The 57,711-nt window shown below is 38.8% G+C and overlaps 1 protein-coding gene across 3 annotated transcripts; it reads right to left on the minus strand.

Annotated features, from left to right (window-relative positions):
* Nucleotides 1-12,161: 12,161 nt before the first annotated feature.
* GDAP1 (ganglioside induced differentiation associated protein 1) lies at nt 12,162-28,292 on the minus strand. 3 transcript variants are annotated; one of them, XM_011937179.1, is made up of 6 exons: nt 28,102-28,292; nt 27,224-27,416; nt 18,419-18,592; nt 17,064-17,158; nt 15,986-16,100; nt 12,162-15,035 (listed from the first exon to the last, which is right to left on the minus strand). In XM_011937179.1, exons 1-6 carry the CDS (start codon nt 28,216-28,218, stop codon nt 14,653-14,655), a joined length of 1,077 nt encoding a protein of 358 aa, XP_011792569.1. In that variant the 5' UTR covers nt 28,219-28,292; the 3' UTR covers nt 12,162-14,652. The 3 variants fall into 3 exon arrangements, with proteins under 3 accessions (XP_011792569.1, XP_011792571.1, XP_011792570.1); XM_011937181.1 differs by having other exon boundaries at nt 27,224-27,392; nt 28,208-28,291; XM_011937180.1 differs by lacking the exon at nt 18,419-18,592 and having other exon boundaries at nt 28,102-28,271.
* Between the last annotated feature and the right edge of the window lie 29,419 nt (nt 28,293-57,711).

The following is a 57,711-nucleotide window of genomic DNA, read 5'->3' on the forward strand; positions in this document are numbered from 1 at the left end:
GCCAGGATGGTCTCGATCTCCTGACCTCGTGATCCGCCCGTCTCGGCCTCCCAAAGTGCTGGGATTACAGGCTTGAGCCACCGCGCCCGGCCACTTTTTTTTTTTTAATTTGAGATGTATTCTCACTCTGTCACCCAGGCTGGAGTACAGTGGTGTGATCTCAGCTCACTGCAACCTCCACCTCCCGGGTTCAAGCGATTCTCCTGCCTCAGCCTCCTGAGTCGCTGGGATTACAGGCACCTGGCATCACGTCCAACTAATTTTTGTATTTTTAGTAGAGGCACAGTTTCAACATGTTGGCCAGGCTGCTCTTGAACTCCTGGCCCCAGGTGATCTATGTACCTCGGCCTTCCAAAGTGCTGGGATTACAGGCGTGAGCCACCACGCCTGGCCCTACATACTTTTTTTTACATAAATAAAATCACACATAATAATATACATATCCATGAATCTTCAGTTTGCTTGTGGTGATCTTTCCACTCACTCTTAATAGCTGCATAATATTATGGATGTACCATAACTTGTTTAATACTTTTCTTATTGATAAACAAGATTGTTTCCAGTTTTTTTGTTACAAAATCTGCTACCATGAACATCTTTATTCATATATCTCTGTACATGTATGTAATTACTTTAATTAAAAAGTCTTTAAACTCAAATTATTGGGTCAGATAATATAAACAGCTTTATTGAGGTATTATTGACATAAACAATTTGATAAATTTTGACTGTGAATACACTTATTTATCATCACCATGCACACACACACTCAAATAACATTCCTCACTCCCACATTTCTTCATCCACCTTTGCAATCCCTTTCTCCCTCACCTACTCCAATCCCTAGGCAATCACTGATGTGCTTTCTGTCACTTGTCAAGGAAAATTGCACTGGACAGAGTTAAACAGGATTAGGAATACTTTATTTAAGACTACCAATAGGGAAGAGATTGAATTTAACTCCACTAAAATAAAAGGCAGGAGCATTTTTAAATACTGGGGTGAGCTGGTGGAAAAGTCCCAGAGAAAAATCATGGTTCGTATTTTATGTTGATTAGACGAAATTATACACGTGGGCCTTAACTGCAATATTGTCTGTTCCATAGACTTAAACTTAAAGATGGTTAAAGAAAAATTATTTTTATCTTTTAAATGGGGCCCAAAGTCTTTAAACTTACATGCCTAAACTACCAGAAAAAACTCACAGAATGATTATTTTATTTTACAAAGCATTCTAAATATTTTACCCTTAGAATTGCTTTTAAATCTCTCTCTAAATATAAATTTATTTTGTATATATAAAGGAATTTTAAAGTGGAGAAATACACTGAACATGCCCCTTTGGTGGAAAAAAAAAAAAGACTCTGTAGGGTGACCTATGTCTTTAAACGTGCAAGCATAAATTTTTAAAAATCATTCTAGGCAAATTTTGCTGCACAGTGTTATCAAGGATTTAGGAGACTTGAGTTCTAGAATCATCCATCAATTAGAAAAGCCTGTGTTTGGGGTCAAGTTACTTTTGCTATATCTCAGATTACTCATCTGTAAACTAAGAGAATATTAGATGAAAGACTAGTCACTAATCATGTCAATGCAATATTTTTATACCGTGATTCTCACACAATATTCATTCTAATTGCTAGTGTATTTGTGGGCTTTGTTTCTGATGACTGAAACTTCTTTGTTAAGGAGGAAAAATATTTTCACCTTACAAGCATCATCAGTTGGCTTCACAAAGCCCATGAAGCAAAGCCATTTATACCACAGCCTGATCTTGTTACAGATCCACCTCTTGCTCTGACCCCATGCAAAACTGCAGTCAATCCACAAGTGAATCACAGCAGTACTCCAAGTCCAGTATATTCTGCTTTCAAAATTCAAAACTGGCCACCCAAGTGTTGTGCCTCCTTCTTAGGAATAGAGGGTTTAAAGGACAACTGGCTTTTTATGTTGGGGGTGAAGTCCCTGCATGCATATAGATCACTTGACCCCTAAAATCTTTACCATTGAGGCAGGTCTCTGCTCCTGTTTAGGATGTTTTGCTCCTCTGACACATGTCATTCTTGGGCAAGTAGAGTACTTCCTACCAACCTCTATTCAAGTCCAATTAACCTGTCACCACAAAAGAGGACCAGCTTGACATTCAACAGAATGTTGAACTGATCCACATCCCTGCTATGTTAAGATGCAGAGCAAGAACATTAACATAGCCCTGGAGTGAGACAGGAAAGGCATACTTTTGTCTTTCCCACATAAAAGACACTGCTTTCTATCATTTTCACATATGGGAATTGCAACTTAATAGCTGCATTTCAAATGCCAGAAGAAGTTTTCATATGTCTCAATAAGGATACCACAGCTGGCATAGCTGCTACAAGCAGGGCTCCTATGTAATAATACAATCATCCACCATGAACCATTGGGTTTTGGAAGGTCAAAACAGGTGATGTGAACAGGGAACCACTACCCTTTAAGTCTTTAATGCCAACACTCATCTCTGAAATTCCTCTGAGGATGTAAGATGGTTTCTAGTTTGCCATTTTGATTTGCGGTGTTGCGGGCCACTTTCACAACATTGTTGGCCTCTACTTGGCCCTTCCTACACAGTGGCTCTTACTCCACATGCCAGGAAATTAATATGAGGGTTCCATATGAATTTGAAACCCCTCCCTTTCCTCATGTACACTATCACCCTGAAAGTCGGACAAACATGACCCTTGCCTTGGATCTCTCTGTGACTCACATTTAATGAAAGACTGCTCCAGCCTCCAACCAAAACCCTCCCTGTAAGAGTCCATAGAGCCAACAGGACACGCCCTCCCAAGGCTCACACTCATACTCCAAGGACCAGGGACTATGAAATTTCCTGCCCAATTAGCCCTGAGTCCACTTCTATAACCTACATGCAACTCTTCCCTAAGTCTTTCCTGTCAAGGGTAGATCATGCTGCTAGTATGCATTCCTCTAGACCCAAGAGGTGGCCCAGAGGAAGTGTGTTGCGTGGTTGTTCAGCATGAAATGTGCATATTGGAATATATACATATGTGTGAGTGAGGCCCCCAGGTGGAAAGAGAATGAGATAGCTATGTATGGGCCACGGGCTCCCATTTGTATACCTGCCTGAGATCCTCCTCATTTTGGTAATTATGTACAACTTTCCTCTGTTAGTTATGTGCTGCCACCTGGCCTCTGTTGGTTCAGAATCCTTTGGCAGTGATACTAAGTTGAGGATAATTGATGCTAGTTTAATGGCAGTATCTTCTACTGTCAATCCTTGTCAATCAAGGGTAGCCCACTGAACCAATCAAACATTCCTCTTTCAGTACTGCCCTTAGACTCAAGCAAGAAGTGTGGGTTCCACACCCCAGGGAGGCCACCACTTTAGAGTGTTTCCCAATATTTTCTCAATCCACCTCTGGTGTGTGGGACTGGCTGGGGCCAGCAATGTCATCCAGGTAAAGAACGCTGAGCTCAGACCAGGAGTTGCATGGACTCTGGCCCCCTTTCTCCCATTTTGGATGCTCTCCATCTAACCTTCATGTGGGGTCACCAGATGCCCTGAGGAACACTAAAATGTGCTCCTAGGAGAGTGTCTTGGAGTCCCACAGTCAGGTCCAGTTCCAGGAGAGTGGCCTGGTAGGCAAATCACTCCCACTGACCAACACAGTTTTTCTTTCATATAATCACATGAGATTCGTTTGCCAAAATGGCACTGATACACTGATTTGGGGAGACCCTCACTCATGTCAGACATAGGACAAGTTCAGGGCTCTGGGCCACTGATGGTCATCCTTGGGTTTCAGTAAGATGTGTGAGCCCATTACCTCCTCACATAGTATGTCTTTTGAAACTTATCTGTATTAGTGTACATATTAATGGTTTGTTCTCTTTTTATCTATGAATTGTATTCCACTGTATGAATAGAGCGATTTGTTCATTCATCCACAAGGTACCTTTGGAAAAGTTTCTAGTTATTGGCTATTAGTAATAAAGCAGCTATAAATAGTGAAGTGAAAGCCTGCATAAACATGTGGTTATTGGTTGTCATTTCTTTGGGATAAATACCTAAGAGGGAGATTGTTAGGTCATATATTAACTGAACTTTTAATTTGTAAGAAACTGCCGAACTGTTTTCCAAAGCAGATGTGAATTTTATCTTCTTTGAGTAATTTATAAAAGTTCCAGTTGCTCTATATCCTTGTCAACAAATGGTATTTTCAGCCTTTTTAATTTTATCCAGTCTAGTAGAGATAAAGTAGTACCTTATTGTGGTTTTAATTTGGATTTGGCTTAGACTGTATATTAATAGTTTCTATGTTAGTATAATGATTGGCATATTTGATTTTCAACTGAATCCAATTGTTACATGAGATCTGATGAATAACAATGTTGAGCATCTTTGTGTATGCTTACTGACCATTCACATATCCTCTTTGTGAAGCGTCTATTCAAGCATTTGCCCATTTTTATTGAGTTGTTTGTTGTGTTATTATTGAATTGGAGGTACACTTTATATATTTTGACTATACATCTTTTGTTAGGCATATATATTCTGAATATTCTCATAGATTCTGTGGTTTGGCTTTTCATTTTCTTAATGGTGTCTTTTAGAAAAAAACAGGCAGTTGTAACTTTGATTACATCTAATTTATCATTTTTTATGGTGAATACTTTTCTGTGGTCCTTTCTAGTAATCTTTTCAGTCCCAAAATAAAAAAGTTTTCTTTATTTTCTTGTAGAAGTTTTATAGTTTTAGCTTTTCTGTTTAGGTCCATGACAGATTTCAAAGTAATTTTGTGTACAGTTTAAGATTAATATTGAGGTATATGTTTTTAATGTGGATATCTACTTATTCCAGTGTAATTTTTTGAAAACACTCTCTTTTCCCAATAAAACAGAATTGACTCCTGTGCTTTAAAAAGAAAAAAAGTTGACCACACATGGAAGTTCTATTCTGAATTCTCTATTCAGTGCGATTGATCTGTATGTCAACTTTTATGCCAATACCATACTAGGTTGAATGCTATAGATTTCTTGTCTGTCTTTTTTTTTTTTAAGACTAGTCAAGTGAAGCTGTGAAAGTGGAGAAGAAACAAACAAAAAAATCTGTAACTGGTTGTGATCAATTAGTTGTAAACAACACCACTGCACTCAGAGCCAGCCTATTGTGAGTCTTAAGATAATGAAAGTCCCTCTGGCCAGGTGTGGTGGCTCACGCCTGTAATCCCAGCACTTTGGGAGGCTGAGGCAGGCAGATCACGAGGTCAGCAGATCGAGACCATGCTGGCTAATACAGTGAAACTACATCTCTACTAAAAATTACAAAAAATTAGCCGGGCATGGTGGCCAGCGTCTGCAGTCCCAGCCACTCAGGAGGCTGAATGGCGTGAACCCGGGAGGCGGAGCTTGCAGTGAGCTGAGATTGCGCCACTGCACTCCAGTCTGGGTGACGGAACGAGACTCTGTCTAAAAAAAAAAGTCCCTCTAACTCCGGTGTGTCTCAAAATAGTTTTACCTATTAATATGAGGCAGGATTATCACTTGAACCCGGAAGGCAGAGGTTGCAGTGAGCTGAGATTGCGCCACTGCACTCCAGCCTGGGTGACGGAACGAGACTCTGTCTAAAAAAAAAAGTCCCTCTAACTCCGGTGTGTCTCAAAATAGTTTTACCTATTAATATGTCCTTCGCATTTTCACATAAATTTTAGAATAAAGTTGTCGATTTAATTTTAAAAGAAGAGGGGACTGCTATAATGGTGACTGGCACCTCATTCAATCTACGGATACATTTGTGGAGAATGGACTTCTTAACGATATTTAATTTTCCAAACCATGCATATGGTATATCTATTTATTTCAGTCTTCTTTAATTTCTCTTATCAATTATTTGAAGATTTCAATGTGGCTGTATTATACATCTGTTAGATTCTAAGTGTTTAGTGTTTTACCTTTTTTGGTGTACTAGGAAAGGAATTTTTTATTTCATTCTACAATTGTATGTTGTTAGCGCAAATAAAACAATTGAGTTTTATATGGTGATCTTGCATTCTGAGAACTTGCTAACTTCATTTAATATTTCTAAGTGCTTTTTAGAAGATTCCTTAGGAATAATCATATCAATTAAAAATAGAAAAAAAAATTCTTATTCCTTTAAAATTTTACACTTTTTATTTCTTTTAGTTGCCTTACTGTACTGGCTATTACTCCATGGGATAACAAGTAGAAGTGATGACAGTAGATACCTTTGCCTTATTCCTGATCTATAAAAAGGAAAAACTTCAGTCTTTCACCATTAAGCATAATACTAACTTTGGATTTTTCATGGATGTCTTTATCAGGGTGAGGAAGTTTCCTTCTATTTCTAGTATCCTGAATGTCTTTACCTTGAATATGTGCTGAATTTTATCAAATATTTTTCTGCATTTACTGAGATGGTTATATGATGTTTCATCTTTATTTGGTTAATGTGGTTAATAACACTGTGTAATTTTCAAACATTAAGCCAAGTTTGCAACCATTAAATGAACTCTACTAACTCTACTGGCTATAAAGTATGACATATACTTTTTAAATATATTAATGAATTTGATTTGCCAATACTTTATTGAGGAGTTTTGAATCTACAGTCATGAGGAATAGTTGATCTCTGATTTTTATTTTATTTGTTTTGAGACAGAGTCTTGCTCTGTGGCCCAGGCTGTAATGCAGTGGCACGATCTCACTGCAACCTCCGCCTCCTGTGTTCAACAGATTCTCTTGCCTCAGCTTCCCGAGTAGCTCGGATTACAGGCGCACACCACCATGCATGGCTAATTTTTGTATTTTTAGTAGAGAGAGGGTTTCACCATGTTGACCAGGCTGGTCTCGAACTCCTAACCTCAAGTGACATCCACCTTGGCGTCCCAAAGTGCTGGGATTACGGGTGTGAGCCACCACACCTGGCCCAATTTTTTTATTTAAGTCAGATATTGGTATCAGGGTTATACTGGTCTCATACGATAATTTTGTTAAGCACTCCCTTATCTATGTTCTAAAAAAGTTTATGTATAGTTGGCATTATTTCTCATTTCATACATGATAGAATTTACTAATAAAACCATTTGGGCCTTGAGTCTTCTTTGTAGAATGGTTATTTTTTATTACAAATTCAATTTGTTTAATGGATATATGGCTATTCCAAATGTCCATTTCTTATTAGGTCACTTTCGAGAAGTTGTATTTTTCAAGAAATTTGTTAATTTTATCTAGTTGCTAAATCAGCAAGATTTGTTCCTAATATTTTTAATTTTCTTATTAAACTCTGTGAGATGTGTAGTGACATCCCTTCTATTTGTATTATGTGATATTGGTAATTTATATTTCTCTGTGTATTTCTTGATTTATCCTTTTGGGGTTTATCAATTTTATTAATCTTTCCAATAATGAATTTTGAGCTTTGTTAATTTTTGTTTCTATATCATAGGTTTCTGCACTGATTCTTTTTCCCTTCTACTTATTTTGGGTTTAAACTTGCTTTGGGTTTAATTTACTCCTCTTTCTGTAGCTCTTTAAGTGGAAATTTACATGAAAAATTGTAAACTTTCCTTCTCTTCTAAAACAGGCATCTAAAGCTACAAATTTCTCTCTACGCCCTGCCTTTGCTGTATCTCACAAATTCTGAAGTGTATTTTTATTATCATTCAACTCAAAATATTTTCTTATTCCCTTATTTCTTCTTTCAGCTATGGGTTACCACAGGTGCTACTTATTTCCAAATATTTGAAAATGTTTAAAATATTTTAGTTGTTGATTTTTCATTTAATTCCACTATGGCCATAGAATATACTCTGCAACATAAAAATCTTTGAATCTTTAGTGAGATTTGTTTTATGGTCTAGAATATGTCTACTTTGATGAGTATTCCATACACACATGAAAAGAATGTTTATTCCACAGTTGTTGAGTATGTCTAGTAAATGTGAATAAGCTCAACTTGGCTGACAGTGTGCTCAGATCTTCTATATCCCAATTGAATTTCTGTCTACTTGATCTATTCATTACTGAGAGAATAGTGATAAAATCTCCAACTAACTTTTTCCAATCGTTGTCAGATTTTGCCACATAAATTTTGAAGCTCTTAGATGAATATGTATGTGATTATGTCTTCCTAATTCTTTTGTGATTCATAAATGTCCCTAAACTCCACTTTTTCTGAAATTAATATAGCCATACCACCTTTCTTGCTATACACCTGGTATATCGCTTTCCATACTTTTATGTTCAGTTTATACATGTTTAAAGTACATCTCATAGATAGTGCATACTTGTGTCTTGCATTCTTATCTAATCTTATCTCTGACCTTCAATTGGAACATTTTACATTTAATGCTATTCACGTCTACATATCATGCAATCACTGCCTTGGTGTGTTTAAGTCTACCACCTTGCTATGTGTTTTCCATTTGTCCCTTCTGTTTATTTGTTTTGTTGCTTATTTCATTGGCATTTTATTTCTATGTGTTTCTTAGGGATTTTTTAAATTTGTTTTTAGTGTTCCTCCAGAGCTAACAATGTGTTCTTATCAGTTTACTCAGTATCAAAATTGCACTACTTCACCCTTGACACTACTTTCTTCCTCACACTTCCCACCTGATACTTTTCATTTGGCACATCTGTCCTCACACTTCATTCTTTACATATCACTAACCTAATAGCTTTACAATAGTATAACTCCATTAATCCACTTCCCCCAACCTTTGTGCTTTTTTTCATATATTTACTTCTACATATATTATAGAGCCCAGAAATTTACATTTTACATAATAATGCTATTATTCTTGTTCAAACAGGTACCTTTTAAGGAAATTACGAGGCAATGAAAGTCTTTATATAAACCCATTATTCGCCATTGCTGGCACTCCTTTTCTTTGCCCTCTCTGCGGATTTGGTTTCCATTTGGTATCATTCTCCATCAGCCTGAAAAAGGCCTTTAGCATTTTTTGGTTTTGCAGGGGTCTGCTGGATCCACCTTCTCTCAGCTTCAATTTATATGAAATCAAGTGTCTTAAAAACCCAGTTTTTAAGGGGCATTTTCTCTGGATATAAAATTTTGAATTGACAGGATTCCCTCACCACACCTTCCCACCCCATCAGCACTTTGAAAGACATTTTCATTGTTGTCTGCATTCCATGATTTCTGGTAAGTCAGCACACATTCTTATCATTCTCTTGTGTATATCTTTTTTTTTCCACCTCTGACTGCTTTCAAGGTTTTTTGTTTTCCCGGTCCGACAATGATATGCCTAGACGAGACTTTCTTGGTATTTATCTTTCACTGAGTTCAGTGATTTTCTTGGATGAGTAAGTAAATGTTTTTTCATCAAATTTGGGAAAATATGGGATTAAATATATATATACACACATGCACATATTTCCTGCTCCACTCTTTATTCGCTTTTTAGAACTCCCATAATACATATATTAGACCAGTTGATATTTTCCACATGTTCCTGAGGTTCTGTTTATCTTTCTTTTGCCATCTTCCATCTGCTGTGAAGCCCATCCAGTGCATTTTTCACTTACATAATTTTCTAAAATTTCCATTTGGTTTCTTTTAATGGTTTTAATTTCTCTCTCATGATTTTCTATCTGTCAATTCAATCAGACATTTTCTTTTAATTATATAAACATATATTGTCTGTTAGCTGCTTTAAAGTATTTGCTAAATCCAACATTTAGGTCATATCTATTGATTACTTTTTTTCAACTATAGTCCTGTAACTTTGCTTATCTAGTAATTTTCTACTGTGTCCTGGACATTGTTAGTGATACCTTATAGAGACTCTGGATTGTGTTATCTTCTCTCTGAAGCATGTTGATTCTTGTTCTAGTAGGCAGTCCAGTTACTGGCTAGTCACCTTTAAATTGTGTACGTCTTGTCCTGTGCTTTGTTATGGAGGGCACGTAGAAGCCCAAGATGTTTCCCAAACACCTCTGACTAGGCCTGTGACTTGGCAGAAATCAACCCCCAGAATATGTCTCCCTTGCAGATCTTGTCATGACTTGGTTTCAGGCTTTTTTAGGATGGGTACAGAGCTGTGGTCTTCAACTGGAGATGATTTTCCTCCCCTGGTGACATCTGGCAATATCTGAAGACATTTTGAGTTGCCACAAGTGGGGTGCGGGGCACTACAGGCATTTAGGAGGTAAAGGCCAAGGAAGCTGGTAAACATCCTACAACACACAGGATAGCTCCACACAACAAAGAATTATCTGGTTTACAGTATCAATAGGGCCAAGACTGAAAAATGCTGGTAAGCCTTACTCCAGGCCATGGTCCTTACTCCTGACTAGGGGATTAACAAGATGCTAATGAGGCCTTCCTTTCTACCTGAAAGGAATCTCCAGTGATTTTCAGCACTGCTTGATGTCTAACATCTCTCGTAAACTGCTCTCTGATAGGCCTCGTGTAGTCTTGCTCTGCAGATGCTATTTCTTGATGGGAAAGTTTATAACATCACGTTGCAAGGGAATGAGCAGAGCAATAAGAATTTTTACAATGTAGCCACTTCTGCTTTTAGAGCTAATCATTTTTAGTTCATATCATTTTCATCATGCAAATCTTCATTTTCTTTTGAGCACTGAATTTAATGTAGGCTCTTGAAAACCTGTCCTCATATTTTTATGACACGTATTTGGCAATGTTTACAAGTAATTTTGTTGAGTATCAGATTCTTAAATTCAAAAGGTAGTTTAATCTGAAGATACCAAAAGCTATACTTATACATGCTGGTCATACATCTGAAATTTTACTTTGTTAAAAATTAACTTACATATATGGATGTGCATATTGTTTCTGGCATGGAAACCTGACCCTTTCATTATGTTTCACTAAGATCTTTATATTTTTACCCATACTACTGGCTCTCCTACTAAGGGATTTTAATGACAGCACTTTGTAAATAAGGAATCAATGCATAAGGAATAAAGTAAAAGACTGAAGACAAAAACTTGTAACTTTCCCAAAGGAGTTTTATGACAAGGTAATGTGAATGAAATAGATACACGACCCTACTTGAATCAAAGAGTATATCAAGGCCCACCGCAGGCATGTTTTGTCTCAAGTGCTTCAGAGCTGCTCTACCCCACTGCCTTCTCACCAATGCCAATCTCTCCTCCCTCCTAACAGTCAGGCCCCAACTTAGGTGCAATCAATAAAGGATACTGCTGTCATCCATCCACTGTCTTTCTAATCCATAAACTGAGTTCTTTAATTCCCTCTCTTCATTTTCATAATGTACTACATAATTAAAACGACTATCCTCACACTAGAAATTACACTTCCTCACTTTGTTTGGAATCTACTACCCCACCTAGTAAAACAACTGTTCTAGAGTATTAAAAAATCAAGACATTCTGATATGGGTAAGCAGAGATCAAGTAAACAGACCAATAGTTGGCATAAACAATATGATGGTTATATCTGAATACTAATTTATTTATTGCATTAATTTGACCTTCATGTCTTTACCATATTGTTTTTCTTTTCTGAGCAGACTACATTCGGGTGACTTTCCACAAGTATTCAGTATTGTTTCCCTTTGGTCTTGTTTGTAAATTCAAGGAAAACAATGCCAATTAGACTTGCATTTACTTTGCTTTGTTCAGTGTAAAATGAAAGTACTCAATTTCTACTTGATTAGAATGGCTAAGCCTACCAAGCTAGAAATGTGGAAGGTAATTTGAATATTCATAATCCATACTCAATAAAATTAGCTATGTCAAAAATATACATAAATATGAGTAATACTTGAAACCCAGTAAACATGTAAGAAAACTATTTTGCAAAGATAAATACTCAGTGTTCATCATTTTCATGCTCTCTCATGGTAGGTGGCTGCCTGTGAAAGAGCTGTATTAATGAGCAGGATCAATTTTTTTTCGTTTTTGTTTTTGTTTTTTGAGAGATCAATGTTATTCTTTAGGCTGCCATTCATTTTAAGTGTGCATATTTAAATGAAGCAAGAGTCAGCAATTTTTTTATAAGGAAAATATGGCATCCTATAGCTAAGTATCTTGAATACCTAACCTCTGCTTATTTTACCCTTTTAATTACCACATGATGCTTTGATTTTAAATAAAACAAAATATCTGTTTTCCAAAAAAGATTACAAAATGAGTACTTTGTTTTAGGGTTCATATTTATTTTCCAAATACTTGTATTGATCTTACAGAATAGTGTCTCGGTCTCTCTATTGCATTCAACAACACCAAAAATCTACAACGCTGGTGTCAACAGCAATAATTACTAAAAATTGAGCAAGCAATTTACAACTATCTGCAATTATGGAAAATGGATTCAAAAGGCATCTTGCAATAACAATAGTATTTATGTGTGTTAAGACACAAAAAGCCAACACAACTTTAGTACCTCAGGCATTTTTCTAATTGTGATATGTATACAAATTTTGGAAATTGAGGAGTACATTGGCCAGTCACCAATATTTATGAAAAAGAAAATACACATAAGTGCCCATTTAGCTAATAGTGTGTTTAGCTTGACATTGTGCAATACTGTAATCCCTTACAAAGCATTAGAAATCAGTCACATTTGCCTCAAGCTTTTTTTAAACAGAAGAATAATCTAATGAAGATGTCCTTATTCCAGAAACTGAGGTCATTACTATCTTTGCTCGAAACATTTTAGAAGAGTTGCTGAACAAAAAGAACACCCAATCTTAGTCCACTGGACGAACAGCGACATCTAGTGGTCATTGTATCCCTAAACAAACGCCTTAAAAGCATAAACTCAAGTATCCATGAAATACGTGAAATTGCCACTATCTTTAATGTATTTCCAAAGAAACTGTACAGGAAATTATAAACACATTCTATAAAGATTCCCTATGATTCAGGAATAATATAAATTGAAGGAAAAGTTAACCATGGACTTCTAATTTTTATTCTTAACAACCTTTTCACAGGTAAATATCCTTCAGAGATTTTTATAAAAATCCAATTTTTATTTCTTCACGACTCAGTTCTTGTTTCTAACAGAGTGACATAAAGAACTCAAACACTATGGACTAATGAATAATAAGTTCTATGGCTCTTATGAGTACATGGATTGGTATGTACCAGCAACAGATTCACACTCCATATGATGACACACTAATGTGCAAATTTAAAATGTTACTACTTAAAAAGCTGCTACTCAATTATTGTCTGAGTTTACTCTGGAGGTCTTAGTAATCTTTTTGAAATCAGGAACATATAGTTCATCAAGGTTTTCTAATACAACTAGGTCACGAAATGGAATTACAGCCCATCAAAATAGAATTAAAGAATCATTTTACCATCAAAAAGTCACTGCTTCCTAGGTATGCCTTTCCTATTAATGATGAAGTTAGTACATTCTTTGGCTACTGTTGTTCACAGGGACCTCGGCACATCATCTCTATGCCTGCTATCCACCAGACACCACAAATGGCTCCTCAGGCCTTCACAGCTAGCTCCAGGGTGCCTTCTTGTGACCATGAAAGACTTTTTCTGAGCACTAACCATTTGCTGCAGTTCTGTGGTTATTCATGGGACACACTGGGACTGTCCCTTCCAGATGAACTGAGGTATCCTCCCCAAATCCCTTAAACATACATGAATGAATACAGGTATGCATCACTATCTATCCTTTTAATTCATCTTCCCTAGATTAACTGCCAAGTGCTAAGACTAGACCTTTCTAACACGTTTTTGTTAATATCATAAACAGATGAAAGATCTGGACAATTTTTGTGTTAACACACCAGCCTCACCAAATGAAGAATGAACATATTTGGTGCTACCAGATCATCAAAATACCCACTACCCAGCCATATGACATGCTAGTGATTAGCTGGGACATTCACATAAATGCCACTTATGTGCACAAAGAGGGCTATAGAGGCCACCCTTTCTACCTCCCACTGGACATGACCACCCAGAGGAATGGTATCTCACAGGCACCATCGAAAACAGTAAGGAACCATTACCACTTGGTAATTCAAATTGCGGACCATCTGAAATGGTAAGGAATCATCTTAATATCACTTAAGACTTTTACATAAATGCTAGGCGGATGTGTTCCAATGAGCATGACATTTCCAAGTATATAAGCACTTAAACTCACTAAAGCAATGTGTGTGATTCATAAGCATTTAAAATTAACACTGATGTCAAATGAGATGCTATACATATAAAGCCTGGGGTTCTCTCCAGCCCACTATCCCCAGTGATTCCCTAGTCCTCTCCTAAGAGTTCTCAGTTACAGAAGTGTATGTGTGGGCAGTGGCCACAAGTAACTAAATGTGAGGTTTACCAATGGGACAGACAGTCATGAATGTTGGAGGCACCCAAAGCTTACTTTCTATTGCTCTACCCTATACAGACTTCATTCTCTCATTTTTCCTTCTCTTATCTCTTTGCCTTCCTATCTCTGCCTGGAGCTGGCAGTTGTAGAATGAAGCAATTTTGTGTCCTATTGCTATCTGAACCCCTGTAATGTGTAACAAAGATGACTTTTGAATTTTAGGAAAAAATACTGCCAACTACTCAATAAGACAGACTCAGAGAGCTATCGGCAATCATAAGGTCTAGCTAAATGCTTGGATGAGCTGCCACCATAAGATCCCAACAAACCTAGAAATAATTTGGTCTGGGTCTAAATGCTAATATCATGCTGCCAAGCCTCTTTCTGAAAAGCATAAAAGCAAAATATCCCACTCCTGCAAGCAAACCAACCACAAGGGTCGTGCCAAGAACTTTTGGGGCCCTTTTCCTGGCCACCCGGAATGCTGTTGGCAGCACTGCAGAGATTAATATATTGTTGACATGTCCTAAAACCTTGTTAAATGTTTTTCTCTTCAAGACACGCTCGTAATAGGTTTCCAAGTTTGGTCGCTTTCCGTTTCCCCAGTTTCTCCTTGCAAACCCCAGGAACTTCAGTCGATGCAATGTGACAGCAAGTGAGACGTCTGCCAGGGTGAAGGATTCACCGCAGAGCCAAGGTTGCTGGCCCTCTTCTAATTAGAGAAAGGGACATAGAGAATTAGAGGCAAGCACTCTACAGACAGACTCCAGCTGGTATCAGTGGTCTCAGCCTTAAGAGTGAGTGTGAGTATACCAAAAGATGAAGGCTATTATATATTTATTTTCTTGACAGCCACACTCAGAGAGTAATTTCATGCTTTAAAAAAAAAAAAAGTCCATGCAAATGTATCCTAGGCCAAAGGAGACTTGCTTGACGTCTGCCAGCCATCCAGGTCCCTATGTAAGACTGCAGCCACTTGAGCTTATCACTTTGTAAAGGACACTAAGGGGTTGAGAGCCTCCAAGTTGGTTAAAAGATACTTCCTTCTTGTTTATAAAAAAACAGTTCTGCTTTAGAAAAATCCATAAAGCTGAGTCTGAAACATCACTCAGTGGCTACTGCTCTTAGTCACTTAAAGCAGAAGAGCTTTTGTGACAGGTAACATAGTCTTCAACTCTAGACAGAGTAGCATAAATGGCCCACGTGTATACACCTATGTCTTAACCCTGAAGCCAGTTCACTGGCACGTGCATGCTTACCAGCCAGTTTACCACACGCCCATATGCTGGCCCCCTGATTACACTTTAGATTGGAGGCTGTTTCCCTGCCTAAGGAAAAAACTAGAGGGAACATTCAAGCAATTACTCAAGTTATTCAACCAAACTAATTACTATAATTACAAATCTGTAAAACAGTTAGGTAAAAATCTCCCAAGCATAATTGAAATTATGCAGAAAAATCCTTCATGTAGATGCAGACTGAGTTACAATTAGACACCTGGGTTTTTCCAGGTGCAATATCATTGTTGTTATCATAATTAAAACTGCCCATGAATAACAATAATGAAAAGCAGATTATAGAACGTTTTCGGTGAGACCTAACAATGTTCCCATGAATGATACTGATGTTGAAAAGAGAAAAAGAATACAAATGAGAACCTACCTGGGGTTTCTTCATTTCTTCTTTGCAATTCAGTTTCAACCTGATCCAAGACTTTCTCCAACTCATCAAGAATTTTCTTCAAATACTTGACATTGTCATGATCGAGTAGCTTTGACTAATCAACCACCCAAAAAAAATAAAACAACAGAAAACAGATTATTTACACCTTTAAAAAAAATAAATCTAGGTAAAGCAAAGCAGATACAAACTCTTACAGAGTTCAGCCTGTTTATTTTAGACAACGGGAAGAAATAGAAAAACTCAGGGGGAAAAAAAAAAAAAAGAGCTAAGTTGAAGGGAAATATCCCATCTGTGAAAATGCTGCAGAAGCAGACCCACTACCCACTGGCAGTTCCTATGAGGCCAGGTGACCAGAGAAGACAAAGAATGGGAGGGGCATGAAGAGCTGTCTGCTAAGCACAACTCGGAAAAGAATTGCAGCAGCTGGAATTGAAAGAGTAGGTGAAAGGTCAAGGATGAGAAAGAAGTCCAAGTAAAGGAGTTGAAGGGCGAGTGGAGAGTCAGTCAAGTGACTGTGAGTGCAGGTGTTTCTTCTGAGGAGCTCGTTTAGCTAAGATAGGATACAGGAAGGTGGGAAGTTGGGGAGGGTTGGGAGTACAGCTGTTTTCTACACTTTTAATATGAGAGAAGCTTGCATGTGTTGCTGGGCCCAGGGAAGGAATCAACAGAAGGAGAAAAGCTGACCATAAAGCATACTCCTCAGGGGGTAAAGCGAGTCAGTGTGATACATGGAGGGATGTGGGTCTAGTGAGGACTTCCAGTGGTGGAATACCTGAAATGACAGATTCTAGAATATGTTATGAACTTCCTTTGCATTTCATAACTTTTTTGGCAACTAGCATGCTCAACATCTGTTTGTTAAGCACTTGTCATCAAGTTTGAATATCAAGTCTAACAAAAAATTCTTTCTAAAAGGAGAACATAAGCCAAAGGTAACATGTGTACTGGTGAATTGCAATATTTAAAAGAAGATATTCTAGAAATAGCAGTACTTTACAAAAAGTAGAACATTTACTCCATGCAGTGTGTGTCAACTGAGGACAGCTGATTGACTTACTTTAAGTCGTTTCTGTTTTGCAATGTATGCTTCTTGTAAATCTGGGTTTTCTTCAGCAAGTTTCTTCAGCTCAGACTCCGTGTTTCCAATTTGGCCTGATAATAAAAACATTTTGGAAACAGCAAATTAGTTTCTCCCTTCCACACCAGAAACAAGAAGCAGAGAAACTCAAGGGCTGGAGCTCATGCCCTGCTTCTCTGCCTTGGGCTTACCCTGTCTGTGCCTCAGTTTCCTCATCTTTCAAATGGAACCCTAAGAGTATCTGCCATGCAGGGTGAAGACTAAATGAGAAGCTTCATGGGAAGCACGTAGAGCAAGGCCCAACACTTTAGAATGCTCAGTGCAGGCTTGCTGCTCTGCCTTCCTCTACCTTTCAAGCTTTCTATAATGAACTCCTATATGAAGGGAGGAAAAAGGCTTATTTTTAAAAAATATTAACTGTAGGTCATAGAATTATACTCAAAACTCTTGTTTCACATCATATAAAGGGTACTTACAAAGAGGAGGAGGAGGAATAAGAGGAAAGAGAAGCAGGAAGAGAGGGCAGTGGAGAAGAAAAAGAAAAAGAAAGGAGAAAAAGGAAGTGGTGAGAAGGACGGAAGGGAGTGAAGAGGAGAGGAAAAGGAGGGGTATCAAAAAGGAAAAAAAGAATAATAATAATAATAAAGGTGAGTATCAAATAATGAGGAAAAATGGTTTCTGGATTTAGAAGATCTGACTTTGAGTGTTTCTGATCAACATTCCCAAAGTGTGACCACTGCCACCATCCTTTCCCTTCTTATCCCAAATTATCTGTGCTATAAAGCACACCTCCTGCTCCACAGATCATGCACTGACTCTATCCTCATGACAGGAGGAAGGCAGAAAGCTGAATGTCACAACTCAATCCCAATAAATCTCCTATCACTAAACATAGAGACAGAGTAATAGTTACACACTCTCTAGTCCAGTTTGCTCACATAATGAAACAACAATTAAGGACCAGAAACATGAACTCAACTGCCCATAATCCTAGGCAGATCCCAGCTTTTCAGATTCTTAGTCTACCTGTTCATGAGAACATGTTATATTCTTTACTTTTCCATAATCCACTCTTCTGAGTTTTACCCAAGCTTGGTCCTCAAAGCCAAGAGCTGATAAATCAGGTCCTATAGACAATAAATGTCCAACTGAGCAAGTGAAGCACAGATTAATACGACTGGTTCATGGATCGATCCATAACATGCACATCCATGAAGCAAACTCAACAACGCTATTCCCAATCTTCTTTTAGTGACCATGAGACATGCTAGGTCTCAGAATGAATTAAAAGAAAGTGTCAGACAGAATTCTAGGTCTTTAAAATGTTTACATACTACGAATCCTTGTAGTTGCATAAGCCGGGATCATGGAGTCCACAGTTAACTCAGGATGTAAAATGCAGCCATGTGTATAGGCATCCATTGGCAAGGAGTCAAGCAGCTCTCGGTAATGTTGTACCCGTGGGTAATACATGCTTCCTTTATCAGGCATTAATCTGGGTGTTCTTTCTAAAATACGCACACACAAATATTGAAGAAAAAGTTACAATTGAGTTGTTACCCTCGAAAGCAAAACAAAAACACTAACCACTCATCATTAACATTTTCAACATATCTGTATATTCAAAGAATGTTGTCTCCTCGCCGCAGACATTCAAAGTTTGAAATAGCCTGATGCACCAGACAAGATCCCAAACCATAATCACACTGGTATTCTCTCATTTCTCCATCTTGCAAACTGCACTCAGCCTTCAAGGCCCAGTTATTTATGCCATTTATTCCATGAAGCATTCCCTAACCTCCTACAACTGCCAACATCTGACTGGCTCACATGTGCCTTCTTCTATACATCCATAACACATTACATACCCTCTATTACAGCCCTTATCACACTGCAATTCATTGCATCTTTTTACCCCATGACTGTCTTCAGGGAAAGGAACCTGGATTCCAGAGTCTAGCATAGTTCTCCACACACTTAGGGCCCTCAAAGTTTGGTTAATTGAATGAGGACTCATTATGGGAAGATAATCATGGGTTACTCTTTTCCAGGTGCCAAACAACATCAAGAGTGACCCTACTGACACATGTGAACGTGAAATGACAATCTATATGGAACAGGAAAGGCCTTCGCTCAAATATCACAGGTGCACTTTCCCCAGGAATTTCTAACAATTATCTCTAGAAAGTGGCTTCTACATACACCCTTATTTGCTAGTTAAAATCCAGACTGTAGAGTCCTTGAGGGCAGGGACCATGTACTGGTTTCTGTTAAATCCCCAGTGCCTAGTATAATGTTTGACATGTAGTAGGTGTTTAATAAATTATAATGAATACATTCCAAAATTTCCAGTTATTATATAGATTACGTGAGCTGGAGAAGCGCTGCAGTAGTTAACACGTACACTGAGAAACAAGGCCTGAAAATTTCTCACAAGATCCCACAGCTAATCAGAGGCAGAGCTAGAACTAAAGTCATCTGATTCCTAATGTAATGCTCTCTTTGATTATACCATCATAACATCTTCAAAGGATTTTAATTTCAGAGACTATCCAAAAAGAATAAAGTGAAGGATACAACCCAAAGGTCGCGACTATGTCCCTTCAGAATCTCTTCCTACCTCTGGCTCTCAAACTGTCCCTAAAAAATGTCAGGTCTATTAATTATCACAATTTCAAAGTATTAAGATATCTGCAATAACTTAACCATGAACATATCTGTGATTTCCATTGGTTATCAAAGTCACAGGCACTCCTGATATTGCCATGGATTGTGCCTACATTGCTAATGGAAGGAAATAATTGCTTTAAATATTAGAGCTACAATTATTCCCCATCCAAGATCTCAAATATCCTGAATTCTATTCATAAACCCCTAAGGGCAACAGTTCTCACACTATAGTCTGAGGATCCCTGGGTTTTCCTAAAACACGTTTGGGGGATTTACAAAGTCAAGATGTTTTTATAGAAATACTAAGACATTAATTACTTTTTCACTCTTACTGTCTCTCTCAAGCGTATAGTAGAAGTTTCCAGAAGCTACAGGAAGCATGACTCTATCACTCTAACAGCCAGTGGGATTGTGCTTACATAGGCTAATAGTTTAAGTTTTCTCAGTTTTGCTTTCTAAATGGTAAATATTGATAGCCATGATCCACATTTTAAAAATGCTCTCTGGTGTCCTCAAAGACAAAGGGGTGTAGAGATCAAGAAGTTTAAGAACTAATGCTTTAGGGGTCCAAGAACCTCAGGCTAATAACCATAAATAGTACATTTTCAAATGCTTCCCAAAAGGTCAAAGTAATGGCTAGTGGCTCTGGCTGCTTTCTGGTGCCGGGCCCTGGGGCTTCTCTCCAGAACAGCATACCATTTCCTTCCTAGAAAAGTGAATGAGAGCAGGAAAAACAATGCCTAATTGCTTTCTGGGGAAGATCCATCAGGCCAAGCCCAAATTCTTCAAGGAGGACAAATGTTTAAATCCATGAAAATAATTTTCTTGTACTCAGTGTGCCGTTACTATCTAACCATTTCCTGAAGCACTCTGTCAGAGCACCCACTGAACCCAAGTTATCTTCCCATCTCTCTTTCTTCGTGCGTGTCAACCATGCCCTGTCCAGTATCACAGGGGCACTGTGCTGACATCCTCCTCCTCAAATAGAAGCACAGCAGTATTTGCTGCTTCTGATAAAAGAATTTTTCAAAGGACAACTGGGAATTTCCTTTGAATTATAGAGGAGATCTTCCCTCTCAATCCCATCCTATTTTATTTTCCAGTCCTTCCATAAAGCACCTTTATCAAAATACTAAAAGCAAGAATTTTTTCTCAGTAATCTACCTCAACCAGGAGTGGGAAAGTAACATAAGGCATACCGGGGCAGGACAGAGAATTAGGGAGTTTTAAGAAGCAAGCAATGAGTGGAGGTACCAGCATTAGGGAGTGGGATTGCAATAGTGGAAATCAGGCTTGGTATTAAGCTGGAAGAACAAATAAGTTGGCACAAGACCAGACTTTCTGGAAGAACTGAGCAGAGGACAAGTTTTATATTACACATAAATTTAGGCAGCAAATTATAAACCAGCAGATAGACATTAAGCAGAAAGATCTGATAAACAGCAGAGGAAACCAAAAGAAGCAAAAAATAAAATTAGAAAGAAACAATAAAAGCATTATGCAGCCATGTAATGGAGACAAACAGGTCTGTACATGCTCAAGTCCCTGTAATGCTGAGTAAAATAACAACGGCTCTGAACCATTTTTAAAAAATTACATTTGGTTTTCCCAAGAGTAAAAAATAAAAAGAAATTAGGGGCTTAAAGGCATAAGTTTTCATTATTTTACTAAATTCACTACTCTGGTTACCCATGTTTCCTAGTAAAGGCAGATAAAGGAGGCACTATTATGCCTTGTTTTCAAGAAAGACTCCCCTAGGTCTATTTGTATAACTTTCAAGTCTCCCTTACTAGCTCAATGGAAACAGATTATATTTCATTCCTCACTCTAGCCCTTTGCTATTTATTTCACTTAGACTGTATAGTGATTGCATCAGTATATAATATGCATAACACAGCTGAACAATATTGTACTCTTCAACCAGTCACACACTAGGCTATTAAAAATATATAATAATGGGCTGGGTGTGGTGGCTCATGCCTGCAATCCCAGCACTTTGGGAGGCTGAGGCGGGCAGATCACAAGGTCAGGAGATCAAGAGACCATCCTGGCCAACATGGTGAAACCCCATCTCTACTAAAATACAAAAAATTAGCCAGGTGTGGTGGTGCATGCCTGTAGTCCCAGCTACTCGGGAGGCTGAGGCAGGGGAATCGCTTGAACCTGCGAGGCAGATGTTGCAGTGAGCCGAGAATATGCCACTGCACTCCAGCCTGGAGACACAGTGAGACTGTCTCAAATATACAGAGATATATAAATATATATCTACATACACACACACACACAAATAGTGATATACAATTAAGTTATGACCTGAGGCAAAAGATATGGCTGCAAACTGATTACAATTCAATACTGTCCTAACTCTGGAGCTAGAAAGAGCAAATCTAAATATAGATAAGGGGAAAAAAAAAAAAAAGACCTGGTGTCAAATTGTATCAGTTCACTGTATGCATCCAGGATTTTGAGACAAATTTATAGCATTATTGTCAATAAATTTTATGTACTATACATTAAATGTTTAACTACTTTTAACTGGTATTATAGTTAAGACTTTTAACAGAAGCATTTGTAATAATGGAAGCAAAAACTCCTTTATCAGACAGTTCCAATTGTTAGATACACATAATATAGAAAGAGGGCCTCTGAATTTTAATACCCCCTACTTGTCTGCTAAAATTGGACAAATCACAAAGAGAAAAAAAGTTACTCTTTAAAGCAACTTTTACTGACACAATAAAGACTGATATTCTTTTCTATGCCATATGGTATATTTTCTCCATACTTTGTGCTAATCTGCAATTTCAGTCTATGTGCTAAAAGGCCTATATTCAACTATAAACAAGAGCCTTTTCTTGATGAACACAAAGATAAATATTAATTGGTAATTCCTTAAATAACTATTTTTAATATAACAGTGACACCAGAATTAACATTCTTTTTTAAATGTTACATTTGATGAAATTCAAATGTAATATTTAGATATATTTTATAGATAACATTTTATCTATAAATTTAGATATCCTAATAAGATTTATGTGATTTTAATATCATACTAGAATAGTTTATTTCCAAACTAAATTCTATTTCCTAAGAATAAATTATATACCTAGACATAAGACATGAACATGATGTTCAGGGAACTGTTATATTAAATTACAAAAATCCATTATTCTTGATTCCATGTTACCAGAGTCACTTGGTAGTAATACATATCATATGTTCTAGTATTTTATAGTTATTTCATATATTTTTGATTAGTAGCCAAGTTAAATTTTATTTAAAGAGGTTATGAGTACAATAGCTAGATTGAAGAATCCATATTTGTGCGTACATTCACCTAGTCCCATCCCTTCTTCCTCAGTTTACCTAGTCTGCTTGCTCTCATACCTCATCTAGCTTTATCAGTTGCTTGCTGTAAAATAACTATTCTTCACCACATGCCCAGACTGAAAGAGGTATCATGTACATGAAAGAGTCTATAAAACTGGACAGTAATAGCACATGTATATGTTAAGAACAGATTTGGAATTATCACCAAATTTATAGAAAGAAATTATCTTTGAAGACTAGCAAGCTTCTAATGATTTCGGATCTTTAAAATATCTCTGAAGTATCCCGGGACCCTACACCCAATTAATACCCAATAAATGATTACTGAAAGAAGAAATGAAGAGACAGCTCTTGGCCAGCTCTTAGTTTGGCAGCCGTAACTGAATACTTCTAAATTTCTCGTTTGACCCAAGTTTTGCCCTCAGGAACATCATTCATATCTATACCATTCTTCTGTATGACTGCTTTCCAATAAAAAAAAAAAAAAATCAAACATAGCCATTATCCAACAGATACTCACTATTTCAGACTATGACTTGAAAAGCAAACTACCAATTATTTAATGAACTATCCCAAAAGTACAAGGATATAAATATTTAATTATAAACACAAAAAAGTTGAGAAATGTCTCCAGATCAGCAAGTCATCATTTTTGGCATAATCCCCACTGGATCGATAACAGGAGACAGCAAATAACAGTGAAGGACATACCAGTTCGCTACATTCTGTTCTTTAGAGGAATGGTTACACTTACAGTCTCCTGTCATGACCATGGGCGACTGTACACCTCATGAAATCCATCCACTTATTCCACCTCATCAACATTCCTCAAAGTTACATCCATAATTGGACAAAATGCCAACTATTCCAAACAGCTCAGAATGCAGAGAGTTACAACTCACCCTGTTCTCAATAAAATCTATAATTTTCAAAGAACCTGAAATCACACTAGCCATTTAACATTGGTAACTATCTATTAACCAGGTGCGCTATTCTTTTGGAATGCAGCAGGTTTTTTAAAACAAAAGCCTGATACCCATTTTCCTCATGCTCATTTTACATTTAGTCTTGTTAAACTTTATCTTATTTTTCCATTTTGTTGTATTTCCATAAGAAATATTTTATAAGCTAGTCATCATTTTGACTATTTATCTTTTCTGTCATTCACAAATATAATCTTATTTCTTCTATGTCTTTATTCGAATCATTGACTTGTTAGGCTCAAGTCAAAACAGAAGCCTACAAGAACATTGCAAGGGATTCTTGTCCAGGCTAACATCTGTTTCAATAATTCACTCATTTTAATCATTCAAAATATTTATTAAGCACCTATTAAGAAACATTCACTGTATAAGGCATTGGGGATAGTTATTAATAAGATACACTGTTCCCAACCTCATAGTACTTACAGTGGTGTACAATTCAAACATTTAAAATAAAGTATAAAAACAATTATAAATAAAATGAGAGTCTACAGTTGAAAAGGTAATCTGGTATGAGAAATCTATAAATTAATATTCTTTAATATGGTAGTTTATTCATCTGCAAATGTGCATTACAATCCTCTAGCTATATTTGCTCCTTTATTCCACAAGGGTATATGTAATGTAATCTCAAATGTTCTACTTAAATCAAGATATACTATATCTAGAACCATGCCTGGCACATAATAGACAGTTTTTTAAAAGTGTTAGGGACATTCTCCAGCAGTGTAAAACTTAAACTGGTTCCTTTCACTGAGATACACAAAAATTTTAAACATATTTAAATAACTTTTCACAATCTATTCTATATTTCTGCCAGATTTAAAGACAGTAATTTACACCAGTGCTTACTTAACTAAACACTAGCTTATAGCAGTACTCACAAACTTTAATGTACATATGAATCATTTGGGGCTTTTGTTAAAATAAAGATTCTAATTTGGTAGATCTGCAGAGAGGTCTAAGGTTCTGCAGTTCTAACAAGCTCCCAGGTGATGCCAGTGCTGCTGGTGAATGGGAACATACAGTAAGTAGCAAGGCTTGGTAGAATTCACTTTTCCCTGTCTTTGACAATAGGATGTTTGTCTATGTTGTCTGACTTTCATTCCCCATGAGTTCTTAAAGTATCTTAATTGTGATAACACTTTTTAAAACTTCAGTACTCTGAGATAAACTTCTTCTTGACCTTGCTTTATATAACTTAGCCTTGATTTATTAAAACTATTGTTCTCTTGCTGTCTTCCTATCTACTGTAAGTTTTGGGTCCTTTAATCGTTTTTTCGTCCTTCCCAATTGATTGAAAGATATTCAACAAGTTAGTGGCAGTGTCAGACTAAAAGTTAGGACTCTTGATTGCTGAGTTACAATAATATTTCAACCAGAATTAAAGTCTGCGGTTTCCATATTTCCATCCTGTCACAGCCTACAGTGCCTTCTCTTCTAATACAATAAATAGTAATCAAAAGAATTTAGCATTTCCTTTGTTTGGTTATTTAAATACAACTTAGCAGGACACAGAACGTATTTCTGCTTTGTTATCATTCTGTACTAAAAGCAAATGAGAAAGACTAAGGAAAATTGTAAGAAAACCTAATAATTGGTAACATTACTATGTTGTAAATATAATTTATATCACTGAATTTCTTAGAGGAAAAACAGTGTAAGGAGGGGAGGGAGGAGGGAAATGATGATAGTAGAAGCAGTTCAAGCAACAGTACCAAAAAACTTAAATGGGATTTTCCATTTAGAATATCTTTTTAAAGTTTTTGATCATTTAAAATAGAATTATTAACACAATTATTTTGTTCAATTATAATTACATCTCCCAAGAAATACAAATTATTAACAGACTTATCCATTTCCAAAAAGCTCAAGATTAAGAAACATTGTCTTAAATGAACTAGTCATTTTCAGTACAGTCCCCAGCATATTAATTTACAAGGAATAGCAAATAAAGATGAAAAGAAAGTACCTCATTAAATGTTTTGGTTTAGGCCAAAATTACCTTTAATTAAACCGCCAATCACAATCCTAGGGGACCAGCACTTAGATTAAGAACAGGGGTAGCCCATTGCTAATCTAATTCCCTGGGCTTCCCGGGCCCCACTGCCCACCATCTAGGCCTCATACTCATTTTCCTTCTAAGTACCTGAGACTGTTTTTTCTTGTCCTAGTAATTTCCTTTGTCAGCTTCCTGTAGTTTGGGGCTAGGCTCTGCTTTCACCCTACCCTACTAACATCAACATAATTGCTAGCAGATGAAAAGTAACAATCTCACACAGCCTTTTTAGAAGAGCATTCAGCTGGAAGCTCTGAGCCCCCCTGTTTTGCTCTCAACAATGTCCATTGTGATCAGCTGTGTAATCTTGGGTAAATCCTTGAAGCTACAGTTCACCTCAAAGGATTATTATTAGGAACAAGCAAGATAATGTGTAAGTGGCAAGGACCATGGGAGACAGTCAGTGTAGTATGAAGGCTTTGGAGACCAAAGACTCTGCCATACAATAGCTATATTACTTTGGGCAACCCTGTTGCATTCTCCTCATGTACATAATGGGAATAACTTAGATTCTTCTGAAGACAACATAGTATAGAAATTATAAAATGTCTGACACATAACAAACTGTCAATAAATGATTTACCTAAATGCACTATACAAATTTAAGCCCTATAATTCCTTAGTAAATATATAAAATTCAAACAATTCAGAAGTGACGGGGGCAAAGAACTCAGCTATACTAACATTCTATTCTCCTTTAAGATTTGTTGCTCTTTTTCCCCCCTTGTTTTTAAGGTGAAACCATTTGGTTTATTCGATGAAATTGTCATAGTGCACATTTAGAATATTATGAATTTAAGGCTAAGAAATCTCCAACACAAACCACACATCTGCAGTGTTTTGCAAGTGAATTTTTTTAAGTTTCAACATTAACATTTGTACTTTGCATGAAATTCTTTTAAGTAGCATTATACTAGTTTATACAAAATTTGTTATCGACCTATTTGATATTTGTGTGCTTATGGAAATGGAAAAGGTTTTTAATCCCAAACCACCATCATGACACGAGAGAGAGGAGAGAGAGAAAAAGAGAAAGGGAACACATAGTTGTGTTGAAAGTAAATCCAAGAAATCACAAGTAGCCTTAACATTACCATCGAGGAAAGTCTGTTCAAGATAATCAATGATCTGAGTGGCCTCACAAATTATGTTTTCCCCGTGGATAAGGACAGGCACTTCTCCAGTTGAGTTCAAACGCATAAACCAAGGCTCATTGTGCTCACTCAAGGGCAGACTTACATCATGTTCCTCGCACTTCAATGCCTTTTCAGCAATTACCAAGCGCACCTGGAAGAGTTCACACTGGTTACTACAACACGTGTAAGCTTTCAATTAAATGACTTCCCTGGACACTGCTAAGCAGCCTTTCTGGGCTTCCCTGTGTTACTGACATTTTCAACAGTCGTTTTAACAATTCCTATTCCTAGAATTAACAAGTACAGAACAATATTCAACAAATTAAGAGAAGAACACAAAATAAGTAATGAAATGATTCTGACTGTATTCATTAAACAGTCACCCTCCTCATCACCACCACTTTCTTGGTGTCCTAAACCTGATTATGGGCCCTCCCCAAACAAGAACCTGAACTGTAGGTACATCAGCTCTTGCTGAAAAAAGTAAACGCGAGAGAGCAGAAGAGATCGCGGATGATAAGGGTGCACAAAGGCACCTCCCTCTGCCTCTCGCCCAAGCCCAGCAGGCAAGGCCTCCAGGCCAAATACTGAAAATGATGCTTTTTTTGTCGCATTTCGCGAGAGGCAGAGCCTGGGTCATAGCCACATAAGATTATCTCAGACCGGTTCTCCCCGCTCCCCACCGGGGCGCATCCTGGAGGGGGCACCTGCCCCTCCCGGGTCAGGACGCTGGAGGCGGATTTCTAGGTGGAAGGGATTCTCTGGGCGGGACCCAGCAGGAGCTGTCCCAGTGCTGAAGCCCGATCCGCGCCACCCTCCGCCGCCAAGGCCTGTACCTTTTGAGAGCTGAAGGAATGCGTCCAGTGGTACAGAATGAGCTTAACCTCCGCGTCGGCCTTGCCTTCCGCCCTCAAGGGCGGGCTCCCTCTCTGCTCTTCCTGCCTCCCAGCCATCTCGGGGTAGGCGAGCGCGAGCGGACCCGGCCTGTCCGCCCTGGGCTTCTCCCTCCCACACTGCCCCGCAAGGCGTTTCCGGGTTTTGAGCCGTGCCTGCCGGAAGGAGGGCGCACGGCCCGCTGGGAAATGTAGTTCCGCCGGCGGCCGAGTCTGCGAAAACGCATGGTCTGCGCCCGGAAAGCCCCTGGCAAGCCTGCGAGTGCATCTGGGACGTGCAATTGAACGGTTGTTTTTTGTTTTTTATTTTTTGTTTAGAAGAAAAAAATCAAAAATATGAGACCCTAGTTATGAAGGGCGGTAAGGAAAAATGGTGATAGCAAATTACTCTTCGGTTTGGAGGTTGCTCAGGTATAAAAGCAGCAATTTCCCAAGATACTTAGGGTTGCTCTTAGAGCCTGTTCCTTTTTTGAAAAGGAAGTTCCAGTCGACAAAGCAACAGGAAAAGGATCTATGAGTTTTCATTATAAGATGCTACTATGACATTAATGGACTAATTCCTCAAATTTGACTAACTGCTGTAGATTAGAGAATAGTCTTGTATAAACCGTTAAGTACTTGATTTTGATAATTAAACTGTGCTTTGTAAAAGAAAAAAAAAATGCCACTATGGAGTCATGCAAAAAAACTGTTTTTGTCATAAACAGCTAATAAACAATGGCGATATAAAATAGCCTAGTTGTTAAATACAAAAATTCTAGAACAGTACTGCCTAAGTTCATGTCCTGGTTTTTCCATTTTCTAAGAATAATAATTTTATTGTAACTCTCATAAGATTTTTGTGAAAAATTAATAATAAAATGTTAAACACTCAGAACACCCTGTCACGCTGTAGGCACTCAGTTTTAGTCACAGGTTCAGCTGCCTTATAAACATTCTGTTTATAACCATAGTCAGAATCATAATTTTATATTAGTCTAGTTATTGTCTCTGAAAACTTGGCATCATATAGTAAGTTGAATTAAAAAATCTCTTTCAGTAATATGTATAAATATGACCATGGAATAAACGCCTGTACAATGTATCTGGCAAATATTTTTTGAGCACCTACAGTGTTCCAGACATTGTGCTGGCTCCTGGTAATATACAGATGTGTAAGATCTAATATCTAACACTCAAGATATAATCTGGCAGTAGAGACGACCAAGGAAATAGACAATCACAATAAAGATAAGAACTGTCTTAGGGTGAATGCAGAGAACAATGAGAAAGGAGGGGCAGGCAGGCAACCCAGGTCAGAGAAAGGCCCCTGGAAAAGACAAAATCTCATGAGGTTCTTCCTTGCCTTTACAGTACTTCATTTGTTACTCTCTGTAATTCTTTTATAATTTTTAAAGATTTGATAATATCTTTTTATATCCTTCAGTTAATTCAAGTGGTATGGAAAAAGTGAACTCCTTGCCAAAATTGTTTTTATCAGTTCACACTTAAGAGTAAAAGGGGAAAAAGGAAAACATTGAAATCAGACAGAGTGGGGTTTAAATTCTAGCTCTACCCTAACTTGAGCTTTCTTGAGCTTTGACATCATTGTGTGTAAAAAATGGATACATAAAAATTATATGCCTACCCAGATGGCTGTGGGAATTCAAGAAAGGCTGTACATAAAGCACCTAGGGTATTGCCTGGAATGTAGCCATTGATAATAACATATGTGTAAAAGCCCCTTCACTGTCACTAGGAGGATATCATATTACATTTCATCCTCTCTCTTTAGGTCTCAAAATTTCTAAAACTACCCATATAATCCTCCTCTCCCATTCCTCTTCAGAACTTCATTTTTTAATTATCCACCTTCAGATTCCTAGTTGTCTATTCCGTTACTTTCAGTAGCAAACACCGCACTTACTTTTGCACCAACGTTAATACTAAATCATTCTAAATATTTGAATAAATTCCAATACTCGTGATAAGCCATTTGTCACCTGCAGCTGAAAAAGTCCTGACAATAAAGCCCTGGTCCCTCAAACACTGAACACTTTCTCCATCACATCCTGCCCACAGCAAAGCCATAGAAGAAACACTGAATGGCTTGATTACTTGTTGTTTAGTACAAAGTAATCATAGATCTCATTGGGAGTGTAAACATGCACAGAACTTCTGCAGGCAAATATATCAATATGCTTCAAGAATCTTGAAAATGGGCATAACTTCTAACCTAGCAATTCCTCTATTTGCAATTTAAGGAAATAATTGTGACAAATTCTGACAGTTGATCCTATTTTCCCCTTCTTCCATGGTAATAGAAATTTTAGCTGAGCACATGACTGCTGAGAATAAAGACTATTTCCCAGGCTCTATTGCAGCAAAACATGGTCTCCTGGCTATCTTCTAACAAGGGGAAGGTCATGGATGTGCCACAGGGCAAGTTCTGGGAATCTGTCTTAAAGAGACAATCAGCCCTGTGCCTCTTGTGCATCCCATCCTCCATGCTACTTCAGAGAGGATGGATTCTGACCTGGACCATGAAGAATGGAGCCACGCCCTAGGAAAAGCTGGGCCATAAGCTTGGGGAAAATTGACCTTCTGAAGACCCTGAGGAGCAGAACCCACACCAACTTTAGTCTGCAAACCTCCAAACTTTTACTTGAAAAGGGAACACAGGATCTTGTGCAAGGCACCATTATTTGGTGCTTTCTGGATACTACTGTCTTAATCTATCCTAACACATCAACTTTGTAAAATATAGGTGGCTTTTATTTCTTTATGCTTCTGCATAGTCTAATTGTTCTATAATGAATGTGTGTTGCCTTTAACTGTTAAAGGTGTGAACACTAAAATAATATCATTAAATAGATGACATAAGGAAAAATGTGTTTGTTTGTTTTCTCACAATAGAAGAACTGCTACATCTACTTCCAATGATCTATAATCATTTTTTTCCCATCCCAATAAAAGCCACTGTTGGTAATATAAAAACCTTATTATCCATTCACATGTTTATTCAGAGCTTCTACTACACTGTATATTCTGTATCTATGAGATTTTGTAGATCATAGATATGATTATTATAGTTTCCTTGAGGACAGGAGCCAGGTCCAGGTAAATTTGTTTTCAATATACACTTGTTGAGCCCTAAGTGCTAGATAGAGAAGATACAGAGTTCAAAGTCAGTCACAGTCACTAGCCTTAAGGAAATCAAATGTGAAGGCAGAGAAATGAGATCCCAACATGGGATGGTACTTGCTGTGAAATCTAGAAAGTTATAGTAGGAATATAGAGAAAGGCACCTAACACAGATAAGCTTCCCAGAAGCGGTGATAATCTTTACCATAACTAGTACCATACTAATGCAATTACCAATATATCCAGGGTGGTGTCCCCACTGGCTCATGATAGCTGATTGTTAAATTTTCAGGAATTTGCAAAGTGGATGTTCAGCTCAGCTATTTGTCAAAATTAAATCAAACTGAGTTGCATTTAAATGAATTATTTTTGCCAGGCGCGGTGGCTCACACCTGTAATCCCAGCACTTTGGGAGGCCGAGGCAAGCGGATCATGAGGTCAGGAGATCGAGACCATCCTGGCTAACATGGTGAATAATTAATTAATTAATTTTTAAAATAAAGCTAACAAATACTTAAAACTCATCACGTCCTAATTATGTGTATTATTATCTATACTCCTGAGTTTGTGTCTATCATATCCATACAAAGGAAATAGTATATAAGGATGTGCTACTTGCATATCTCTTCCTCTCTGTTCAGTGATGTCATGTTAGTGACGTGAAATTGGCCATGGTAGAACTTTTTACAGAAATCAGAAAATGCTATCATGTTTAACTTTTTCCCAGAAAGTTGGTTGTTAAATATTTACTAGTATACCATTTAATGTATCTTATTTAGTATTTAATAAATTGTTTTGATGAGGAGAAAGAGAACCCTGGGTAAATTTGTGAATGAGTAAATTTGCATACTAATTTGTTTTCAGTACCTTTTACTTTCCGAATCAGCTTTTGCTTCCTTCTCCATTTCCGAGACACCCACTATGCTTATTATCTTTTCATCCTCTTCACTATCCTTAGGAAGAACATGGATATGCACAGGTCAATCTGCCCGCTATCAAACACTGAGCACTTCCTCTAGCACATCTTCCCAGCAGCAAAATCATGAACTAGTAAACACTGAATGAACTGATGACTGCACTGATGTTCAATATTAAGACTTTATAAACAAAAGGTATAAAGTAGAACGTCTGCATCTAAAGATCACAAACAGTTTTCTTACAATCTCATTTGAGCTTCATGATAGCCTGTGAGGTAGCTACTATCCCTAAGTTAGAAGAGCTTCCACTACAGTTATAGCTGAAGAAATGAGGTTTAGTAAGTGAAAGACTAGTCCAAAATCCTGGAGCCAGTAAGTGACAGAACTACATCTCAGACACACATTTTCTGATTACTAGTCAAGTATTAGCTTCTACTACACTATGCTAGCCTTAAACCAAAGAGAGAAAATTGTGGACTTGCAAGTTTTAACCAGCCTGAGGTGGACTTTGGAGAAAAATACAGCCACCTTATTGAAAATGAGTCCATGCAGATGGATACTGTTCCGTTAGAGTCCTTGTCAAACTGCTGTATTATTAAACTACTGTCTATATGTCTTTCTGGTGCATCAGACTCTGAGCCTCTGAAGGGCAAAGATCCAATATTATTCATTTTAGTGTCACCAGGAACCCAGAAAGTGCTTGGTACATAAAAGATGAACCCAAACTGCTTATTAATTAATGGAGAAAAATAGCAGGTAACCACTACCAACAACAAATAACAAATACAATAATAATAAATTGTGACCTAATAGTCTACTGCTCTAGAAATTATACGTGTAAAAGTAACTTCATTTGATAAATTTTCATATTTATAAATCTAGATTATAGATCATGGCTCTGTAAACTGACTTTTATGTTAACACTTATTTCAAGTTCTTTATTCATTTTGCCTATTTCTGAGTGAATGAAGTTCACATGAATTTGATTGATGTTATAAAACCATGAATCACATAACTTCAGAGCCTGAGTCATCTTACCTATAAAACTATGATTAAAAATCTACCAGATATGTTGGCTACACAGAAATATCCAGTCTAGGAAAATTCCTCAAGCTAGACACTTATGTTTTGTGCAATTTCTTCTATGTTTTTGCTTTATGCTTCAATAAAGTTTTACTTTATCCTATAGTACTGTTACGGCTGAGGTGTGTATACATTTATGTAAGTTACTGTTATGTAAAAATCCTATTACTGACTTATCATATATATTTTGACAGGTATTAGGTAATTCCTATATTAAAAAAAAGAAGAAGAAGAATGACAACTAAGCTAGAGAAACCTGACAAATTAGAATACTCTGGATTTGTTTTTTTCAGGTACTTTTATGAATGGCCACAAGAGGTCTCTCTGTTTTTAAGAATAACCAATCGCCTGCTATTTTTCTTTCTCGACAAGTTAGAAAACAGAAATGGTGATACTCTCCAGAGAATATATTTATCTAATTAAGCTAGTTCAAAACCAAATTTTCCAAAATTAAAAAAGATTTTTTTTTTTTTTTCTGAGATGGAGTCTTGCTCTGTCGCCCAGAGCTGGAGTGCAACGGTGTGATCTCGGCTCACTGCAACCTGCGCCTCCTGGGTTCAAGCAATTCTCCTGCCTCAGCCTCCCGAGTAGCTGGGATTACAGGCGTGTCCCACTCGGCCCGGCTAATTTTTGTAATTTTAGTAGAGACGGGGTTTACCATGTTGGCCAGGCTAGTCTTGAACTCCTGACCTCATGATCCACCCACCTCCGTCTCCCAAAGTGCTGGGATTACAGGCGGGAGCCACCATGCTCAGTCATTAAAAAAAGATCTTTTATACCTATAGAAAAAAATAGAATTGTCTTCACTTTCTCCTGACAGTAGCAATGTTAATACTATTAATAAACACCCAGAAACTACTGTCTGCTCAGCCTTGACCTATGCCAGTAATCTGATCCATGTGAATTACATAAGATTTTTAATTGGGATACACATAAGAATAAAGGGTGGGGGAGGGGTGTTCACCCACATAGACACAGGCTTAAGAAAGCAAGCATACTGTGTGTGGCCAAGACAACTAGAACCACAGCACACTGTGGTCAGGTGCTCAGTGATAAAGGTTCAGTGCCATGACAAAGGTATACTGTGTCAAAGGGGCTCTGTGATCAATATGCTGGGAACAATGCATTGGGGACCAAGAAGCACTGTGGCCCCCGCTTCCAAAAAAAGGGGAGTGCTTATTTTAAAATTTTTTTCTTGAGAATTTTTATCTTGAATGTGAACAATTCGTGTTAGCTGATATTTCAAGGGTCTATAAAGTTCTAAATATTATCTAATTAAATAAGATTAAAGATGATTCATCAAGTACATGGATTTGATAAAGAACTGTGATGGTTCTGGCTAGTTTACTAGAGTTCCAATCAACTTGACTCCAGTACTGTATTTGATTTATTGCAGTGGCTCACAAAGTATGGGCCCCTGACAGGCAGTGCAACATTACTTAACTTCTTAGAAATGCATATTCTACTGAATCAGAAACTCTGGGGGTGGAGCCTAGAAATCTGTTTTAACAAGCCCTCCAGGTTTTTCTCATGCAGATAAAATTTACAAGCTATCAATTTAGTGTATCATTGATGAACTGTCCCAATTCTCAATCCCTAGTTTTCCCTCATCTGTAAAATTTTCAGAGCAGAATAGTGAGAGTCTAAAAGAAAAGGTTAAATAACTTGAAATAACCTCCACAAAATGGTCTGTAAAACCTCATGGTGTCAAGCCACCAGTTAGAGTCCCCAGGTTCAAGGTGCTAAGATTCCACCACCTTCCCCTCAAAAACCATAGATTACCCTCTGAGGGCTTCTAAGCAAAAGCCTCAACAACCTCAGAACAGCCTAGACTTGATTTTGAAACTCTAAAATGTTTTCTCTGGTCTTTCAATGCATCCCAGAACAAATAATCATATTTAATAACAAGTGCAACTCATTAAGTCAGGACATCTTTGCTATGAGGTTACTATGGACTTATAATAGTTTAATATTCTAGTTTCCCGAAGAATGGCTAATAATGTTAATGATGCACTAAATTCTTTTAGTAGGAAATTCACTTTAAGTGAAAACTCACTTTTCTTGTGAAAAAGATTTGACATTATCTATCTATGCTCTTTCATCCACCTCTTCTGTGATGAACGGTGTACATATTCAGAATAAGTACACGAATATAGACCAAAGATGCATTTGCACCACTTGGTTGCTAATACTTCTTGGAGTGTTTTCTGTGTGCCAGGAAATGTCTTAAGGGCTTTATATGTATATTGTATTTAACACTTGCAAATCCCTCAAAGCAGGGAGAAATATCATCCCTGTTTTACTGATGAGGATACTGAGGAACAAAAATTTTCCTGAACTCACACTGTTCATATCAAAATGAGGAATTAAAACCATCAGTCTGGTCCAGGGATTGGGTTCTTACCACTGCGTGATCTGGCCTTACTATATGAGGCACAACCACAGTCATCAGCTCGATTTCACTAGTCCTACATACAAATATCACCTATTCCTTAAGTCACTAATTGTTCTACCTTAGGAAATTTTTGCCCAAGATTGTTTTGAGTTCATAGAAAAAAAACTGGGAGAAATAGGGTAGAGAGAACATCCTGCTAAAAGTAAACCGACTTTTAATAATAACATAATTATTATTATATATGCTCTAATAATATCTAATTTCCTTCTAAAAGCTTACAAAGTGCCTTTGTAAACAGTACTCATTTGATTTTTCCAACAGCCCTTCCAGTAGAAATAAGACATTAGCACTGAGGTGTGAAGTTCACTACCTCACTAATAACCAGTAGAGCTGGAACTAAAACCCAATTCTTCTAGCTGCAAACTCACTGTACGCTCTAACCCTGTCCCACAGCCTCGGTGTGGCCTACCACTTGCCTCAGCTTGTATGTAGGACCAACTCTAGAGCCCTCTCTTTGCCTACTGGCAACACAGCCTGACTTCAGTTCAGTTTCTTGGCTTTTGGACACATTGGTTGGGTCATGGAATCTTCCCAGTGCATGAGGAAGTTTTATTCAAATATTAGATGACAGTGGGAAGTGCCTCATTTTTTTCTCCTAGATTTCTAGGAGAAATGCAATTTCTCCACTGTAACACAGCATTACCCTTTACTCCAGAATATGGAGTTGTTGTTAAGAGCTCAAATTCTAAAGCCAGAACTGGATTCAAATCCTGGCTTCACTGCTCACCAGCTATGTGATCATGGGCACGGCTTCCTCATCTACAATCCAGGTAAAGTAATTATACCACCATTATTGGGATATTTTGAGGATCACTGTAATTTTTAACATGTTAACTATTTAACACAATTTTAGCACATGGCACATAAGAAGTAGAATAGATAATAATGACAGAATGGTAAAAATAACTGGTTTTTTTAATCCTCTGGGTAAATGTCAGCTAATAATATGTTCTCCAGTGTATCCTGCTAGACTGACTGCACTTTGTAACTTCATTTTTGGCAATTCTCTCTAACGGTTTACAATGAATTTTAGGTACTTACACTTCAAAAATACATGTGAAATAATCACTACTAGCTGGAAATTACAATTTATTAAGAAGGAAATAACAAATAATAAAAATCCTTACATACTACTCATATTTCCACAGATTCATTTCTTGACTTCATGCTATGCCTGCTGAAAATCATTAAAAGAACATTTCACTGGTTATATTAATATTCTGCCAAAATCACTTATAATATGAAGGTAAAAAAAATCTAGGAGAAAAAAAGGAGGCACTTCCCACTGTCTAATATTTGAATAAAACTAATAATATCACAAACATTTGTCTTATTAAGAATAATTAAGAGGTATATTTATAAATGCAACTATAAAAGCCTGTAGGATATGTTAGATACAATCTTAGAAACGCACATTGCAAAGAGGATACTTAATGCTTAGGTTTGAAATTGCAGCTTTTATATATTTCCTAAAGTTAAGTGCTTTCTTATTAATTTAAAATATGTTTGTGTACATTTTAACTATCCTCTCAGTGGAGAGTGCCTTTTTCTTGCTATTTCCCAATAAATGATCCAAGTAGTCTTCCTGGACATCTTATTTTATCATTCTCTTTTCACATTTAAAGGAATCTTTCCAGAGATTTAAGATCATTTGGAACATAGCTTTGCCATTCAAATTAAGAGTATTTAAGAATACATTGGTATTTATTTTTCAAACGTCCTTGCTGTTGTGCTCTTTTTGTCACTAAATAATATATAGAAAAGTTAATTTATGTCTGCATAGTCTCTGGCTACATGAGAAACACGGCATAAAAACTCAGACACATAAGCTTTAAAGAAAGAAAATGCTAATGTTGCAAAGGTTTGTCTAAGTAAGATTTTGCTTTTTGATGATATAAATAGGGCAAGTTAAAGTTCTGGGCAGCAGCAGACCCTGAGCAGCAATAATCATTTATGCTCCTTTGGCACCAGCTTCAACACACTGGCATGATTTTTTTTTTTTTCTTAACCACTCATTACCAAGGACAGTGAGAGCACAAGCATGAGAGTGATTACAGTACTATAAAAACATACTTCATTTTATCTTGTTTGTCTTAATAAGATCCTAAAGAAGCATAAGATATCAGTGACAATAGAATATAGTGCTGAATTTTACAGAGACACCAAAGTGTAAAACAACATTGGCTTTCATTTCTTAAGTACTATATTTTTCAAATAAAAGTAATATTGCAATCCACAGAGAAAAGATCAATTTAAATCCTCAGTATGTAACTGAAACAAATGAAAGCATGGAGTTGAGTCTGTGGTTACTAAAGCTCTATGAGAGAAAGGGGTGGTATGGCCAAAGTGAACCTGCTTCCAGGGACTCCCTGTGGGGACAAGTTGGAGAAGTCAGTGAACCGCAAAGATCGCAGAGAGGAAAAGCTTGGCTTTATGAAATTGCATCATTTTAGAGCAAGGAAGTTTAACAGAAAAAGGGAAAATCCAGGTGATGCTTTGGTTTCCAAAGCACACAGGAAGAACCAGCTACATATGTTAGCTTGAAAACGATTCGGCCTGAGAGACTCCTGCTGTATGCAAGTTATGAAAATGCGTAAGCCCCACCCTGCCAGTTTCAAGTGGCAAAAGACGATGGTAAAACCACAACTCCCTAGAGATATGGCCATATAGTATATGAAATTGTAATATATATGAAAATAGAGAGATGAAGATGAGGCATCTAGAGTCTGAAATGACTAGAACCCAGCGGCTTGGTCTGGAAGAGAAGCCTCGATGAGTTTTGAGGTAAGGGAGATGTTCCTTCCTGTTAAGACTTCCCAGAGCAAAGGTGCTGATTCTATGCAAAGAAGTCACTGAAATCTGATGGACCCTCTTTAAATAACTGATCAATGAGAGCCCTCTTTTTTACCTTCCTGATTACGCCTGTGCCTTGGTGGCTGTGGCAGCTGCAGACAACAGCAAGTTCTCAGGCAGACACACAGAGAAGTTCTCAGCTCTGCTCTCAAGAGCCCTGAGCCAGCTGTCCTGAAAGCTGATTTAGAATGTCCTCCCCTGTGGCCAAGAGGGTGCCAAGTCCCTTCTAGCTCTGAGTTGGGGTCTAGACCCTATGCCCTGTTTCTTTCTGTACTAAGTCACAGCTCTGAAATCAGCACCAACTTTTGTACACATTCCTTCCAAAGCCCTGAGCCACCCCTTGTAGCCAGTGGGCCTGCTGGGTGCCATAAATGTGATCCTGTCTGTCGTTTTAGCCTCAGCAGAAGAGCGACATGACCATATTTATTGCTGTTGCTATTCTGGGGGGTGGATGACGTTTTTCTCCCCTTGTGGCTGAGCCCTGCCTGTTCATCTTTCACCACTCCCTCCAAGTCTACAAGACTAAAACCAGTGATACAAATAGATTCTATCAAGAGGAAAGTTAAAATGAGAAGTTCTTAGGCATTTCCAAATCTATCTGCGGTATGTCATCAAAAGCTTCAAAATCTGTTGACCTACATTTTAAACGTGTACTGTTAGCATCCCACTAGTACCACAAACAGCTATTGGTGGTAACCTTGTTAAGCAAAGAAAAGATGGATAAGGGCGGGGTGGGGGGGGGGGTGGTGAATAAAACAACTTACCTGATAAGCACAGCTTAGAAATTTGGCAAATGTTGGCTTTTTCACCAACACAATGTTGAGTGTTGGGAGTGTCCAAGATTTTCTACTTGCCCGTGTGTGAGCTCAGTCTCTCCACTCTTCCTAAGACACTCCTCTTTTGTGACATGAAATAAACTAAATGACAAGCCACCAAAACTCCAATTAGGGATAAAATGATACAAGGCACAGGTGACGGCTCCTGGGAAGTAACTATATACAGGTTTTCTAAATGAAGGACTTAGATACATAAATAACTAATTACAACATGCATTACATGATGCACCAACTGAGAGGGATTCTTCCTGCCTTTTGAGGTGGTAAAAAGGAAAGAAAGAAAGAAAAACAACAAATGAGAGTGATTTTGACTTAACCACTAATCCATACTCATTACCAATCGGTAAAATCTTCTACCATAGCTTATAATCCCTCCGTGTTTGTATGCACCTAGTTCATCATACGCACGTGACATTTTAGCTTTGCTAAAATGACTGTTCAGATTCCTTGTGCTCTTCTGCAAATTCGGTTTGAAATGTACACAGAATCAGAACAGTATAGCGGAGGCAGTAGGTTGCAGAGGTGATGAGCATGGGCTGTGGGTGTAGAGCCCTGCTTGGCCACAACTCAGGTGTGGAAGTGCCTGAAGACTCCATTTCCTCTGTAAAATTAAGGTCATAAGCATAGCCACCTTCTAGGCTTGTTGTTAGAATTAAATCAGAGAAATCTCTGTAAAAGCAGTCAGAAAAATTAAAAGGCTGAGAATAAGAGCCTTGTTTGCATTTTAGTGCAGGGGCATTTAACCTCCCTCTAACAAGTTTCCTTTGGATCCACTGTAGTTCATGTTCAACCTGTCCGTTCAGTCTTAAAATGACAATACACAGGAGTTGTGCTCCAGATTCCGATGTTTCTGGCTGTCTGCCGGGGAAATACCTTTTGAACATTCAGGGTATTATTTAAAGTGCACTATCAGCTGAAAGCTCAGCTAATTTTCATCTGAGAAGTCCATAAACTACAGAATTATTTAAATAAAAGCCTTCGAAGAGGACCTTGTTCTTAGTGCCAAGAAAGTGATTTTATATATATATATATATAAAATAATATGTAAATACATAATCTTACAATAAATATATATATCCCATATATGGCTTATCTGCACTGATGTGGTTTTTACTTTCTTCTCTCTTTTCAGTTGCATATTTCTGCACAATTACATCACAGATGTGTACAAATGAAGCCATTTTATTTCTCTAGGACCAAAATTAGTAATTCTAAAGACCCATTTCTACTTTTTTGTAGAAAAAATTAGCTGTCTGTAGAAAAAAGTAGCTTTTCTGGCTGTCTCCTACTCATCCTCCAGAGCTTGGCTTAAATGTCACAAAAATGAAGCGTGGAAAAACACTTCATTTTGTCCCTTTCAGGGAAACTTAGCTACCTCTAGTATAATATAATCCTTTTGGGGGTAAATATTCAGTCACCCTTCTCTGTCCCTCTGGTGGTGGGAGGAAGGGTGGAGAAAGGATCTAGTTTTCAGGTGGCTTGCCTCAAGGGAAGGGCATCTGGTTTAAGAAACATCCTCTGGTACTCACTGGCCTCCCCTGAAGTGTCTTTTCCAACAGGATCTTTGGCACTTGACCTCTGGCCTTGCTGCATCTGCTGAAAGATTCATATCTGAGGTCACTCATGGTCAAGCCTCCCAGCACAGTCAGCGTGTGGGTGGCCACTCCTCCTCCCTAAGGCTGACTCAATCTTGGCTCTAATTGATCCTGTGAAACACAGCCATGTCTTCCATCCAGGCTGTCCCTTTGTGATGCACACCCAAAGCCTCACCTCTCACTATACCACAGAAACCCCCCGGCAGCCCACCAGCTTGCAACTCTTACCCAGGTTACGCCAGGAGAACTCATCTCCAGTTTCTTCCAAACTTCAACTCATGACCCAGAAGACCTACAGAGGCTTGTTGTAGCTACAGCTTCATAGGAAACAGACTCTGAGATTTGCTTACAGAAGGTTTATTGGCAAGAGTTCTCCATACAACATCTATAGAAGTGACAGGAGCCAGGTTGAGCAGAGAAAAGTTAGAACTGCCACACACTTGCAAAAAAAGCTGACTGTACAGGGAACTGGAGCTGGGACAGCCTTTGTGAGTTGTTCCAACTGAAGCAAGGGAGCCAGACCTTTATCTCCCCAACAGCCTATCAGTTATTCGATGTGGGCTGCCCCCAGTGAATTCGCATGACCTCTCACTAGGAGGCACTCTTTGGCTAAGGGCAATTCTGGGAGAAGGAGTTAGTCACAGGCATCAGCTGCCAACACTCACATCAACAGAGCGATTGAATGCTGGATCCCAGAAGTGTGTCTGGGCAGCACTCCAAGGTCCACTACAGGGCTATCTCAGGCTCTGCCTAAATACCCAAAACCAAACCCTCTACAGTGGCTGTCCTGAGTTGGTTCTGAATATTTGATGAGGCTGCTGCCATACCTTCTCCTAAGACATCTGGGAGGAATCTCATTTGAGACACTTGTGCCCTCAGATAATCAAATCTGGAAACTTCTATCCCCACTCCCTCTTGAAGACCTCTCCAAAATGCTCTGATATCATGTCCTACATCCTCTCTCATCTATGTTTCACAGTTAAAATCCTGTATTCAATTCTCCAATTGATAACTTTTGGGAACCCCATAATCATTTTTTCCTCCTTTCAACAAAACCTGAATCTTACAAATATTAGCCTTGATCTCTTGCACATCATTTCTTCAAAAGTTAAAATCCATTTGCAAGTTGAAAGTTTCAAGTTCACACCCTTTGTAATTTGACCTCCTCTGCTCCTGAAGTAATCAACATTGTTGAATGATGAGAAGACTTGTGAAAACAGTGAAACTAGCTTAAGCTGATATTTCAAATACATTAACCTGATCAGCTTACAAATGGAGGCTACACCACTGTCTGCTATGTCATGAAATGTACATTTCTCTTATTGGCTGCTCTTTGCATTTGGCAAGTTATACAAAGTGTTTTGGAGCTCTCAGTTTTAGAAGGCCTTTACTCAAACTTCCTTGCGAGCTGTTCTTTATGTGCCTGAGAAGAGGGCTCAGGTTTTCCAGGGCTCTTATATTTTCTTCCCACACCCCAGTGGATCAGTTTGTGGACTTGACTTTGGAACCTAGTTCTCTAAGCCTTTTTCAGCCACATGGCCAAGGAGGCAAAGACCTCTCAGTCGCCTTTTTCTAATCCTGTCTGTCCTAGATACCATAAGCAGGAATCACAGGGACGTGTGATCTCACCCAAGTTGGTCTCTCCTTAGTCTCAGATCTTAATGATCACCTGATCTTGACCATACCAAATACTGGGGTCTAATGATCCCTTTTTAGGCTATTAAAAGGTATAATTTAGCCTGTCCCTATGGATCTATGTGAGAAGAAATCGTTTCCTTTTTGTTTTTCCTTTAGGAATAATCCACTCTTAGGATTCCAAGCAGAAGTCCACATACCCATGGGAGTTCACCCATGTATCCTAAGGGGTCTGCTGATTCTCTCCAGATTTTTCATCTCCCTGGGCTGTTACTTGATTTCAGAGGCTGATTTTATGTTTATGTTTAGGCTGACTTTGGCACTAAGTTCTTCTACTTTAATTGATTCTGACTAATGAGAAGAAAAGCAGACCTAATACATAATTGATGCATCTCCACCGAGCAATAGCAAAATGGTACACTGTACAAAGAAAGGCTTCCTACTAGATAGCAAAGCAGAGTCCTGAACAGCATCTAGCAAGATGCATGGGCTGAAATTAGGAGTGTGGCTCCATGGGTAGTACCATAATATTTTAAAATGAAAAACATCATCTGTCACATTAAATTCAGATTGTTAACTTCGATATTACTTGTTTTCAATTATGTTAGCTTTATGTTCTAAATAAACTATAAGCATACAGAGGTATATCTTATATTTTATGTATTGAAGTACACATATACAATGATTGTAAGTTTAAATAAAATAATAAAATTTAATCCACCATGGCAGAAAGGTCTGGACACATTTTTGTTTTCTTTCAAAAGTTATTCCTGGATTTCTCAGGTTTAAAAATAAACACTGTTGGCCGGGCGCGGTGGCTCAAGCCTGTAATCCCAGCACTTTGGGAGGCCGAGACGGGTGGATCACAAGGTCAGGAGATCGAGACCATCCTGGCTAACACGGTGAAACCCCGTCTCTACGAAAAACTAGCCGGGCGAAGTGGTGGGTGCCTGTAGTCCCAGCTACTCTGGAGGCTGAGGCAGGAGAATGGCGTAAACCCGGGAGGCGGAGCTTGTAGTGACCTGAGATCCAGCCACTGCACTCCAGCCGGGGCGACAGAGCAAGACTCCCTCTCAAATAAATAAATAAATAAATAAACTAGCCGGGTGAGGTGGCGAGCGCCTGTAGTCCCAGCTACTCGGGAGGCTGAGGCAGGAGAATGGTGTGAACCTGGGAGGCGGAGCTTGTAGTAAGCTGAGATCCAGCCACTGCACTCCAGTCTGGGCGACAGAGTAAGACTCCATCTCAAAAAAATAAATAAATAAAAAATAAAAATAAACACTGTTCTATAGCAGAGGGGTCACATCTTGCTTCAGGATATGTATCAGAACCAATAGAGAGGGGCTAGAATTTAACAACATTTTCATATTTTCTAGTATTTCACTTCTGCCTCTTTTGCTTTCTCTGCCCCACCTCAGCTATGGGAGGGTAATTAAATAGTCACTGCTTCTTACTGAACTCTTAGAGTAAGATCACAAACAGGCCCTGGTCCCTGCCTTCCTCCCTACCATCATCTCTCACCAAGATCCTCTCCTTTGCTCAATGAGCCTTCTCAGTCCCTTCAATGTGCCATACTCATTGTGCCACACTCTTTTCATAAGTATTTTCTCTTCTCCAGTTGATCTACTTACTTTTCTGGCTGTCTTCTACTCATCCTCCAGAGCTTGGCTTAAATGTCACGTTTTTAGAAAAGCATCTAAGAAATATCTATTGAAGAATGGATGGGTGGGTGGGTGGATGGATGGGTGGATGGGTGGATGGTGACCAGATAGAGGGATGGGTGTGTAGATGGGTGGATGGTGGATGGATAGATGATGGGTGGATGATGGATGAAGGATGAATAGATGGGTAGATAAATGGGTGAATGAATAGATGGTAGATGGATGGATGAATGAATGAGTGGACAGATGGTGGGTGGATAAATGGGTGAGTGGGTGGGTGGATGGTGAATGGATAATGGATGAATGGGTAGATAGATGGATGGGTGGGTAGGTGGATGGATGAATGGATGATGATGTATGGATGAATGGGTGGGTGGATAATGGATAAATGGACAGATAGATGGGTGGGTGGATGGACTGTAGATAGATAGATGGATGGATGGATGCATGGGTAGGTGGGCAGATAGATGAATGAATGGTGGATGAACGGACAAATGAATGGATGGATGGGAAGGTAGGTGCAGGGATAGATGGGGAGGCCTTCCCTGTTCTTGTAATCTAACTGGAAGTATCCCTTGCTACTCTTTTATATAGCACTACTTTTTCTTCTGTAGCACAACAGTTGGAAATGATATATTGATTTAATATCTATCCTTTCAGTGGACTATAAATTCCCCGAGGGTAGGGAGTTAATGACCTTATACCCATTACAAAGCACTCTATTTAGAAGGTACTTGTTACATATATATTGAGTAAATGAACAAAAGGAAATCTTGAAGATTATATTCACATCACTGAAATAGCTGTAAAGAATGGAAAAGCCCTTTTCTAACATTTTTAAATATTTTAATTAATGAATTACGTTAACATGGAACAATACGTTTTGAGGATAAGTAACCTGTGGCCTTTGAGAGGGAGAATCATAAACCGAAACAGCATTTGCAGATGATCCTGCTTGGACATTAATCAGAGACAAAATATATACCATAGTCAGTATGAAAATTACCTCAAAAGCTGTATTTTTAAAGCAAAATTCCACTACTGCTTGGACAGAATAGTTCTTGGGATATATATGATTCAGCAGTCACCACGTGCTTGTAGTAGCAGAAAAGAAAAATTTGGTTTTTTTTTCATCCAACAATAAAGAGCATCTTGAAAAAAAATCTGAAAGAGGTGGTCCCAGGATCACTTGGACATATTCTCTTCCTGTGTGTTCAACCCTACACCTCTCCTGTCTCAACATTGCTCTTAACCACCAGGAGTGATGGACAGGAAATTCAGGTAATCCAGATGCTGATACTCAGAAGCAGGGACAGGCCAGCATGCCCAGTTGCCACAATGTCCAGCTAGTCCAGGGCCATGTGAAACTCGCAGCTCAATCAAGGGTTCTAGCCATTCTAAAGTGGCTGGAAACCACAAGGGCTGGGGCAGGGAGTACCTTGCTGTGTCATGGCCTAAGAACAGAGCTCTTTGGGGGCTTACTTAGCCCAGATACTGAGCCCACTGCTTCTCCAAGGTGGATGAAAGAGACAGACTTCCCATGGTGCTGGTCCCTAGACACAGCACCTCCTGAGTTCAGTCTCCAGATGCTGGGCAAGAGAAGAGAACTTACAAGTCCACCCACTGGTTAGGCCTAGTTATCAGAGTTCTGTTAAGGTCTTGGTTTCAAGGCCACCTCATAATGGCTAGTTTTGTTTTGTAAATATCAACTATCCATTGTACACTTATCCTTAGAAGACACGTTCTTACATAGTACCTTTGAATTTTGCTTTTAAAATTACAAGGAGAAGGATATTGTTTATAACTATGAAAGCACTTTGAGAGATAATTCATGCAATAAAAAAATAAAGTCATGTTGGGATCACTAGTTTCAGACAACTTTGAACTTATTTGACTAGCTTAACGATTCTAAGATAGGCCGGATACCATGGCTCACGCCTGTAATCCCAGCACTTTGGGAGGCCAAGACGGGTGGATCACAAGGTCAGGAGATTGAGACCATTCTGGCTAACAGGGTGAAACCTCATCTCTATTAAAAATACAAAAAATTAGCCAGGCATGGTGGCGGGCACCTGTAGTCCCAGCTACTCAGGAGGGTGAGGCAGGAGAATAGCATGAACCTGGGGAGGTGGAGCTTGCAGTGAGCCAAGATCGTACCACTGTATTCCAGCCTGGGCGACAGAGCGAGACTCCGTCTCAAAAAAAAAAGAATCTAAGGTAGTCCACAGGAAAGGATTACCCTACAGCAATTTTTCCCTGAAGAGCACTCAGTGTATTTCTTGAAAACACAGATTCCTGAACCTCAATGCCAAGTCCACGGAATCAGATGAATTCTGATATTGAATTCATCAGATGAATTCTGATTCCGTGGGCTTGACATTGGACACCTGGGCATGTGTATACAGACAGTCCCCATCTTAGGATTTTTTTGACTTTACAATGGTGTGAAAGCAATACGCATTCAATAGAAATCATACTTCAAGTACCAATACAGTCATTCTGGTTTTCACTTTCAGTACAGTATTCAATAAATTACATGAGATATTCAATACTTTATTATAAAATAGGCTTTGTGTTAGATGGTTTTGTCCAACTGTAGGCTAATGTAAGTGTTCTGAGCCCTTTTAAGTAGGCTCAGCTCAGCTATGATATTCAGTAGGTTAGGTGTATTAAGTACACTTTTACCTTACAATATTTTCAACTTATGATGGGTTTAATGGGTTTATCAGGACATAATCCCATAGTACGTCAAAGAGCATCTGTATTTAATAAGTTCCCCTTGGTGACTGTCAGCAGGGGAGTTTTGGAAATTGCCCTATGATAATGATTCTCCATCAGATAAGTACATTAGGATTGCTAGGAAAGCTCTCAGAATGTATGAGATGGGGCCACTCTGACATTTTGCTAGAGGAGAGCAGAACCTAGAGAAGCATCTTTTGAAAATGCTCACCCAGTGATTCTTACCTTTGCTTTGATGAAATTATCAGCCCTAAAGGAACATTTAGTATGGATCCGAGGTATGGAAACAAGGCATGATTTAGCATAGGCTGTTACATCGAAGGAAATGATGGTGCATACTTCTTTCTAGAAATAACAAAACTTTCAGAACAACCAAAATGGCAGGACTGACACAGCTAGAGGTTTCCAAATGTCCACTTCTGTCACAGACAGGCAAACAGTCTATGAATTATTCAATCAGTTGGTGAGTCGGAAATCACTCATACCATCTGGATTACCCAGGCAGTCTTTTTCCATTTCAGATGGTAAGTTTTGGAGGGTCCCAAAATTTATCAAGTCTATTTACTGCTTTACACAGGCTATTGCATCATCTACCAAAGGGTAGTTCTATCCAGTCACATATACAGAATGGAATTTTCAAATAACTAAAATAATAAAATGCTAAGATGCTGAAGACTGACATTTCAATTTAATTAGTAATAAGTACTATAATTTCAAGTTTCAAATTCTCTTCAGTAAAGCTTTCCTACTCTCACCCCATTGATTTGTATCTTTATAGGTTTTTACACATGTACAAATACAGCAAACTATAGCACACTACATACATTGTTCAATATCTTGCTTTCTTTTCTATCTAATAGATCTTGGGGATTTTCCATATCAGTACATAGAAAGCTTCCCCATTCTTTTTTAAGAACCTGGAAATCTGATTTTAAACCCAGTTTTAGTAAGTTCTGATTCAGACTTTCCATCTCTCTCTGACCAAAAACTACCTGTAAATATAAGTGTGTACGTGTGCATGTGTGTGTTACCTGTGTGTTCTTTAAAGATCACTGAGTGTATCAGTTCAAGGTCTCCAAAAAGCAGATTCCAGGATACATTCAGACATATCAGAAATCTACCAGGGGAACACACATGCAGGATAAAGGCCACAGGAAACAGGAGTAGGTGGGAAACCCGTGAAAGAAAAGCAGGGAAGGAAGAATTGCGTAGAGAAGGCTCAGACTGCAGTGCAGCCCTTAAAAGGTTTTAGTCAGGTCAGTGGGGAGCACAGGAAATCTCACCCATAAGAGGAGGTCTGTGTTGAGAAGGAATGACCCAGTTCTTGGAATCCCACTGTGCTTGGTTATTGGCTGGAAACAGCTTAGACAGAGTGTGGCCTCAGCATGAATGCTATTGGAATTCAAAGGTGCAGCAGCTACAGGCTGTTCACCAACCTCTTCTCTCACAGCAAGTTCTCCTGAAGGAAGTTCTGAATGGTGCACATCTATGATCACCACAATCTCCCACTGCACTGCAGAGATTGTCTTCACATGTATCTGGGGGCAGTCCCTGGGGGCCTTTCTTCCCAAAGGGAAGCTCTGATAAGGGAAGTTAATGGGACAAATAGCAGTCCCTGTTTCTGAACTCAGCCTTGCGGTTGAAAATGGTTTTCATCTTCTCCCTTTCCTTTCCTTCATTCTCCTCACCATCAGCTATCACATGAGCAGGTTCTAGTGGCTTACCTAATGGTGTAACCTAATCCTTCATTTCTGGAAGGTCTGAACCCTTTGTAAGTCGTATCTTTCTCATACCAGGGTTGCCAAATGAGTGCATCCATGGTTACAAGGAATCTGTAGAGTCCCAGGAACACCCAAATGGATCACCTGGGTCTGCACATATTTTCTGTCCCCATTATATAAAAGCCTCCTTCTGCTCATTAAAGTCAACCATTCCTGCCAATTTGGTGATTCCTCTTCTTACCTGCTGATCCCTGGGCACAATCCCTGGATCTACCAGGCAGGAGCCATAGTTTGCAGCTCTGCTTTGTCCCCTGGCAAGAGTGCTTCCCCTCTGGGGACCCTGCAGAGCCCAGAGATGCAGGGATAGGTAAGACACTGAATATGATAGTAAGTGAGGTACTATTGCTTCTAACTCTTAGTTCCTAGGCTTATATGTCCTCCCTATTAGAGATAGTGCCATAGAGAAATCTGATTCCGTGCATATATCATATCCCCAAAAATGCCACTCCATCTTTGCAGATTACTACCAGAAACCAGAATTATAGCTGTGCCTTTAGGAGACCATTCCATTATTCTATGAGGTTAGCCCCTCAAATATTACAGAGGTATGCAGTAATACAGAGTCTAAGATGCAGTGGACCCCACAATCAGGGCTTGTTCTGGCACCTCCTTCACTGTGAAGTGGATTCCCTGGTTGGAATTTATGTGTGAAATTCCATGCTTGTGAATCAGGTATTCTATAAGCCCCCTGGACAGTGCTGGTACAGGCTAAGGCTCTGTGGGGAGGAAAGGTAAATCCATACCCAGAACGTCTTTCCTTAATAAGGATGAACCACTGGCTCTTCTAGGCCGAAATGAGTCTGATATAGTCAACTTACCACCAAGTAGGGGATTGATATTCACAAGGAATACTCTCTGTTACTAACAGATTTGACTTGCAAAGTTAGGAGAAGTTAAACTGACCTCAACAAGCAGCAGTCCTTGCTCTTTGTCCCAGGTGCAACTTCTATTTCTGCCACTGAGTCTACTAAGCTCATGTGCCCCTTGCTCCAGATTTGGGACGTCTGTTGAGGAAGGCTGACATTAACTGGCTGAGTCCTGTCATCTAATTGGGTTTTCAGTGCCTCTTCCACTTTGTGTCCATTCCCATATGTTCATCCACATGTCTCTAGCCCAGACCTCCATGTTTTCAGTCTTCCAGTCCTTCTCCATCCAGCCTCTGACCAGGCAAGGCTGTTAGCCACTGCTCAGAAACCTATATAAATATTCCCACGTGGGGCCACTTTCCCTTCCACACAAAATACATGACTAGTTCAACATTCACAGTTCTGCCCACTGGAAAGATTTTCCCTGTCTACAGAAGTTCAAGACCACCCCTGAATATAGATATAATGCAGCCTCCATCCATTTTCAGCTTCATCCACATACTGAGCTTGTCCAACCATAAACCAGACACAGGTTTTTCCTCCCCCTTCAGCTGGTTATTTGAAACCCCAATCTGCTCAGAGGAGCGAACCAGTGGAACCCTGGTGGGGGACATGAGGGTCTGTCCCACTCAGCCCTCAAGAAAGGGCAACCTGTTCTTGCAGCTTTCCATGCCCTCTGGTCCCACTCAGCTTGCTCCCAGAGATCCTGGTCCCAACTCACAATAGACTGCTTCTGGATCTGTCCAACTTTGTCTTATCAGAGTCAAGAGGACTCAGCTCATAATGGGAAATTCTGAATGAACTGGCACTTTGTTCCATGGTCAAGCATTCCTTTACTACCAAGGCCAAGTAACTTTCAAAGAAACTGTTTCTCAAAAGATGTGAGACTGACTGTTGTAGATGATATAGATCCTTGCTTTAGATCCCCATAGACCTGCAACTATGATTCTTCCACAGGGGCTTGCATAATCTTCATATATCTTTTCTCACCACTGATACCTCCAACACCATAGGACCTGCCTGATCATATGGCCCAAAAGGCAGGGATGCTTGCATCACAACCTGGGCTTCTGGCAAAACCCCTTCCTGCTCTGAGCCCTCTCAAAGCTGGTGGCCTCCCCTCTGTGTCATCTAGCACATAAGCTGAAGTACTGTCTAAGTGTGTATGTGTTGCTTCCAGAACCAAAGAGTAGGCCTACCGGGTGTCCTGCTTCCTTTTTGAAGTAGAGGATGCAAGAAACATCAATTTGCCCTTAACTTGCAGGGGTTCTCAGGGGCAGTGGCCTTGATGCAAAACCCATAGGAGATGTGAAGTTGTGGCAGCTGGAGTCTGTTTGCCAAGTACCCTCCAAACTGTAGGTTCTCTTGAAGGGAGATCTGAGCAGTGAGCCTCCACGGCTACTCTTTGGGTGTTCTGATGTCTCTGTAAGCTTTAAAAAGTGCTTGCCACGTGAAAATGATGCAAAATGCAAGAGATGACAAAAATGCTAGAGTGTGATGAAGGAAAGGAAGAGGAATTCAAGCTTTATTTGGAATGCAATCAGTATCTGAAGAATCCTACAAGGGCTTTGAGGTGTGCATGCTGAGCTGATATGCAGATTGGTACTGCAACGCTTGGCAAAGATACCACATCCCCCCTTGTCATTCAGTTAGAGGAAAGCCTCTTCTATCATTGCCTATTGTTTCAAATCCCATTCCCAAACTTTTGGAACCATTCACTCCTCGATTATAATTTACATTTCTTTTACTGCCTAATAACTGATTTCTTTTTTCTTTCCTTCAGCTATGAGTCATTTAGTAGCTACTTACTCCTTTGCTTTCAACAATATTGTGTACCTCCCTTCTTTATGCAACTGCTTTATGAAAAGGTTATCTCATCAATTTTTACAACTTTTAACAACATCTCAATACTGACTCTCTTCAAAATGCTTTTATATTCCCTTGCTATCTCCAAGTCGTGCAGTTTCAAATACTGAGTTGCCTTTCAGACATAGTTTCAGAACAAAGCATTGTGATTTTAAATGTAGGATGAGAGATGAACTCATTGCCATGTCTCCTCAGATTCCTGGGACTTCTTTTTCAGGAAGTCTCATCTGTTCTTACAATCACAGATTGAAAGACAGACTTGAAAGAGTGGTAAACCTTCCTTCCCTTCATTCCTTCCCTTGGTAGGGTGCCTCTTAACTCAAGAAGATCATTGCATTATAAATATCTGGAAGGGTATGCCTTTACTATATCCATAAACAACGTGCCACTGACTACCCAAAATTGTTTCAACCATAGCAGTCCATTAAATCACTCTGTCCTCTGAACTCTTATGATACTTGGTACTTATTGGCTACTTGTAGTTATCGCCCTTGTATGTTTATTATTTTTCATCTCATGTCTCTTTAGAGATATTTTATATCCTTAAGTGCAAAGGCTGAGCCTTACTTCTCTATGTCTCCAAACCTGAGAGTAATCATGTATGCATATATATGATGAATAAACATAAGCACACATATACATACATATACATATACATTTTGTGGTTTGGTTTAGGCACTACATCTCTAATACAGACCTGCAATCCACTCTGTCTTCAAGTTACCACTCTTTCAATTCTCCCTTTCATCTGAGGTTACCTTTTTTATTGTTAGAACTTTCCTGAAACCCTCTGTGAGTCTCATCATTGGACACGGATGGTGTCCATGTCTATGTGGAGCTTTTCCCATTAGGAAGAGGAGACAGAGAGCCACAAGAGACACATCATGAGAAGAAACCAAAGCATTGCCCTTGAGAGTTAAATAGGCTCAGCTGGTGTTTTTAGATCAGAATTAGACTATTTCTAAATCAGACTCTTGGCTTCTAGGGCAGGATTGCCTAGTTATACAAGACAAGCCAACAAGAATCCAGCAACTATACAAAATCCTGCTACCATGAGGCTAATAGTTGGAATACAACAGATAACCTAAAGTTAAGGAGACTAGAAAGGGATACGAAGAAGAAAAATACACAGGGAATGACAAAGCTGAAGTGGTAGGAGATAAAGACGGAGAGGAGAAGCATGAGATATGGGCATCATAGAAGCCAAGGAGATGAGTGCTCACAAGTATCAAATTCACTGTTGCCACTAGCAGGATAGGAACTGAAGAGATGCCATCATATCTGTCAAACAGAAGTTCCCTAATGGCTAGACAAGCTTCACTAGACCGGTGAGAACAGAATCCAAATCAAGTAGTACGTAAATCAAAGGTGGGGACATAAAGACCAGAATATACTCTTTCAAGATCTGCAGTTTCAAGTATAGACATAGACGACTTAAGAAAATGGCAGACCAGCAAATTAGGACTGTTTTAATACGGAAAACACAAGAGCTTGTTTTTTGGCTGAAAGAGAACAAATTAAAGCATATTTAAAAGAAAGAAGGTTGGGAGGCCAAGACATGTGGATTGCTTGAGGTCAGGAGTTGACCAGCCTGGCCAACATGGTGAAACCCTGTCTCTACTAAAAATACAAAAATTAGCCAGGTGTGGTGGCACACATCTGTAGTTCCAGCTACTTGGGAGACTGAGGCAGAAGAATTGCTTGAACCCGGGAGGCAGCGGAGGTTGTGGTGAGCCAAGATTGCACCACTCCACTCCAGCCTGGGGGACAGAGTGAGACTCCATCTCAAAAGACAGAGAGAGAGAGAGAGAGAGAAGGAACTGACCCAGAACCTGGGAAGGAAAAAGGATATCTTTTCCTCTTGGAGGCAGGTGAATGGGAAGAGGAAGAAAATGGGAACCTATGTAAAGTTTTTGAAGAGAGGAAAGATGCAAGTGTTCCTAGCTCCTTCTTCCTCTGTAAGACAGAAGACAGTGTCTTCTGCTCAGCAGGAGAAAGCTGGGATGGAGATGGGCTCCAGGATGGTGATAAATATCTGGAAGTTGCCTGGGAAAAGTTGTGTTATGTAGCATGGAGGACTTTGATGAGAACCAATGGTGTGTTCAGTGACAGTGGCAATGAGGGAATGCTGTCAAGAGTGGAATTATAAAATCCCAGTTTACAATTTTCAGCTGGCTCTTTACTCTCAAATTCCAGAGAGTTGGCCTTACCAGACCTTACTTGCTGGATCAAAGTAAGGTCCAGGCTATGTCCGAGGCCTGAGTGAATAGTGCAAGTCTCAAAAGGGAGTGTTACTGAACTACGGCTGTCAAAGGTAGGAGAAAAATGAGCATTATTTACTTGTCAACTTATTTTTAATTTTTGACCTCTCCTATCTAATTGCCTACTGATCATCTCTGGGGTATACTTCTGGATCATTCTCTCCTAAATAAATATATCTTCCCCTGCCCCCGTAATTTACTGTTCTTCCTCCTTAAAAAAAAAAAAAAAAAAAAAAAATCTAGACAGCAACATTATCATTAACCCAGGCAGCTAATCTAAAAATATAAGAAAGAAAAGTCATCTTTACCACACCTATTTGTTCTCCGATGAGCATCTGAAAGCTCTCAATGTGTTCTCATCCTCTCTCCAATCAAGGACAGGAATAAAGAACCTCCTCTAAAGTCACACAGACCTGGGTTTGAATCCTTCCTCAACCATTTCTACCTTGAATAATTCTGGGCATATGAATAAGCTAAACTTTATTTTCTCCTTCTGTTAAATGGTTGTATGACTAGTACAAATCATCTACAATTATGAGATTTACGTGAATTCATACCTGTAAAGAAAAGCTTAGTATGGTATCTGTCACACAGTAGTTACCATAAAAGATTTGAAGACCATTAATCTTTGAATTCTCTTCCACTTCTGATTTCACGCTGCCTGCAAAGTTTCTCACCATATTTCTTAATTTTTATATTCATCATGGACAAATTTCTTGAATGTTTGTGAATGCTATATTGCAAATAGTCAAATTTTGATTATTTGATTTTATAAATCAAGATGTTAATACTTTTTGACTTATCTATCAAGTGATTGTAATTGTATGTGCTTTTCTACACACTTTGAATCATGTCTTTAGACGATAAACACCTACAGATTAGCTTTTAGTCATTTGTAAAGTTTTTATTAACAACTCTCAATAATCAGTCTTTTTTCTTTCTTTCTTTCTTTTTCTTTTTTTTTTTTTTTTAGAGATGGGGGTCTTCCTATTTTGCCCAGTCTGGTCTCAAACTCTTGGGCTTAAATGATCCTCCTGCCTCAGCCTCCCAAAGTGCTGGGATTACAGGCAAGAGTCACCTCATCCAACCAATTATTAATCTCATATGTAAATAAAATGAAGTCACCAATAAATTTTTAAATGCACCTTCATTTTTTAAAAGACATCATTAAATCCCAGCAAAACATCTTTACTAATATGTTGTTAAATGGTCACAGTCACACTCAAAATAGCTTACAATATGTGCTACAATTTTTTAGAATGGAAATACATAGTAACTAGGTTTTCAACATGGAGGAAAACAAACTGCTAGGGCAGTTGCTGGCCCCTGGATTTTCATGGCCTCTCCCACTCCACCTGTCAAACCAACATTCACATTCTCTTCTTACTAATCCCTTCTTAAAGCTAAATTCAACCCCCCTTATCCAGGGCAAAGGTTCAGAGGGAGAGGGAAAATAAGGACATTAACCCTGACTATTAAACTGCAACATCATTCCACTGTCTACTATCTGCTATGCCATCACTCTCAGCACCTCTTCCTCTTCCTAGTTCTCTCTCCCAGTCTTCTCCAACCATTACCATTGACCCTGAACACTTACATGAACACATACGTCTTCGTGACTGGGGAAACATTCCATTATGATGGCAGCTGGTAAATGGAAGCATGGTCTATATGGTTATTTGCCAAAAATTGCTTAGTAATTTACCAAAAATATTAACTTTCTTTCATAAAGAAAGTCAACATCAGAGCTAGGCTAGGATTAAGATTTGTTAAAATTTAATCACAGATATCTGGTGGTAAAGTCTCACTTTTAATTAAAGTTCTTTGCAAGGCATCTGTTAGGGATAGCCACAAGAAAAAAGTAAGCAATAAATGGCCATGTCTTTTTTCCTCCCCAAATCTCCATATTCAAACCAGATATATGTGTACCTCCCACCACAAATGGACTAGATATCCATTACAGAAGCCAGAAACTTATTTCATGCTGTATGTTCCAGAAAATCCCTCATTTACATGACAACTAATTAGAAAGAGTAATAAATAAATACATAAAGGTTTCCCAAATTTATCCCCTTAAAGAACATATATGGGTCCTAACACACTGGGTGGGTCCAACAACAACAAAAAGAGGTTAAGGGGCAAAGACTACTCTGTGACGAAATCTAGTTTAGAAGGAGACTCCCCCATTCAAAATATTGGCTTGACCAACCACACCTTTTCTCATATCATACAGAACCTCAAAATATATGGGAACACATCTTTCTACATTAGCTCCTGATTCTGGTGTATCCCCTAACAGGGAAGTGGAATTATGGCTCAGCCACAAAGCCCTGGCCCTCATCTTCCCAGCGGCCTAAATCAATCCCCAGTCCAGGACAAGATGCTTCGAGAGATGCATAATTATTTCAGGCCACTAGGGTAAGCACTATTCCTGGCAACTCTGCCGGCAGTGCCATGGATGAGGGCTTCTAATTCTCTTTGGTGATTTGGTTCCGCATAAACTGAGATTTTTCTTTCAGTTTTTCAGCCAGATAAGCAGGAAAAGTCGGCTCTCATCCTTAGAGAGAGGCAATCAAGGTCAATTTGAGTTCCCTTTCTGTGCAGTTTAGTCTACTTTTTCCCAGGCTGTCTTCCTGACACCTGTCCTTATATCTATATCTGACTATCAAATACTTAGAGAACCTTTGGCAGCTTCTGATGCTCACATAGTCATCCAAAGGCCTCTCAGTCTAAGCAATAACAGGAATACACTTCAAATCAGCTTCCTTGAGAGGCCAACCTGAGACCCTAGGCTGTGAATGCGGGAGAAGTGTCTCCCATGGGTATTTTGAGGGTGAGGTGAAGAATAATGCTTTTTCTCACCAGAGACAATGCTGATTCAACTTGCCTATTACCAAATCTCTAATTTTTGGTTTGGCATTGAAGCCACAATATACTTAGTTATTACCTAATATAGAAAGAGAAAAGCAAATCTTGTCATTCCCATTCGGAAGATGGTGAAATCGAGGTTTAAAAGTTTAGAAGAGTTGTCTAAAGTGAATTCGACAAAGCAGTGTTGTAGCTAGAAAGTAGATCAGCTGACATCTGTCCCTGGTTTTGTAGGTCACAGTTCCTTTGCAAGTTTAGAGCAGTGTTTTACTTACCATATTCCTCTTTGCAAACTTCTGTTTACTTTCTCAAACAGTGGATACCAGTGGAGAGGTGTGCATTCCAGACACTTACACAATATACACAGACCGAGCCGTCTACCTGTTGGGCACACAGCTCCAAACTCAAGAATCTCTAAGGCTGTTAAGAAGCACAAACGAGACAGGAGAGGGAGCAGGCTTTAATGTAAAAGGAATATCCTGCACCGCTTCAAAGGCCGATTTAAAAATCCTCTTCACCACTATTAATAAAAAACTAACCAATATATTCCGTGCTTTTTCAAACTGTACTGCTCACCCTCAGTGTCTTCATTAAATAAATGCAAATACGTGTGCTTTGAAACGGGTAGGTGTAAAAGAACACTGCACAATTATATCTAGGCTGCCGCAGATTTACATCACATGCATACATATATCTAGGAGATATCAATTCACGATGACAGCTGAGCATGACAAATGCAACAGTACACAAGTTGGAACGCTGGAAACAATGCAACTACAAACCCCATGCAGACAAACACGCACAAAATGAGTTTTCCCTCAACACACAAGTGGCCGCACTCACAGGAGCTTAACCACATTGAAAAACCCCAAACACAAACACCGTAGGCTCCAGCGCCCGCAAGCAGCCCCCACACAGGCAGCCGCGCCTTCATCTCCAGGCAGGGATTCTCGAGCGTCCCCGGGTACACTCGCCCTCCCACCGGCATCCCACTGCGCGAACACATGAGCGCCA

Source organism: Colobus angolensis, unplaced genomic scaffold, assembly GCF_000951035.1.
Source record: "Colobus angolensis palliatus isolate OR3802 unplaced genomic scaffold, Cang.pa_1.0 Scaffold16, whole genome shotgun sequence".
In the NCBI taxonomy this organism is placed as follows: domain Eukaryota; kingdom Metazoa; phylum Chordata; class Mammalia; order Primates; family Cercopithecidae; genus Colobus; species Colobus angolensis.

Excerpts from the sequence above, each read along its gene's own strand:
- GDAP1 (XM_011937179.1), bottom strand. The coding sequence starts at position 28,218 with ATGGCTGGGAGGCAGGAAGAGCAGAGAGGGAGCCCGCCCTTGAGGGCG. Across the intron at positions 18,593-27,223 it reads TGAACAGACTTTCCTCGATG|AAAGAACACCCAGATTAATG; the intron begins GTAATGTTAAGG and ends TGCGTATTTTAG. Across the intron at positions 17,159-18,418 it reads TGCAACTACAAGGATTCGTA|GCCAAATTGGAAACACGGAG; the intron begins GTATGTAAACAT and ends TTTTATTATCAG.